Source organism: Saccopteryx bilineata, chromosome 1 (assembly GCF_036850765.1).
Source record: "Saccopteryx bilineata isolate mSacBil1 chromosome 1, mSacBil1_pri_phased_curated, whole genome shotgun sequence".
In the NCBI taxonomy this organism is placed as follows: Eukaryota; Metazoa; Chordata; class Mammalia; order Chiroptera; family Emballonuridae; genus Saccopteryx; species Saccopteryx bilineata.
The window spans coordinates 266,078,625-266,150,713 of NC_089490.1; positions in this window are offsets into that span (position 1 = coordinate 266,078,625).

A 72,089-nucleotide genomic window follows, 5' to 3' on the forward strand; every position below is an offset into this window, starting at 1 on the left:
TATAGTTGGCAATACTATATTATAATCTTGAAAGTTGCTAAGAAAGTAGTTCTTAAATATTCTTACCACAAAAAAGAAATGGGAATTATGTGAAGTAATGAAAATGTTAGCTATCCCTGCTGGGGTAATCATATCAAATGTGTAAGTGTACCAAATAATCACAATGTACAGCTTAAATTTACATGTTATATGACAATTATAATCTCAATAATAAAGGAATGAATAACAACACATTTTCAGGCCTCAAAAAGAACAGGCATAATGAGAAATTTAATTAAAAAGACAAATTAAGTTGGAAAGCATATTGCCAAATATTTATTATTATAGAGTTATCTAAAGTAAGGTGACTCTGGAAACTCTGGAAGTAAAAGCATTGGAAGGTGGATTGTTCTGAAAATAATCAATTCCAATTATAGCCTTTTCTGTATACAAATAGAAACCACCTTAGAAAGATTATGGAAAGAGAAAGAGATCAAAATTAAAATTTATGCATTGGAAAATATACAGTGAAAATGAGCCAAAAGCAAATTGAAAACAGGTAGTTATTTCCAGCATATATGACAAATGGGCACATTTTCTTAAAATTCTTAAGAGAAAACTAAAACTCAATAAGAAAAAAAATATTTAAGCAGATTATAGAAATGAAAATATAAATGGATGTGACTGTTTTTAAGATGCTCAATCTTATTCATAACTCTGAATATGTAAATTAGCTTTGCAATGAGGTGCTGTCATTCACCCATTAGATTGACAAAGACAAAATGTTCAGGGAAAGAAGTATTGGGAAGTATTAAAGTTTCGCTTTTAGTTCTTAAGTGTAAAACATAAAATTAGATGTTATATTTTTTATTCTACAACAAATTGAACTCTCTAAAAATGGAACAGACTGTAATGAAGTATAATGAGTTCCCTCTTATTGGGAACTTATATATAGGTGGATGCTAGATAATACAGTGAGTATGCTCAGAATAAACAAACAATAAAAGAAGTTTGTTTAATCCTTGTGTAACTGCACATTTCATCTTACACAGCATTAAAAAATAAGCTTTATTTCACTAATGCTCAAAGTTATTAACTAAAACTTAGGCAACTGAGAATCTATGATCTCAGTTCTTTCATTGTCCACAGGGAGAATGAGCACCCTGTTTGGACTCCTAGGGTCCTCATGTCGCAGGATCACCCTTCCACAGAGGAGGGATACAACCAGACCCCACTTCAGTTCATATCAGTTCATGAGGGTTCATGGCTAACTTGCTTTATCTCTAATCAACTGCTGAGAGTCTGTTGGGGGAAAAAAATTTACGTGTGTGTATATAGTAACTGGAGAACTACACCAAGGACAACATAAGCACATGTGAAATAATAGGGTAAATTACATGGGCAAGAATACAGAGGGAATTGAAATGAAGAAAAGAAAATTAAGAAGCAAAACACTGTGAGGAGGTGAGTCTTTCTATGGCCTGGATTATCTCAGGACAAAAAAAAAAGACATTTATAATCAAGGAATTGACATTTTAGTTTTTTCACCCTTTCCTCCATTGAGTATTCCTCGGTCCTCAATCCAAAATTCTTACTGGATCTCAATTCTCCTTCAAACCTTGAACTCTTGAAAAATTCTGATCAGGATATTTTTTATTTGCATTAGATTCTATTGAGGATCAAATAGCATTTAGCATAGTGTTGGACACCTTAGTAACCTCTAAATAAATGGTGGCAATTATTATCAATAAAGTATTGTATTTCTAAGGTTATTATGGAGACAAAAAAGTTGCAATACAATAGAAAAGAGCTTAAATAATGTACTGTTTTATGATTATAAAAGAAAGCTATCCCTGGCCTGTGGTGGTGCAGTGGATGAAGCATCTACTTGGAACACGAAGGTCCCCAGTTCAAAACCCTGGGCTTGCCTGGTATAGGCACATATGGGAGTTGATGCTTCCTACTCCTCCACCTCTTCTCTCTCTTCTCTCTAAAAAAATTAAAGTCTTAAAAAGTAAATTTAGGAGGAAGAAAAATGGTGATGGAGTAGGCAAATGTTACAACTCCCACCTCCCAAAACCAAAGTAGATTACAACTTAGAAAGAATCATCTTGAAAAACCAACTTTGGACTAAACTAAGAGGAATCTATAACCAAGCATCACCGAAGGAACCACACTGAGCTGGTAGGAAAGGCAGAGATGTGTAAAGAACTGCCCCACTTCCAGGAGCAAGAGGCGGCCTGTAGGGTCTCTCACAGTGGGTTGGGTTGCCCAGAGAGTTGTGGGTCCTCAGCCACAGGACCAGAACCCCAGCCTGGAGCCCCAGAGACTAGAGGAGGCATATGGACAGTATTTAGCTGAAAGAAGAGCCGGATTACTGTTTACGAGAAGGAGACAGAACTCTCAAACCCAGGCTTCATCTTAAAGGGACCATGAATAAAATCTCGTTCACAGCCACTTACCCGAGGCTCCGGGAGTGGGGAGCACAGAAAGGACTGGAGTTGTGAGAGAAGAATGCAGTCTTGGGGGCACAGGGAGAGACTGTGGGGGACAGCCACCCTGACCCCTGTACTGAGTCACTCCCCAAACCTAAAGTGGACATTCTTCCTGGGAGAAACAAGCCAGCAAAGGGAAGCAATTACCCCACCCAACAGAGGCTTTTTTGCTTCAGCCAGTGCAGAGAGATATTTAGAAGCAGGAGGTACACTAGAAACACAGGTTTTGAGTGGTGAGGTCTGGGCTACACAGCCCCCCAACCTGCTGAGTACCCTCTGAAGGGTGGGGGGAGGGACCGGCAGCAGAGGTGGCCGCTGCACTTGGTCCATGCAGTGGACAGAGGTGGAGCCCAGCAAGGTATCCAATTAGCAGCAGTGAGTGCAGAGCCTGGAGAGGCAGCCTGCGTGCCCACAGGGGGCAGAGCCCAGGGGCTCTCACAGCAAAGATGAGGGGCAGAGCGCAAAAAGGCGACCCCTCACATGCATGGGGGTGGAGCCCGGAGAGGGAGCCCACATGACCATGGGGGGGCAAAGCCCAGTGAGGCAAGGAGTCCCCTGTCCTGAGGAGATGCCCAAGCTGCAGCCCATGAACTCATGCTAGTGCCCAAGTGCCCAAGGAGGTGGAGGCTGCAGGGGCTGGGGGAAAGACCACACTTCACGAACAGAGAGGTCACACACACTGGCCAACAGTAGATAAAAGCCAGCCTAGGAGTGCAACTGATATTTACAACAGCATCAGAGCCGAGCAGAGGCAGCCACAAATTCTGGATCGCCTATAGCAGTGGTCCCCAACCCCTGGGCCGTGGACTGGTACCCGTCCATGGGCCATTTGGTACCAGTCCGCAGAGAAAGAATAAAATACTTCCATTATTTCCGTTTTATTTATATTTAAGTCTGAATGATGTTTTATTTTTAAAAATTGACCAGATTCTTTCTGTTACATCTGTCTAAGACTCACTCTTGATGCTTGTCTTAGTCACATGATACATTTATCTGCCCCACCCTAAAGGCCGGTCTGTGAAAATATTTTCTGACATTAAACCAGTCCATAGCCCCAAAAAGGTTGGGGACCACTGGCCTATAGCAATGGTCAGCAAACTGCAACTCACGAGCCACATGCAGTTCTTTGGCCCCTTGAGTGTTGCTTTTCCACAAAATAACATGTGCGGGCACTACCTTGATAAAGAATGTACCTACCTATATAGATTAAGTTTTAAAAATTTGGCTCTCAAAAGAAATTTCAATTTTTGTACTTTTGATATTTGGCTCTGTTGATTAATGAGTTGGCTGACCACTACCCTATAGCTCCAAGAAGGTTGCTAAAGGCCAATCAAAAGCAGTGGCCCCCACTGATCTGCACCAGGTTCTGGCCAGGGAAGTCCAGGGCTGGTACATCCAGTGGCCAGATACAAAGAGCATCAGCTCAAGACCTAACAACCCTAGTTAGACTGGTATTTAAGGAAAGGCTCCCCTCACCTGACACAGCCAAGGCATAGAAAACACTGTCACAAATAGCAAAAAGAGCAGTAGCAGCAGACAAGTAGCCCAAAGCAGAATACAAACAGCTAAAACCAACCCAAGAAGATCTAGATACAACACAACTGAAAGCTGGAGGCAGACAACACCAACCCTATATTTAGCTAACTACATAAACAACACATGCAAAGGAGCACTCTATACAGAGACAAAATGAGAAGACAGAGAAATGCAATTCAAATGAATCAACAAAAGAAATTCCCAGAAATAGAACTGAATGAGGTGGAACTAACCAAGATACTGGGTGCAAAATTTAAAATACTGATTTTAGTATGCTCAAGGATCTTAGAGCAACAATAGATGGACAAAATAAGTACCTAAACAAAGAGATAACAGGCATCAAAAAGGACATTGAAATCATAAAAAGGAATAACACAGAAATGACAAACACAATATTAAAAATGAAAACTACACTAGAAGGAAATAAAAGCAAACTGGATAAAGCAGAGGATTGAATCAGCAATTTAGAGGACAAGATAAGCAAAAGTACGGAAGCAGAAAGGCAAAAAAAAAAAAAAGAATTAAAGAGTCTGAGGAAACTCTAAGAGAGCTCTGTGACAACATGAAGAGAAACAACATCCTTATAATAGATTCCTGAAGGAGAAGAGAAAAAACAAGAGATAGAGAACCTCATTGAAGAAATCATAGCTGAAAACTTCCCTAAATTGATGCAGAAAAAGTCACACAAGTTCAAGAAGCAAAAAGAATCCCATTAAAGAGGAACCCAAAGAAACCTACACCAAGACACATCATAATTAAAATATTAAAGCTAAGAGATAAAGAAAGAATGCTAAAAGCTGCAAGAGAAAAGCAGTCAATCACCTATAAAGGAGCCCCAATAAGGATGACTTCGACTTCTCAACAGAAACACTTGAGGCCAGAGGGAATGGCAAAAAATATTCAAAGTAATGCAGAACAAGAGCCTACAACCAAGATTTCTTTATTCAGCAAGGCTATCATTTAAAATTGAAGGCGAAATAAAAAACTTCCCAGAAAAAAAAAACCTCAAGGAATTTATTACAACCAAACCAATACTGCAAGAAATGTTAAGGGGCCTGTTGTGACCAGAACAAAGGGAAAAAAATCTAGTAAAAGAGCAATGTAGATTTATAAAATAAATGGCAATAAAAAACTACATATCAATAATAATCTTAAATGTAAATGGATTAAATGCTCCAATCAAAAGACATAAGGTAGCTGCATGGATAAGAAAACAGGATCCATACATATGCTGTCTACAAGAGACCCACCTCAAAACAAAAGAAACACACTGACTGAGAGTAAAGGAATGGAAAAAAATATTTCATGCAAATGGAATAAAAAAATAAAGCTGGGATAGCAATACTTATATCTGACAAAATAAACTATAAAACAAAATCTATAGTAAGGGATAAAGAAGGTCACTACATAATGATAAAGGGAGCAATTCCACAAGAAAGTATAACCATTATAAATATCTATGCACCTAAAATAGGAGCATCTAAATATATAAAGCAGATTTTGATGGACACTAAGGGTGAGATCAACAGCAATACTATAATAGTAGGGGATTTCAATATCCCACTAACATCACTGGATAGATCCTCAGGAAAGAAAATTAACAAAGAAAGAGCAAACTTAAAGGACACACTAGTTCAACTGGACTTAATAGATATATTCAGAAATTTTAATCCTAACACAACACAATACATATTCTTTTCAAGTGCTCATGGTACATTCTCTAGGATAGACCACATGTTAGGACAGAAAACAAGTCTCAATAAATGTAGGAAGTTTGAAATTATATCAAGCATCTTCTCTGATCACAATGGCATTAAACTAGAAATGAACTACAAGAGAAAAACTGAAAACATTCAAACATTTGGAGGCTAAATAGCATGTTATTAAATAATGAATGGGTTAACAATGAGATAAAGGAAGAAATCATAAATTTCTTTGAAACAAATGAAAATGAACATACAACAACTCAAAATTCATGGGACACAGCAAAAGCAATCCTGAGAGGAAATTTTATACCATTATAGGTATACTTAAGAAGCAAGAAAAAGCTCAAACAAACATTTTAATCCTGCATCTAAAAGAACTAGGAAAAGAACAGCAAGTAAAGCACACATAAAGTAGAAGGAAGGAAATAATAAAGATCAGAGTGGAAATAAATGACATAGAGGCTAAAAAAACAATACAGAGGATCAATGAAACCAAGAGTTGGTTCTTTGAAAAAGTAAACAGGATTGATGAACCTTTAATCAGACTCACCAAGAAAAAAAGAGAGGACTGAAATAAATAAAATTAGAAATGAGAGTGGGGAAGTAACAATTGACAAAGCAGAAATACAAAGGATTGTAAGAAAATGAAGAACTGTACACCAAAAAATTAGACAATCTAGGTGAAATGGATAAATTCCTTGAAACACATAATTTTTCAAAAATCAATCTGGAAGAATCAAAAAACCTAAACAGACCGATTACAACAAATGAGATTGAAACAGTTATCAAAAAACTCCCAACAAACAAAAGCCCTGGGCCAGATGGATTCACAAGTGAATTCTACAAAATATTCAAAGAAAAACTAACTTCTATCTTCTCAAACTATTTCAAAAAATTCAAGAGAAGAGAAGACTTCCAAGCTCCCTTTATGAGGCAAGCATAATTCTGATTCTAAAACCAGGCAAAGACAATACAAAGAAAGAAAACTATAGGCCAATATCCCTGATGAACTGAGATGCTAAAATTCTCAACAAAATATTAGCAAATCAGATCCAGCAATACATGAAAAAAAATGATACATTATGATCAAGTGGAATTTATTCTTGGGAGGCAAGGCTGGTACAATATTCACAAATCAATCAATATGATTCATTACATAAACAAAAGAAAGGAGAAAAATCAAATAATAATTTCAATAGATGCAGAAAAAGCATTTGATAAAATCCAGCACCCATTTATGATCAAAACTCTCAGCAAAGTGGGAATACAGGGAACATACCTCAACATGACAAAGGCCATCTATGACAAACCCACAGCTAACATCATACTCAATGGGCAAAACTTAAAAGCAATCCTTTTAAGATCAGGAACAAGGCAGGGGTGCCCACTTTCACCACTCTTATTCAAAATAGTTCTGGAAGTTCAAGCCACAGCAATTAGACAAGAAGAAAAGATAAAAGGTATCTAAATTGGAAAAGAAGATGTAAAACTATCACTATTTGCAGATGATATGATATTGTATATAGAAAACCCTAAAGTCTCATTAAAAAAAACTACTGGACCTGATAAATGAATTCAGCAAGGTGGCAGGATATAAAATTAATATTCAGAAATCAGAGGCATTTTTATAAACCAACATTGAACTGTCAGAAAAAGAAATTAAGAAAACAATCCCCTTCACTATTGCAACAACAAAAAATAAAGTACGTAGGAGTAAATTTTACCAGGGAAGTTAAAGACTTATACTCGAAGAATTATAAAACATTGATAAAGAAATCAAGGAAGATATAATCAAGTGGAAACCTATACCGTGCTCATGGTTAGGAAAAATAAACATCATTAAAATATTTATATTACCCAAAGCAATCTATAAATTCAATGCAATTCCTCTTAAAATACCAATGACATACTTCAAAGATATAGAACAAATGTTCCAAAACTTATATGGAACCAAAAAAGAACACAAGTAGCCTCAGCAATCTTAAAAAAGAAAAGTAAAGTTGGTGGTATTACACTTCCTGATATCAAGTTATACTACAAGGCCATTGTACTCAAAACAGCTTGTTATTGGCATAAGAATAGACATATAGATCAATGGAACAGAACAGAGAACCCAGAAATAAACTCACACCTTTATGGACAATTGATATTTGACAAAAGAGGTAAGAGCATACAATGGAGTAAAGACAGTCTCTTTAACAAATGGTGTTGGAAAAATTGGACAGTTACCTGCAAAAAAATGAGACTAGACCACCAACTTATACCATTCACAAAAATAAACCCAAAATAGATAAATGACTTAAATGTAGAGTCGTGAAAACAGAAGCATCTTAGAAGAAAACATAGGCAGTAAGCTCTATGACATCTCTCACAGCAATATATTTGATGATTTATCTCCACGGGCAAGTGAAATAAAGTACAGGATGAACAAACAAGACTATATCAAACTAAAAAGCTTTTGCACAGCTAAAGACAATATGTACAAAATAAAAAGACAAACAACACAATGGGAGAACATATTCAACAATACATCTGATAAGGGGTTAATAACCAAAATTTATAAAGAACTTGTAAAACTCAACACCAGGAAGGCAAACAATTTAATCAAAAACTGGGCAAAAGAAATGAATAGACACTTCTCCAAAGAGGACATACAGATGGCCAATAGGCATATGAAAAAATGCTCAACATCACTAATCATTAGAGAAATGCAAATTAAAACCACAATGAGATATCACCTCACACCAGTCAGAATGGCGCTCATTAACAAAACACATAGTGCTGGTGAGGATGCTGAGAAAAGTGAACCCTCCTGCAGTGCAGGTGGGAATGCAGACTGGAGCAGCCACTGTGGAAAACAGTATGGAGCTTCCTCAAAAAATTAAAAATTTAACTGTCTTTTGACCCAGCCATCCCACTTTTAAAAATATATCCTAAGAACACCACATCACTGATTCAAAAGAAGAAATGCACCCCCTTGTTTATTGCAACATTGTTTACAATAGCCAAGATTTGGAAACAACCCGAGTGTCTGTCAGTGGACGAGTGGATTAAAAAAGCATATACATATATACAATGGAATACCATGGGGCCATGAAAAGAAGGAAATCTTACCTTTGCAACAACATGGATAGACCTGGAAACTATTATGCTAAGTGAAATAAGCCTGGCAGAGAAAGGAAAACATCATATGACTTCACTCATTTGTGGAATCCAATGAACAACATGAACTGAGGAATAGAATGGAGGCAAAGGTGAGATCAAAGGGACCAGAGGGAAACTGAACAGAGGGAATGGGGATGATAGGATGGGATCAGAAAAGGGAAAGAGATTGGTGAAATTATATACACACAACATAGAGAGCAGAAAAGCAAATCCTGGAGGGAAGAGGGGAGGGCGTAGGGGGAGTGTGCCAAGGGGGATGTTGAGGGGAACTCGGGGGTTGGGGGGATTTATTCAGTGATACGCTTGAATCTATATAAACACAATAAATTAAAATCAATAAATAAGTAAATAAATAAATTTAAAAGAAAGTAACCTAAGGATATATAATACATGATATTAACTGAAACACATGTAAAATTACTATATGCTTAGACACACGTGGTAATAATATATAAATATAATTGGAAAAAATACTCTACCAATTAACAACTGTGATTTTCTTTTTTTTTTTTTTATTTATTTATTAAATTTATTGGAGTGACATTGATTAATAAAATTATATAGGTTTCAACTGTACAATTCTATATTGTATTGTGTGTTTACCCCGAGTCAAGTCTCCTTCCATCACCATTTATCCCCCCCCATTACCTCCCCACCCCCTTCCCTCTGATAATCCCCATACTCTTATCTGTGTCAGAGTTTTTTTCTTTGCTTAATTCCTTTACCTTTTTCACCCAGCCCCCCAATTACCCTCTCTAGCTGTCAGTCTGCTCTCTGTATCTATGAATCTGTTTCTATTTTGTTTACAACTGTGATTTTCTTGGCAGAAGAAGGGAGTGAAGCTGTGCCTATAACATTTTTTAAAAAAACAAGACAAGCAGAACAATTTAAATACATAAAATGTATAATGAAGTAAAATAAATAAATTCATAAATTCCTTCTCATTAACCATTGCCAATATTTTAGTTATATCTCTTTTAACAACTCATATTTTATCCTACATAGTTGGAATCATTCTATGAGAAGTTTTGCAACCTACTTTAAGCATTTTCACAATATCTTTTTAAAATTATTCTTCTATTGCATTTTTAAATTACAAAACTAAAATGCTCTTATAGGAAAAAATAAAATAATATAAATTTTCATAAAGAAATATATTATTGTTCCTATATTTCATTCCTTTTAATACTACCCCCATGCTTATTCAGTGTTAACATCCTGACACATGTGCGTATATACAAGACACACACATACATACACACACACACACACCTTTCATCTTTCTTTATGCTCATTAAAATGTGGATACCGAAATATGACATTTTTTACAGAAACATATAATTTGTTTTATTTTAGTCATTCAATAAATGTATTCAGCAACTCTTAATTAAGAATATGTTCCAGACAATGAAGATACAGCTTGTACAAGACAGACCACATAAAATTCACTAAATGTTAAACATGTCCCTGACTTGTTAGAATATCACTTTTACATTTGTACACCCAAAACAGTGACAATAGAACCACATTTGAGTCATTTTGTTCTTTAATGAGAAGGAGAATGTTAACAGGATTCTGTGTCACTTCTTGATGTTGGGCAATGTGTGGTCTCTAATCACAAGTCTTAGTCTGACTCCAGTTGGCAAAACGGCAAAGAAGGAGAAAGAGCCCATTTTAGTAAAGAAACACAATCTTTAAGAAAGTGCAGTCTATAGAGAATGATAATAGAATTAGATCTCCCACCCTAACCTTCTTGTTTAATCTAGTACTTTCTTTCATTCATACTATTCTGAAATTGTAACAACACAAACTGATTTAATAATCAGTTTTAATTATTTTAAAGATTATCACATATTCAGATTAGTGAGATAATTTTAAGCTCCTAAAATTTTCCTAAATATAAATTAGAAAAAAATTGACCTAAATTAAACTGGATTCTGCTCTCATCATATGACTAGAGTCTAATCTCTAGAAAATTAGTTGTTAAGCCACATATATTATATAAGAGCAAATAGAGCAGGTCAAGAAAAAGAAGAAAGTGTGAAAGAAGCAGTTTTTTTCTAAGTATGTCAGAATCTTTAGTTGTAATATGGAGTGACTAGATTTACCTTCTATGAAATTTTATAGAGAATGTGCTATATGATAGAGAGAAAATTAGTCATTTTTCCTTTGCTATATGCTCTTCCGCAAAGACTAAGGACAAGAAATAGGAAAGAGATGCATATTTAAGGGTTTTTTTCCCCATCCACATCATCAGTTGAATGGATTCTATCACATTGCTGAATTTCCTAACAGAAAGTGCAGCTAGAAATAGCCAGCTTTTAACAATCTAGATTAAATACAATCGTACTTGCATTTGCCCAATTTACTTTTTGTTTAAATCTGTAGCAGTGCTTAAAGGGCAATCTTAGAAAGGACTGTATGAAAGCAAAGTCTAGAACTTAGGTCTTCCTCTGTGGAAGGACAACTTTTATTCTTCCAAATTAGGAGAGGGGATCTTTATCAGACACATTAATAAAATACAATGATAATTCAGCAAACAATAAATGTGCCTCTTAGGAGGAAAATACAGTAATTGAAGAGGATTAAGTTTCCATCTGGGTGTAGGAATGAGCAGGCAGTCCTCCTACTGGCACTGACATCTGACTGTCAGCCTTCCCCCATATAGTATTGCTGGCTACAGCAGCTCTACCTGCTGCACTGGTAATGATGATTTCAGAAGTAAACATTGAAGCAGGCAAATAACCAATTAATAAATATGTGTAAAATGCCTGAAATAATTAGCATTATGCTAGGTACCAAGAGAGACAGAGAAAAAGATTTACACCTTAAGAAGTTTGCAGTCATCCAGTGGAGATATGAATGCTTTTGATGAAGTAATATACATTAATTATGGAGCATTAAGGAACAATAAAAACAAACAAACAAAAAAACTGCAACTATGGTTTGACTTTGTGACCATGGACAAATCATTAACTCTGGGTCTCTCTCTCCCCAGGCAGAAAGTAAGGGGAGTGAGCTAAGTCATTTCCCCTAAAGATTTAATTATTCAGTGAATTAAGTATAAATTATATGCTCCTTTGGGTAATATGGCCATTTTAATTATGCTGATCCTTCCTACCCATGAACATGGAATATATTTTTTTCATTGTTTCTTTTTCAATTTCCTTTAATAATGCTTTGTAGTTTTCAGTATATATAGATCCTTTACTATCATTGTTAAGTTTATTTCTAGATATTTTTGTTGTCATTGTTGCAACTATAAAAGAGATTATTTTCTGAGTTCATTTTCTGAAGTTTCACTGTTGGCATATAAGAAAGCAACAGACTTCTGTATATTGATTTTGTGTCCTGTGATCTTACTGTATTGATTTATCATTTCTTATAGTCTTTCTGTGGAGTCTTTGGAGTTTTCTATGTACAGGATCATGTCATCTGCAAAATATTAAACCTTTATTTCTTCTTTTCTGATCTGAATGCTTTTATTTTTTTCTCTTCTTTGATTGCTCTGGCTAAAACTTCCAGCACTATTTTTAATAACAAAATACAAATTTAATGCAATTCTCATCACAATTCCAATGTCACTTTTTTTAGAAATGGAACAAAAAATGACCAGGTTTGTATGGAACCATAAAAAACCCGAATAGCCCAAACACTCATGAGAAAAAAGAATGAAGCTGGAGGTATTATAATATCTAACTTCAAATTATACTACAGAGCCATGATAATCAAAACAGCATGGTATTGGCAGAAAAATAGACACACAGACCAATGGAACAAAATTGAGAGCCCAGAAATAAAACCACATATATATGGGCAAATAATCTGACAAAAGAGCCAAAAACATATAATGGATAAAAGAAAGCCTCTTCAATAAATGATGCTGGGAAAATTGGAAAGCCACATGCAAGAAAATAAAACTTGACTACAGTTTGTTTGCCTGCACAAAAATAAATTCAAAATGGATCAAAGACCTAAGTATATGATCTGAAACAATAAGTTTACATAGAAGAAAACATAGGTATTAAACTCATGGACCTTAGCTGTAGAGAACAATTTTTTTTGTTTGTTTGTTTTTGTGATAGGAACAGAGAGAGACAAAGAGAAAAACAGATAGGGACAGACAGACAGGAAGGGAGAGAGATGAGTAGCATCAACTTTTTGTTGCAACACTTTAGTTGTTCATTGATTACTTTCTCATATGTGCCTTCACCAGGGGGCTACAGCAGACTGAGTGACCCCTTGCTCAAGTCAGTGACCTTGGGTTCAAGCTGGTAAACCTTGCTTAAACAAGATGAGCCCACGTTCAAGCTGGCAACCTCAGTGTTTCAACCCTGGTTCCTCCACGTCCCAGTCTAATGCTCAATCCACTGCACTACTGTCTGATAAGGCAAGAACAATTTATTAATTTGACCCCAAAGGCAAGGGAAGTAAAGGCAAAAATAAATGAGTGGGACTATATCAAACTAAAAAGCTTCTGCACAGTAAGAGAAACTGATAACAAAACAAATAGGCAGACAACTATATGAGAGATGATATTTGCAAACAATAGCTCTGATAAAGAGTTAATATAAAAATATATAAAGAACTCACAAAGCTTAGCAACAAACAAGCAAGTGATTCAATTAAAAAATGAAGAGAGGACCTGAACAGACACTTCTCCCAAGAAGACACACAAATGGTCAACAGATATATGAAAAGATGCCCAACTTGACTAACTATTAGAGAAATGCAAATCAAAACTACAGTGAGATTACCATCTCATACCCATTAGATTGGCTATTATCAATAAGACAGGAAATAACAAGTGTTGGAGAGGTTGTGGAGAAAAAGGAACCCTCATCCACTATTGGTGGGAATGTAAAATAGTTCAACCATTTTAGAAGAAAGTATGGTGGTTCCTAAAAAAATTAAGAATAGAATTACCATATGACCCAGCAATTCCTCTACTGGGTATATACCCCCAAAACTCAAAAACATTGGTACGTAAAGACACATGCACCCCCAGGTTTATCTCAGCGTTGTTCACAGTGGCCAAGACATGGAAACAACCAAAGTGCCTGTTGATAGAGGACTGGATAAAGAAAATTTGGTATATATATATATACAATGGAATACTATTCATTCTTAAGAAATAATGACATAGTGTCATTTACAACAACATGGATGGATCTTGAGAATATTATACTGGGTGAAATAAGTAAATCAGAAAATGCTAAAAACTGTATGATTTCACACATAGGTGAGACAAAAACTGAGACTCATGGACATACATAAGAGGGCAGTGGTTACCAGGCAGAGGGAGATGTTGGGGTGGGGAAGGGGTAGGCAGAAGTGTGTAAAGCGGGACAAATATAAGGTGACAGAAAATGATTTGACTTCGGGTGATGGATATATAACATAATCAACTATTCAAATGATGTAGTGATGTTTACCTGAAATCTATGTACACTCGTTTATCAATGCCACCCTGTTAAATTTAATTTTCTAAATTAAAAAAAACAACAAACACTATATGCTCCTGAAAGGGATTAGTATAAATAATATTTAAGCATGCAAACTCTGTTGTTAAGACTATCTTGTCTCACTATATTAAACTAAAAAGCTTCTGCACAGCAACAACAACAACAACAAAAAGATAGCCCTGGCTGGTTGGCTCAGTGGTAGAGCATTGACCCAGCATGTGGAAACCCCAGGTTTGATTCTTGGTCACACAGGTGAAGTGACCATCTGCTTCTCCACTCCTCCACTACTCTTTATCTTTCTCTCTCTCTCTCTCTCTCTCTCTCTCTCTCTCTCTCTCTCTCTTTCTCTCTTCTCATACAGCCATGGCTCAATTGATTCAAGCACATCAGCCCCAAGCAATGAGGATGGCTCCATTGAGCCTCAGGTGCTAAAAATAGTTCAGTTGTAAGTATGGCCCCAGATGAGCAGAGCATTGGCCCCAGATGGAGGTTCCTGGGTGAATCCCATCCAGGGCGCATGTGGGAGTCTATCTCTCTATTTCCCTTGCTCTCACTTGGAAAAAAAGAAAAAAAAAACAGCCAACCAAATGGGAGTTGATATTTACAAACAACAGTTCTGACAAGGAACTAATATTCAAAATATATAAAGAACTCACAAAGGCCAACAAATAAGCAAACAATCCAATTTAAAAATGAGGAGAGGACCTAAACAGACACTTCTCTCATGAATACATACAAACAACAAATAGATACATGAAAAGAGACTCTCTTTGCTAGCTATTAGAGAAATGCAAATCAAAACTACAATGAGATACCACCTCACACCTGTTAGATTAGCTATTATCAACAAGACAGGTAATAACAAGTGTTGGAGAGGCTGTGGAGAAAAAGAAACCCTTTACATTCACTGTTGGTGGGAATGTAAACTGGTACAGCCTTTACGGAAGATGGTCTGGTGGTTCCTCAAAAAATTAAGAGTAGGGCTACCATATAACCCAGCAATCCCTCTACTGGTTATTTACCAAAAAAACTCGAAAACATTGGTACACAAAGACACATGCAGCCCTGGCCGGTTGGCTCAGCGGTAGAGCATCGGCCTGGCGTGCGGGGGACCCAGGTTCGATTCCCAGCCAGGGCACATAGAAGAAGCGCCCATTTGCTTCTCCACCCCCCCCCTCCTTTCTCTCTGTCTCTCTCTTCCCCTCCCGCAGCCAAGGCTCCATTGGAGCAAAGATGGCCCGGGCGCTGGGGATGGCTCCTTGGCCTCTGCCCCAGGCGCTAGAGTGGCTCTGGTCGCGGCAGAGTGACGCCCCGGAGGGGCAGAGCATCGCCCCCTGGTGGGAAGAGCGTCGCCCCTGGTGGGTGTGCAGGGTGGATCCCGGTCGGGCGCATGCGGGAGTCTGTCTGACTGTCTCTCCCTGTTTCCAGCTTCAGAAAAATACAAAAAAAAAAAAAAAAGACACATGCAGCCCCATGTTCATCACAGCATTATTCACAGTGGCCAAGACATGAAAACAACCAAAATGTCCCTAAATATAGGATTGCATAAAGAAGATGTAGTATGTATATACAATGGAATACTACTCAGCCATAAGAAATGATGATATATTGCCATTTATGACAACATGGAGGGACTTTGAGAATATTATGCTAAGTGAAATAAGTAAATCAGAAAAAGCTAAGAACTATATGATTTAACACATAGGTAGGATATAAAACCGAGACTCATGGACATAGATAAAAGTGAAGTGGTTAGCATAGAGAGGGAGATAGCGGGGAGAGTAAAGAGAGACAAATATAGAGTGACAGAAAATGATTTGACTTTCGGTGATGGGCACACAATGCAATCAACAGTTCAAATTCTATAGAGGTATTTACCTATGTGTTCTTACAGACCAATGTCACTCCTTTGAATATAATTTCTAAAAAAAAACCCAAACATATTGTCTCATAACCTAACCCTGTCACTTACTGTGATAATCGAATAAGTAACTTCATCTTGCCAACTCTAAATTTTCTTAGCCATTAAGTGTAGATATTAATAATATTATCATATATGACCCTGACTAGTGGCTCAGTGGATAAAGCTTTGTCCTGCCATATGGATGTCGCGGATTCAATTCCCAATCAGGGCACACAGGAGAAGTAACTATCTGCTTCTCTCTCCATTTCTCTCTCCCTTCTCTCCCTCTCCCCCTCGTGCAGCCAATGGCTCAGTTGGTTTGAGGTTGGCCCCAGGTACTTAAGATAGCTCAATTGGTCCAAGAGCAACAGCCTCAGGCACAAAAAAATAGCTCAGAACTTGAGTATTTGCCCCAGATGGGGATTGCTGGGTGGATTCTGGTCAGGGTGCATGCAGGAGTCTGTCTCACTATCTCCACTCCTCTCACCTAAAAATAAATAAATAATAATAATATGCAAGAGGGCTTACATGGCATAATGCATTTTATGAGTTAACTAACACTGTCAAACAAACCACCCAAAATCCAATGGCTTAAAACAATAAGCATGTATTATTGTTTGAGCATATGGAATACCTGGGTGTTTCTGTTAGCATCAGCTGGGCTCATTTTTGCATCTGCAATCATTATAGATTGGATAGGCAGATCTCTTGCATATCCAAGGCAGGTCTCTTGTATATAGTGGCTGTTTGGAGATCAGCCACTATAGATTGGCCTAGGACAGTCTTAGGAAGAACAATTGCCTCTCCTCTACATCTTCCAGCAGGTAGTCCAGGCTTGTTCACATGGTGGCGGGGAACTCTAAAGAGAGAGAGTGAAATTGAACAGAGCCTCTCAAGACCTACACGCAGAACTGGCATATTGTCAACTCCAATGCTTTCTATAATTCAAAGCAAAACACAAAAATAGTCTAGATACACGGGTTGGACAAAGAAAAAGCTTTACCAATTGATAGATAAATAGGTGTGGACACCTAAAGGGAAAGGATTGAAAAATCAAGGCTGTTTTTGTAATTAATTTAATATATTTATTCAAGTACTTAAAAAATGCCCAGTGCCTAAGTAAGCATCAATCATTGTCACTACAAGTTGTAATAGGAATTCAAAGGGCAGAATCATAGAAAGTGTCATGTATATGGAATTAAAGCTGGGTACCCTTAACATAGCAAGAAATATTTTTTACTTAGATGGCATGGGAGATGTGCAACATAGAGCATATAGTGGGTAACACAGGGCATAGAGTTCTAACTTGCCAACCTGTCCTATCTCCTTTTAATTAACTGGAGAAGAAGGCAACACATTTAGAAAACAACAGGCTATAAACAGTCTGTTCACAAACCAATCTAGGCCAATTCAGAGCAAATAATTAAAGATAAGAGTCTAGACTTGTTGTAGATGAGACAAGTGATATTTATACTGAAAAGCAAATGTGGGCAATACAAAAACATCTGCTCCAGGACCTCCTGGAAGGGGTGATCATGTTTGTGGTTAATGACTCTAACAGGAGGATTTTCAGCCAATGGGGGAAGAAAATCTGGAAGAAAAACAAAAAAAGCCTGTCCATGCCTCTCCTCCAATAATAGAATGACTAATCATAAGAACCAGCCATGCTGGGTGCAATTATTTTTTTATAAACACTTGGCAATTTATTGTAAGGGTTGGAAATGAGTAGAGAAAATGGCCAATGATGGCAAAATTCCTTTGACTATATTCCATTATACTATCAATAATTCTTAAACATTATTTATATGTAAGTCCATACAGGTACAATGATTGCTCCAAATGTAAACATGACAGAATTCTTGCTCCTGGATGTTTGTTTTCTTACTCTCATATACAGAAAATAGTGGGAATGACAGATAACCTTTTGGACATCAACAATCCCTCAATATGAACAAGATCTAGCATGTTGTACTCACCAGAAATGCTTGTTTTATCAAAGTTAGACATTGTTATCAGGCCACATTTCCAGCTACACTTCTGCTGAGTACAGTCTAGTACAATGAACTAAATAAAGGTTCACAGATAGGGACCCTAGCTTTATGTATCAGCTCTCATGCTAGACAAGCCATGGACACCTTTTACTTCTTTAGGCCTCATTGTGTTCATCTGTAAGTTAGAGATCAGTAATAATAAATTACAGTGTTATTAGGAATATCAAATATGATAAAAATGAATTCTAAAAATGTCCTTTATTATATATAAACTGCTTTACAAATTCATTTAGCACCCAGTAAGTACCTAGCAATAGTGTACTAATAACTCAGAGATGAATAAAATATGGACTTGTCCTTAAGAAACTTATAGGCTATATTGAGAAATACTGATAATTGAATACAAAATAAGACATGATAAATAACAACAAATTGTTATGAAGACCCAAAAGAGGGAGAAATTTATTAAGAAAATAGGCATATAAATGAGTCACAAAGATAACAAATAAGATGTAAAGTAAAATTGACTAAATATGTGCTTAGCAAATCAGCTAAGATAAAGGTAAGCTTATCCTGATTTTCCTTGCCTTTAGGAGACAAGGGAAATCACTTGGGGGAAGAGAGAGATGGCCTTTGGGTACATAGTTACAAGAAATAGGTAACAGCCTGAGCAGGTGGTGGTGCTGTGGATAGAGCATTGGCCTGGGACACTGAGGACCCAGGTTTGAAACCCCGAGGTCGCTGGCTTGATAATGGGATTATAGACATGACCCCATGGTTGCTGGCTTGAGCTCAAAGGTTGCTGGCTTGAATCCCAAGGTCACTAGCTTGAATTCAAGGTAGTTGGCTTGAACAAGGGGTCACTGGCTCAGCTGAAGCCCCCCCTCCCGATCAAGACACACATAAGAAAGCAATCAATGAAGAGCTAAGGTGCCACAATGAAGAATTGATGCTTCTCATCTCTCTCCCTTCCTATCTGTCTGTCCCTGTCTGTCTCTCTCTCTTAAAAAATATAGCTAATAAGTTCTCAGAGTAAAGTTTGTCCAGCTATAAAAGTCTTGTTGAGGTGAAAAGAGTCAGGACCGTGTTTGTTGGCCATGTTGGGCCATCAAGCTCTTTAATCAGGAGAGAGAGAAAAATAACACCTTGGTTTTAGGAAAGTCAATGTTTAGGAGACAGCATAGAGGACACATTGGAAAATCTTAATTGGGTATACAAGTAAGGATTTGAGATGGGGGGAGCACTAATCCAGATGAAGATGATTAGACAATAGAGCAAGAGATTGAGGCAGGGTTGTTTAGAAAGAAGGGATGAATCTGAGAGCTAATGCAGAGGGAAAGGAAACAAACTCATAAATTTTGAATCTGGAAAAGGAGTAAAATCAAAGATGACTCAGAGGATTGTGTGGATAGAAGTGCCATTAACCAAGATACTATGCCCAGAAAGAGGGATGTATTTTAAGAAAAGGAAGAGAATGAACTTGTAAAGCCAGTAGCCGTGGCCACCATCACAGCCACCAAGCTTGTGCAGATTTGCATCTGATTTGGATAGATTGTAGAAAAACAATGGAGCCAAGAACTGGTGGGCCATTTTCTTTATTTCTAGCCTCGCACTTGGCCAGTGAGTAAAAGTAAACACACGAGCGCCAAAACCCAGTCACACATTCTCCGGTACCACCACCAGGAGAATCTTTTCCGAGTTTTCCTAGAATCAAAGGCCTCGCCAGCCTTATTCCCCTCTGTTCCCCATCTCTTTCTCTCTGCACGCCTCCATCTTGGCTACCTCTCTCCCTGCAACCACGTGTCCTCTCTCCCCTGCAACAACGTGGGCTCCTACAAAATGGCCTCCTAGCTCCACCTTTTAAGACTTTTTGGTGTGAAAGCCCTCCTCCAGCACACTTTAGCATAACGAAGCCCCTTTCCAAGCATGAAGGTAATTAATCATATCACCTGGGCAACAGTCTCTTACTTGGGCAGCACCATTTTTAATAATAAAAGTGAGCAAAACCAGAAAATACAGATTTTACAAACTTATTTGTCCAACCGAACTCAATTTGAGATAAGTTGAGTTTGACAAACCAGCAGGATATCCAGATGGAAATGTCCCAAAGGCTGGGCACAGATGTAAAGTGAGCAATTCACTTTGCCTTTCTTTCCTCCATGGCAAAATGGATGGGATATTGCTTGCCACTTCCCTCCAAGGACCACAGAGAGAATTAATGAGGCAGTGTTCGCATTTATTCCGCACCAAGGATCAGTGAGAGCCTGGCAAAGTGTTAGGCTGGAGTCCCATTATGTTAACTTGAAAACAAAGCAGCTTTGATATGAAAGTCACTGAGGGAAAAGAATGCAGGCCTGCAAGGCCACATTGTAGAACAAAATTGTACTTTAGGCAGCCAGTAAGGGCACAGCCCTGACGTGGGTGGGCACTAACCTGTTTCCTGCTGAAAGCAATAAAAAGTGAAGCTGCTATCCTATTGTCTGTGCTTTCTTTTTGAGTTCCTTCCGAAAGTCAGCAGGGCTCAGCCCAAATGTGAAATTAGGAGCTACTCAACAAGAACCATTGCAATACTTTCCAATGAAGCCCATTTCATTATGTCTCACCTTGTCAATAACATTGATTCCCGAAGCAAACTACTGTTAGCTGTTTGTGTTCTATGTTAAGAGTAAATTTGTGCTGGGTCATTGTTGGGCAAATGAGTCTGTAAAATTTGTGTTTTTTGAGTTTCTTCACTTTTATTGTTAAAAATGGCACTGGGCAGCCAAGTGTGTGCTTGCCCTCAGAACAGGGCAGTTGATTGCAAATTGCGGATTACCTTCCTTCTTAGGAGGGGCCATTGTTATGCTAATGTTTGCTGGAGGAGAGGTTTTTGGTGCCAAAGAAGTTTTAAAAGGAGAGAAGAAGGAGAAAGAAAGCCAAATTTTGCAGAGTGAGGAAAGAGGAGAGAAGACAAGATGACAGGGTATTGAAGGAGAAGCCAGTTTGTGCAGAGAGGAGAAGGGAGAAGGTGTGCAGATGGGGAACTAGAGGTGACTAAGACTGGTGGGGCCTTTGATTCTAGGGGAAACCAGAGAAGATTCTCCTGGTTGTGGAATATGAGGGTAGAATAAAGGAATGGCCTACCATTTTTTGGCTCCACTGTTTCTTTACCATCTGCCCGAATCTAATGGGAACCTGCATGTGAATGGCAGTGATGGCGGTGACTACTGGCCATATAGTCATATGTCAGTGATTAATTGGTAATGCTGAACTCACCAGGTAATACATGTTTGAGATCTCTGCCAACCCAGAAACTCATATCTGAGGTATTCTTTTTAAAAATGTGGACTCGGGTGTAGAATTATGCCTATTTATAAAGTGGGGATATAAAGCCAGTAGCCACGGCCACCATCACAGGTGCCTGGCCCATGCAGGTTCGCATTTGATTCAGACAGACGGTAATGAAACAATGGAGCCAAGAACTGGTGGGCCATTAGCTTTAATCCCAGCTTGCACCCGGCGGGCAAGAAATACACACAGTGGGAAAACACTTCCCTTTCCATTCAGGGCTCCCAAAGCCACTGACTTATCCGAGTTTCCTAGAATCAAAGGTTTCTAGCTCATCAGCCTTATTCACCTCTGTTCCCCATCTCCTTATCTCTGCACAAACTACACAAACTGGCTTCTCCTTCAGCACTCTACCATCTTGGCTGCTTCTCCTCTTCCATGTGGCCTTTCTCTGCTCTCTTTTCCCTGCTCTCCTAGAATGTAATCACTTTTCCCCAGAACAACGTGATCTCTCTTCCTTTTAAAACCTTTTGGGGTGAAAATCCTCCCCCAGCACACATTAATATAATCATGTCCACCCCAAGCATGAAGGGCAACTAATATTATCACCTGGGCAACGGGCTTCCATGTTGGCAGCACCATCTTTAACAAAGGAGTATAATATATTTTATCTGCCCAACAGGGGACCTTCCAGAATAATTCAAAACCCCTTAATTCATAATTTTTATTTTCTCTTCCCACACTTCAGAGAGGGCAGAGGAACAATACATAGAATGAGAGCTATCATATGATACAATAAAAAGAACATGTTGTTTGAGGGTTCTGTCAGGTCTGATTTCAAATTTGAAACTTACTATGTATCCTTGGCTCTGTGCTTTCTGGGCTTCCATGTCCTTATTTGCAAAATGTAGTGTCATGAGGATTGAACTTTTGCCACTTGCTAACTGTGACCCAGCTTAAAGAACTGAGACTCTTTCTGCTTCAGTTTTCTCACTTATCAGATGAGGATATTACCTGTCACAGTTTATGTAAGATTAGAGAAGATAAAATTAGTCTTTAGCTCTGAGTCGGTTACATAGTTATTGCCAAATAAATGGCAGTTGTTATACTGCTGGGGATGGTAGTCATGCTGATGTGATAATATGAAGCAGATGGCTCACTGAAATCCTCAATAACTGTGCGTTTCTATACAAAATGTGAATAGGGGTGTCACTACAAGTAGCTCCAGTGTAATAAAGGTTACAATATACATCAGTGGTAATTTTAAATATGAAAATGTCAGTAATCATCTGGCCCTGCTGGTTCCCTCAGTGGTAGAGCATTGGCTTGGCATGTGAATGTCTTGGGCTTGATTCCCGGTTAGGGCACACAGGAGAAGCACCTGCCTGCTTCTCAACCCCTCTCCCTCTTCCTTCTTTCTCTCTCTTTCCTCTCTCTCTCTCTTCTTCTCCCACAGCCATGGCTCAATGGGTTTGAACACATCATCCCCAGGAGATGAGAATAGTTCCATGGAGCCTCTGCGTCAAGTGCTAAAAATAGCTTGGTTACAAGCATGGCCCCAGATGGGCAGGTCACTGGCTCCAGATGGGGGGTTACTGGGTAGATCCCAGTTGGGGCTCATGCAGGGAGTCTGTCACTCTATCTCCCCTCCTCTCATTCAGAAAAAAAAATCATTAAAGGACAGCCTTGCATAGATAAAGGAGCCATATTACCCACTTTGCCTTGGTTTCAAATGAGGAAGCCTAATAAGTGTTTAATACTTTTAAATACTAAAAAAATTAAAACTTGGAATTTAAAAAGACATGTTTATGATAAATCCAATTTCTTCATCTTCAGTGATGGCCTTTCAGCTGCTCACAGCAAGGGTCTTCAAAGCAGGTCCAGAAACATCAGCCTTTCTTGGCCTCATCCTAGGAAAACCCCTGAATATTAATTGTAAACAATTTGGGGGATATTCTCAGTAACTGAACAAAGAAAGCAAGAAAAACATAGATGCTTCCCAACTTCCATTCCAGAGGTTTCAGGAATAGGTGGAGATTTCTATGAAAGTTAGAGAGTCACTTTTGTAATAATTTTCCTCTTTTTTCTTGAAAAAAAAAGGATGGATTCTTTTCCAGTATTTTATGTGTTGCCATGTTAGTACTTTGGAGTAGCTAAACCTCAGATTCCATTCAAGAAAAAAGTAGGCAAAGAATGGGATTGACTCTCCTTCCTTTCCTAGATTATACGTTGTCGGAACTAGAACTAGCCTTTTCTGTTCACCAACCCTAAGTCCTCTACTAATCAGGATCAAATCCAGGGCTAAAATATGGTCCCAAATCACAGGCTTTTATTCTTCCCCTTACCTTCTGCTTTTTCTTTAGAATTGCGTCTCTGCATCACATGCCTAATTTTGTAGTTCCTCTAACATCCCCCTTCACAGCCCTTCCCACCCCCAGGCACCTAGGGTTATTCATCCTCTCTCTTGGAATAGGTTCAGTAATCTACATATCCTCAGGAAATAGAAATTAATGTGTTAAGACCCCCATGAATATCTCCTAAACTCCCTCGGAGGAAAAAAAAGAGAATAATTTCTGATGTAGTTTACTGATATAAGTTTTGCCTAATCTTTATTACATTTTATTAGAATTTGAAAGGGTTACATTTCTCTCCTCCTTACAACCATCCTAAGGACAGAATTTCAAGCAGGATGGTAGCTAGGAAAAACAGGAAGAAATATTTATTGGAATAAGCCCTTCTTATCACCTCTTTAACCCATACTATGGGCACCACGACTTAATCCTATGAGCAAAAATTATCCATAATAATAATGACTATAATTCCATCCACACAAATTAATTTCAAGCTCCCTAATGCTAGTTGTTGGATGTATGAATAGCAAGGAACTTGCCGTGGAACAGAGGAAAATTTATTTCAGACTCAAAATCAGTCTTGTATTTGGGATGTGTCCTTTATTACATATGTTGTAGAAATTATTCTGCCATATAGGATGTTGACTGCATTAATTATCTGATCTGTTGCTTTACTGAATGGAGGAGTGAGGTAAACATTGAGAAATGTTTATTTTAATTCTCATTGTCAGCACCAATGTTTCAGGATTGGGATGCTGGCCTTTATTTTAGCACAATACTGCTGTTAAAGTTATACCACTCAAAGATGATTGTGTAGTTGGTCAATTAACTATGAGAACTTGATCTATTACCAGGTATACTAAAAATTGATATAATTCTGCCCTAAAGAAATTTAGTTGACTGACTTCATAAATTCTCACTGCCAAATTCTAGCTATTATAAAAACAAAATAAAGAAGGATTATTATGAAGATGTGAGTTCCTGGAAAAGCAAGAGGTTTGCAAACATTAGAGAATTATCATAATGTTCTTCAAAAAGAGATGTAATATAAATTTACTCCATACCTAGTTCCAAAAAATGGATTTTTAAGGTAGGTTAAGAAAAGGTCATATTCAACAAAACCATTATAAGGATTATAATAAATGAAAGGCATATGTCATTTTTGGTTAAGAATGTAATCTTAAAGTGAAGGATAATATAGGGCTGAGATTCATGGCAGTCAAAGATAAAAGAAAGTTATTTACTTAGGAGGGATCATTTTACCTAATATTAAACTCTAAGAGGAATTTTCAGAAGCTTCTTTATATAAAGAACATTTAATTAGCTATTGAGCAATGAATTAAGTACCTGTTTTACAAAAGATATAGAAACTATATTTATGTAGATGAGTTTTATACAAATTTGCAATAAAATTTGCCAAGGAGATAATAAAAACATAGTTCTGTTTAGAGTTTCTGCCTGGCTAAAACAATTCAATCCACACAGGCTGTTTTTGGTAGCCTAACTGATAACAGGAAAAGAGAAAAAAGGTCTAAAAAGAGAGGCCACTACTCAATGTTTCAAACAAAACCTTAAAAGATTATTTGGGAAGCAAAGCAGATCCATATGAGCAGAGCTCAATATCACTGCCCAAAGCAAGTTGCTGATCTTATATAGGGTTAAATTAACACTAAAAACTTAAAATTAAAAACTTTTCTGTAAAAGACACTGATAATTAAAAGACAAGTAACAGACTGGTAGGAAATATTTGCAAAACATATGCTGTTAAATAGTTTGTATCCAAAATATAAAAAGAACTCCTAAAATTCAGCATTAAGAAAACAACCCAATTTAAAAAAATGGACAAGAGCTATGAACAGACACTTCACCAAGGAATATATACTGATGACAAATAAGTATATAAAAAGATGTTCAACATCATAAGTCATTAGGGGGATGTAAACTAACTCTTTGAGTAGTACAAACATTCATGTACATCCTTGTGCCTCCTGACCATCCAGAGTAAGACTGATTTGTTTTAAAAATGTGTAAGGCAACATTACAAAAAGGCAATTGTATGTTCTTCTGGTTTCCATAAATTGGTTATCAAATAAACATGATTTTAAGTTAATAAAACTGTAACTGAAACTAATTTCATTTTTTGAAAAAAAAAAACAACCCTGATTTCCAGGGGTCAGCGAGCATGAAAAAAAACTCACTACTCAAAGGGTTAAAACCATAATAAGAAGCCACTATACAACTATTAATAGGGCTAAACATCAAATGACAACATCTAATGCTGGTAAGAATGTGAAGGGACAGGAACTCTCATTTATTACTGGTAAATATGAAATGGTGCAGCCACTTTGGAAGACAGTCTGGTGTTTCTTAGAAAACTAAACATACTGCTACCCTAATAGTAATCACACTCCTTAGTATTCAGCCCTGAGCTGAAAATGTATATCTACACAAAAAAAGCTACACATAGATGTTTAATCACAGCTTTATTTAGAATAGCAAAACTTGGAACCAACCAAGATGTTCTTCAGCAGATAAATGAATAAATAAACTGAGTACATGAATGCTGTGAAATACATGGCTCACAAAGATTAGGGGATATTTTATAGCTTCTTATTCATTTTGAAATATTCCCTAATTTTTGTGAGCAGTAGATAACTTAGTAATAAAAAGATGTAAGCTATCAAACCACAAAAAGATATTAAGGAGAAAACAAATTCATACTGTAAGTAAAAGATAACAATCTGTAAAGACCACATCCTATAAGATTCCAACTATGCCACATTCTGGAATACAAACCTAAGCAGACAGTAGAAAGGTCAGTGGTGGCCAGGGCTTGGGAAGAGGGCTGGGGGGATGAAAGGAGGTAGCACAGGAGATGTTTAGGGCAGTGAAACTATTCTGTATGACACTGTGATGTTGTACACATTACATGATGCATTTGTTAAAATCCATCTACCTTTACAACATAAGAGGGAACCCTAATATGAACTATGGACTTTAGTTAATCCTTTCAGTAGTACGAACATTCATGTATGTCCTCTGCCTCCTGACCATCAGCAAGCATGAAAAAAACTCACTGCTCAAAGGGTTAATAATAATGTATCAACAATAGTTCATCAATTGTGACAAATGTACCACACTCATGCAAAGGTGCTAACAATCGGAGAAACAGGTGACAAATGGGGTATGTGCTAAATCTGCTCTTTCTGCTTAATGTTTCTGTAAATCTAAAACTGCTCTAAAATATAAAGTCTGTTCATTAAAAAAGAAGGAAAGAGTTTAACTTGACTTCTTGCCCAAAGGAAAGTCACTCTGTCTCTGCAAGGAAATCAGTTACACAAGTCAAAGAATCAGCAGTTAAAACAAAGCTCTTCTTAGGGAGAAGATTTAGATTTGGTCAACACTGTGTAATTAAAATTCCAAAATTATATTTTAAAAAGCTGAATGGTAATAACGGAAATTATGGCCAAAGTATCAAAAGTATAGTCATCTATTAGTCGTAGGGCAGAAAAAGAGAAGGGCGACCCTGGCTTCTCCTACGTCTTCAGCATATCAACAAACTGTCTCATACTAAAGACCGTTGCCTTACATCGACCCTCCTACAGCTGGGTAGTGGTGTGCGTTGAATGAAAGACAGACCTGGTAAAACAATCATAGATGAAGCAGTCTTGGGCACACAGCATGCTGGAACATCCTCCCAGGAAAATGAGGAAGAGCAGAGTTACATGTAAGATTGAGGTTTAGGGTCCAATCACTGGGGCAAATTATAATATACACTAGTATGAATTATTAAGTCCCAGACAAGACAAGAAAACAGACTGAGATGGATATTGGTATACAAGTTGTAGAATCATGTGTTGGGCATTATAATGGGACATCACAGTAACAGGGGTGGACAAGTCAGGTGGGGGCCAGAAATCAAGTCTAACTTAGGGAGACGCTTGCTGAGAGAGGCAAAGCAGCTGGGGCCCTAATCCTACATACGGGAGTTCTGAGGACAAGCTCAAGTCCTATGAGGACCTAGAGAGGAAACTAGTTGCCATGACTTTGGCAGTGTTTCCATCACCTGTAGTGGAAATGCAGACTATAGATCCAAGCCCATCAGTTGCTAGGCTCTCCTCCCCGCCAGTTTTACTAGACATTTTGTGGACATTCCAGACCACACTCTGGTGCAATAAAAGCCCATGGTACTCTGTCATGTTTTGTTTTCCTGACTTTTCCCGCTGTAACCTGTGAAGATTACCTCTCTGTGTCCACTGTTATTCTGAGGCCCAATTATTCCAACTTCACTTTTTTCTTTTTTAAGTGAGAGGAGAGGAGACAGAGAAACAGACTCCCACATTCACCTAACTGGGCTCCACCCAGCAACCTCCATCTGGGGCTGATGCTTGAATCAACCAAGCCACCCTTAGTGCCTGGGGCCAACACTTGCACCAACTGAGCCACTGGCTGCAGGAAGGAAGAGGAAGAGAAGGGGGAGAGGAAGGGAGACAGAAGCAGATGGTCACTTCTCATGTGTACCCTGACCTGAGATCAAACTCAGGACATTCTCACACTGGGATGATGCTCTATCCATTGAGCCAACCGGCCAGGGCTCCAATTTTACTTCTGACCTGACCTTCAAAACTAGGTCAGAAGGGGGAGTTCAAGATAACACTGTAAATGGGGCTAAAAGGAGTGTGTGCATGTGTATGTCTGACAAAATGTGGATCTCTAACTAAATATGACCATGTTCCTAAATTTTAAATGAAAAGAAAAGGAAACAAAATACAGTCATTATGTTTTGACATGGAATGTTTCCATGCCATGAGAAGCATCAACACCAGCATTTTCAGATGCCAATCTAGGAGCTTTATTCCAGAGATGATACATGTCAATTAGACAGACGAATTTTCACTGTCATCATTTTTTACAGGGCTGTAAGCTCACTAAATTATATACATACTTATTAATTCAACTCTATATGAATATTCCCCAAACCATTTCAGTCTTTCCATAGAGAACAATCAATACATGTTTACTGAATTGAGTCAAATTGAATTGTATAATTGAATGGGTTTGTACAAAGTAAATGCTCCATTAATTTTTTTGTTATAATTTAAGAAAATCTTCATTCTAAAATACAATAAGGCAACTTTGTAGCAGCTTAGGTTTCAGGTTATCTAAAATAACCTGTAAAAAATATATATTTAAAAGTTGGTAAGAATAGTAATTGATTGAAGCCAAGCCTATAGTAAATGACTGAAATATGAAATTTTATTCTACTTTTTTTTCTGATATCTGACATATAAGTCTTGGAGTTTTCTAATTCAGACACCCACATTTTATTAGAGTCTCATTTAGTCTGCCAGATGTAGCATAAACTTGTATACTATATAACATTATTTTATATATTTTGTATATAATTGTTTAAGAAAAACTAATAAAAAAATAAACTATATAATTCAAAATAAAGTATTTGTTTTTAAACTCTGTACCTTTGACTATAAATAATTAAGCCAGTTTAGTCAAAGCCTAAAATGAGTCCACTGTTCAGCCAGGTTGATGGTTGTGCCCTTATTATTCAGGTGTTTGAATGAATGATTAATTTTTCAGTTCATAATTGATAAATTAGGTCAAAGAAGTGATAATAGAATTTTTGTATTATTTCACCTGCTATGTTAAAAAAATTTGCTTTCTTCACTGTTTGCACTGCTTTTATTAAATTTTTGAAATTTTACAAGTTGTTGCTAAATGAAGTTACACACACACACTGGTGATCGACTTAAGTCAAAATCAGTATACTGATTCTCTTATAATGTTAGGGAAGCATTTAAACAAAAAAATAACCCTTCAGAGCATTATAGACTAATTCATTAACAGTTATGTTAATGCTATTACCTACAGCTGTTCCAGTGGAGTAATTTTTGGTAATTGTGCTTGCATGCAACAAAGTAAAAAATTACTAAAATATACAAATCCATTAAAGTTTCAGAAAAACACTGAATGGCTTTTATATTTTGTAGACTGTGTAATGCAAAACTTGATTATTTCAGTACTAAATGTTTCATGTTTTATATAATGCTTCACTGAAATATCAAAAATATCACCTTGGATAAATTATAATAAGCATATTCTAATTTTTTTTTTTTTTTTTTTTTTTACAGAGACAGAGAGTCAGACAGACAGGAACACAGAGAGATGAGAAGCATCAATCATCAGTTTTTCATTGCAATACCTTAGTTCATTGATTGCTTTCTCATATGTGCCTTGACCATGGGCCTTCAGCAGACCTAGTAACCCCTTGCTCAAGCCAGCAACCTTGGGTCCAAGCTGGTGAGCTTTGCTCAAACCAGATGAGCCCGCGCTCAAGCTGGCAACTTCGGGGTCTCGAACCTGGGTCCTCTGCATCCCAGTCCGACACTCTATCCACTGCGCCACCACCTGGTCAGGCCATGTTCTAATTTTTAAAATTAAAAAGATTACCAAAGTGGTCAAGTATAAGTTGTGCTAATAAGAGGCCATCATATAGAAGTATATATCAGTTAATGAAATTCTGGGACAAAAGTGTTTCATAGTAAATAAAATTGACTTTAAATCAAACACAAATCTTTATAAAGCATAGAAAGGCACTATTCATGTGACTCAGGTCCAGAGACACCCATAAGTTGCATCTATGTATAATTGTATCTAACATAATTACACACCCATAGTAACACACACTGTGTTACAGGTTCACTGAGCAAAGCAGAACTGGGAATTTTTCAGGGTTCTCATCCTTCCATTCCCTGAGCAGGTATGTGGCATGTAGAGAGCAAATTACATCCTACCCCATACCTTTCATGAATTCTCTAGCTCCGTAAATTCCTAGCAATTAGGTGTGACCGTAGTATGGAATTCTAGACATTGGAACAAATATCAAAAGAAATGTGTGCCGCTTTACGATCTGGCCTTTAAAAACACCACACATATGTTCCTCTCTGCACTTATACCCTTATGGCTGCCTGAAGTAGAGATGACCGACCCTCACATCCCCGTGGAGACCTTAGAAGCTACATATTAAAATGGCAGAGCCTCCATCAACTATGTCCTTGGCATAGCACCATGGAGAAAGGTTGCCATGCCAACCTAGGCAAACACCCAGTACTCTTAGCAAGACATAAACCAGTTTTTGTTTGAGCCACTGTACATATTGGAGTCTACTTATTATAGCAGTTTGATTGGCCAAGGCTAACTAACACATTGTCCAACTTGTGGAGGATCTAAATTTAGTCATGTTCCCTGAAGACTTCCTCCCCAACATCTTGCCCATTTTCCCTAAGGACATGCCAGTTCTCTCTGCTCCCATTGCTAATTTAAATACTTCTCTTTTTATTCCCCACAACTTACAGATACACTTTATACTTGACACTTTGTCCATAATTTTTTATTATTACCAGCTTATATTTTACTGAGACAGCCTTGCTTACCTGGCACACTAAAATTCATCTCATTTGCTTCAAATAACCTGAAAAACTGGTAATGTTATATAATATCTATAATTTTCATCATTTTGAGCATGTCTGAAAGAAAAGAAGATATTTTTTCTTCTACTCCAGAGTAGAAGTTACACAGTAAGGTAAGTAAAGAAACAAAGCACAGGGTGCAACTACACTGACAGGAGTGGTAGATGTTGGACAGGGAATCCAGTTGATTCCTGACATGACCAACTATCAGCATCCCTTCCTTAAAGACACTTCCACAGCTCTTCTGTCACACATTCTGAAAGATGATAGACCAACTCAATAAGGCCAAATCATGTAAGTATTTTTAGGGTATTTATTATAGGCTGAAAACTATGCTAAGAGTCAAAGAGGATACCAAGAAACAGAAGGCAGAGTCCTTTCCCACTGAAGGTTTATGCCTTACTTAGAGACACAAGATACAGACAAAGACATTTACCTTACAGGACAGTGTATGATTGAGTGCCAAAACATCTTATGCAGAAAGTACAGGCCTTGCATGGGGCAAAGATGGAGGAGATCAGTGTCAAATACATGTGTCAAGAGGCATTTCAGGAAGTCACAGGAAAGGTACAAAAACTGAACCAGATCTAATTTATCTTTTGCTGTACCCTAAGAGGTTTATATTTGTCACCACTCTATACAACAGCCACATAATTATATCAGGTGCCAGAAACTAGAAAGCTTTCCTTCTGTTGACAGATAGAGTCTACCTACAGCAGAGAATGTCAGATTCAGAGGCTGTGAGTTCTAGTTGGCTCTTGTCTTCATTTTGAGTTCTCCCTCAGGCAAAAGCTATAAAGGAGCACATCACTTATTGTATTTACCTGAAACATAATGAAATGGCATGTTTTTAAAAGGTCAAGATGCAAGAATGCAACATAACTATTGTGTTAAATTCATATAAAAAATTAGTAACCTTAAAGTCTTTGTAGAAAATCACAATTAAAAACTTATAGAATGACATTACTAAGCCCTTGAAAATGTTATAAAAAATGGCATTCTAAAAAAATCTTACTCCTACCCAGATGTCAAAGGTACAATTTCTTGTTTCCAGGGCCTTTCATTCTCAAAGAATTTCCTTTTGGGTTATATAGTGTGACTTACCACAATGATTTAGATCAATAACAGTCAAAGTTTCAAATGTAAGAATCTAGGTGAAATCACAGGATTTACGATCTTTAGCTTACAGCTACCCATCCATTTTGGCTCTGCCAAAGTGTCTGGCTTTGACTCTGAACATATTTCACTTGGCTGGCAGCTTAACTCTGAGCTCTTTCCAATGGAGCCTGAGTTCCCCTGCAGAACTTCTCAAGAGGCAAAAAGTGGCATTTGGAATGCCAACAACACATTCAGTTTGTCAGATGTTAGTGGTTAAATCCAAAGCTTGGAGGTTGACCTTTTCAATGGTTTAGGAAAAAAATAGGTTATCAGAAAAATCAAACACAATGATTATTTTTGAAAATTTTAGATTTTTAAGTCAATCCATCATATTTTGGTTATTATATGTGACATTTTTAATATATATACTTACAATGATTTACTTCTTCATTTAAAATTCAATTATACAAAATTATACCCCCTCTCTATGAACATCCTGAAACACTTTACTCTTTTGATCCCTCTTACTAGCATGCACATCCTGACAATCTTCTAACTCGAATTCAAGAGTCAGCTTAAAGTACTATACCACTACCTTGGAAAAGCCCTTCTCAGTTCCTGGACAAAATGAGGCATTCAAACCTTTGTAGTCACCTAATATTTTGCATATTCTTTCATTTTATCAATTAAAATATTACATGATATTTGTGTATTTTTCCTTGAAGGGAAAGGTTGTTTCTTATGCACTTTTGCTTTCCTGTACCCAGTAAATGCTTCGTATAGAGTAGGAATTTAATAAATATTTTTTTAAAAGAGCATATAAATGGCCTGACCTGTGGTGGCACAGTAGATAAAGTGTAGACCTGGAATGCTGAGGTTGCCAGTGCAAAACCGGGGCTTTCCTGGGCAAGGCACATATGGGAGCTGATGCTTCTTGCTCTTCCCCTCTTTCTTCTCTCTCTCTCTCTCTCTCTCTCTCTCACACACACACACACACACACACACACACACGTGCTCTCTTTTTCTTCTCTCTAAAATGAGTAAATAAAATCTTCAAAAAAAAAGAATATATTAATGAACACACCTAAATTTTTAAATTTCCCCTTCTTCTTAGATATAATCAACATATTAACATGCTTTTTAGTTCATAGCATTTTGGAGGAAGAATTAATTCTATATTCACTAATTTAATCATTTATTCAGGGAAATGTATTTTATTACCCAATATATGCTAAGTACTATTATAGGAGCCAAAAGTGAATGAAAATTCCTTGGTTTTGTTCTTTAAGTTCACTTTTAGACTGTTTTATATGTTTAAGCATTTGCAAAGTGTGTCACTGTCAGTGATCCCGCAGTACCTAAGCAGTGTGGTGATGCCAGCTGCCAGACTGGCTGGCCGTGTTTCCACAGATTCAGTCAGTAAGGAAATAAGAAGTCCAAATATATAAATTAGATTGATTATTTTCAGCAATAACATCTTGCGACTGGTCTCAAGCCCCGATTTCCACATGCTGATGTGACAAGGGCCAGGCATTGCGTGCACACACAGTGAGGAAGCGTTACAGGAGAGGAGCCCTGGGATTGGAAGACTCTGGTCTACCAGAGCCATCGGTAAACCTGCCCAGAATCTCCTCTGGAGAACAGCACTGTCCTTATTGTCCTGGAATATAAGCAAATCTCCCTGGGGAAGACAGAAGGGCTCTCTATCTTTAATGCTGGGAATGTAAATAAGTTTGGTCCACAAAGAGTCGATGGCTCTATCAGTCCAAGGCCACCTGCCTATACAACCATTTGTGAAAAGATAGGTTTTGAGCACTTAGCAATTAATGCCTAGACATGTAGAAATGTGAGATTGATGGAGAATTGTCTGCCAACAATCATTTATGACATATTATAATTATTTATATTGTACAATAAAATTTTATATACTTCTTTTAAGTGTCTCTAATGTAATCTGATACCCATTATCATCCATTTAAAAATTATATGAACAAACTCTTAAAATAGATTTTAATTGTTCATTCCCCCTCTTGAATTTATGTTTTCATTATACTTCCAACACAAATTTAACCATTATAATTTTGTACCTGAAAATATTTTATTCATGATTCTATCAAGCTCATTTGTAATTGAAATTTAATGTTCTATGATCATAAAATTCTAAGGGTTAAAAAAGTACTGTGAAATTTTAACTGCAATTACACTACTACTATAAGATTCTAGTAAAAATTTTAATAAATATGAACAAATATAAAAATTCAATTGTCTTGGAGATGGACTTTTGATGAGATGAATTAGGCTTTAAAACTCAGTTTATATATCCATTGATGAGTAGCATCTACAGTGAAATGAAGAAGGCTCCAGATTACTTTTATTCTGATTTCTCATATTTATAGATAAGTGCTGAAAAACTTTATGTACATAAAAATTAAAATTTTTAGGAAGTTTTATGCTGGAAATCACATATTGATCTTCCATCTAAAATAGTTTTAATGATTTATCAGTTTAAAATTATTTAAAAGAAAAAAGTGGAAACCACCTAATTTTACAGGGATTTGTTAACATGGTGACTAAAATATTCAATTTTCAACTTATGAGAAGTATAAATGGGCCCTATCAAGGTGGAAAAGCAATTTATAAGTATAACTGAGCCCTGGCTCAGTGGTAGAGCATTGGCCCAGAGTGTGGAAGTCCTGGGTTTGATTTCTGGCCAGGGCACACAGAAGAAGCACCCATCTGCTTCTCCACCCTTCCCTCTCTTGTTCCTCTCTATCTTTCCCTTCCCTTCCTGCAGCCGAGGCTCCATTGGAGCAAAGTTGGCCCAGGCGCTGAGCATGGCTCCGTGGCCTCCACCTCAGGTGCTAGAATGGCTTCGATTGCAACGGGGCAATGCCCCAGATGGGCAGAGCATCGCCCCCTAGTGGAAATGCTGGGTGGATCCCGGTTAGGGGCATGCAGGAGTCTGTCTCTCTGCCTCCCTGCTTCTCACTTCAGAAAAATACACACACACACACACACACACAACAGATATAACTGGGCCCTAGAAAGGTGGATCAGTTAATAATTAAACCTGTGACACCGAGGTTACAGGTTTGATCAATGGTCAGGGCATGAATGAGAAGCAACTAATGAGTACATAACTAAGTGGAACAACAAGTTGATGCTTCTGTCTCTCTCTCTCTTTCCCCCTTACTCTCTCTGTCCCTCTGTCTCTGTCTCTCTCTCTCTCTCTATCAATAAGAAAAAAAGTTTTAGTTATAACTGTGTAACAAAGGTTTAACTCAGCAAGTTTGGGTTGTCTAAATCTTTAATAATACCAAGAAAGGTTTGTCCCTTGTCCTGATTCTGGGAGGTAATCTCTATACCCTTAGAATATCCTGCCTGGTAAGAGTGTCTTTGTTTACCTGAGAGTCTTGGGATACTCCAAAGAGGATGGACTTACAATATGACTCATGTTGGGTCTTGAGCTATGCAGTACCAGCTTGACCTCTGAATAAGGCTGAATAATAGTTCAGCCATGCAGGCAGTCAGCTTTGCCTATGTCACAGATTCTTAATAGGAACCCTGGAAACCAAGGCTTGGTGAGATCCCTGGGTGACAATGCTCTATGAATTTTATCATCATCATTGCTGAAAAAATTAAGTGCTATCCCTGTAACCTTACCAGGAGAGAACAAATAGAAGTTTGTGTCTAGTGTCTCCTGGACTTTGTCCTGTCTCTTTTTCTATTGATGATTTCAATGAGCATGCTATCACTTAATAAATCATAACCATGAGTATACAGCTTTTCTAAGTTCTGTAAATTCTTCTAGCAAATCATTGAATGGTCTTGAAGATCACCAAGTATAATACTATAAAGGTTTTATAAGACTAAACAACTGACTGTGAATCAAACATACTACTCCTTTTCTTTGAGACATTCCATTAGTGAAGACTAAAATTAGACAAAATTGTGTTTTAAAACAACCCTGTAAAACAAAACTTGGAATTAGATTTTTAGGTTTAAATGAAGACCAATATAGTTGTGTCAAACTTTAGTTTTCCAGATTTTTTTAGGGCATTAAAAATGTGACAGATGCACAAAGAAATAGATTTTAAAGCATTATATATATATATATATATAGTTAGTAATTTTTATGGTAAAAAACAACAACATTTATGATTGTGCATCTCACAGATCTAGAATAGCATGTTGATATCAAAGAGAAAGAAATAAATTAAACTTAATTAAATGCATTTTTCTAAAGTCAGGACATTCTAGATAGCATTTTAGGAACATTTTTACTTATATATTTATGTAAATATATGTGTTTTTAAATCATGTGCTATGTTATGAAAAGGACAAGAAATCAGTCAAGTACTAAGAAGTACAGAAGTTATACAAGTCACTGTAAAAATAATTAGTGTTAAGTACATTATTTATAACAAAATTCATAATATAAACCCAAAGTCAACTTAGTTAATTTAAATCATGTAAATGATGGAAAGATAAATGAGTATTTAAGAGATAAACAAGAGAAGTGGTTGATGAGAGATATGAGCAGATACGTGCACAAGTACTAGAAAAATGACTGCATTTACATTATGAAATAATTTTCTAAAAAAATTTAGTTAAAGTATTATCCTATGAATCTAAATAACTGAAACTAAAACATTTTCACTGAGCTCTGATACACCTTCCATTTTAACACTAATCTGCCACTAATCAGGAATTAAACCTATTCCTGATTGAATTCCTGCCACTGTGCAATGCAGGTGGAGATTAGGACCTGAGAGTATAGAGGAGCTCACCAAGCTCTTCCTCTCACCTGAGAATGATGACAGTGACAAAAGCACACTGCATTGCAGAATGTGCTTCCTAACATTTTCCAAATCTAAAAATCCTTCTTCTGAGTTAGACAGGTAGGTACATCCATAAGATGTATAGTCTTGTCATGAGTCTCTCACCTGGATCAAATAAAATGCTGCTATGGTCACCATTGCTCTCTGGGGCCCTCTTTGTTCTGTTGTCCTAATGCATTTCCTCACGTGCAATGCATTCTTTGACAATAGATCATGAGGTACAAGTATCCATGTATTTAAAAACTATTATTTCTGTTGTTTAATACTCCATACTGTATTTGAATTGAAATGACCTCATCAGGGATCAAAATAACCATTGCTATCTCTACATTTTTTCATATCAAAAATATATGTAAGATTGGAAAAGACATAACACACTACCATAAGTGCAAGATGATTTGGCAATAAAGAGCTTCACAAGACTTCTTGTTCTGTCGAGATGTAGTAGCTCTGTTCTTCCCAATTCTGCACATTTACACAAGAACATGCAGAGAAAGATGCTGAGAGCTGGAAAGAGGAGGGCACACTGCTTAGGGATCTAAGGAACAGCATGGCAGTGGGTGCCCTGGTTCTCCTTAGTGTCTCACCACGTATCCCAGAGAGAGCACTGAGCCTCCAACGCAGGACCACCAACAGGCACTGATTTTTAAAAAGCTCCAAGAAGAAACTATTGTTTATTTTAGAGGAGATGTATGTAGGTGTTCATTTTTAAAGAACTGCTGACACTCAGAAGACATCAGCAAGAACACAAGTCAGCTCTTCACCTCTTATTTAAAAAATAATTATGAAGTATGTTTCTGCTTAGATCAATGGTTCCCAAACTCTAGCTTTAATCACAATCACCCAGAAAACTGGTTGAAATAGAGGGCTGCTTTTGGCCCTCAAACTTTCTAACTTAGTAAATGATCTGAGATGAGGTCCAAAAATTACATTTCTAAAAAGTTAATATCAATGTAAATACCAAAGGTATTTACCAGTGATATTGGCCTGAGGATCACTCTTTGAGAATCACTTGTCTAAACCAAGCAATGCTAAACCTTACTATAAAGTTGATACTCTCCCATAGATAATATAATCTAAAATGAAGATCCCAGATATAAATGTACTGATAATGAAGGGTGATATTGTATGTGTATCTTGCAGGGAACAAAAAGTTGAGCCTCTGAGTATATAATGTGGTTTACCTGGAAGATAGGAATATTACCACTGTCTATAATTTTGAGAAGAGGTAGGTTTGAGAGTAGAAAATGGGAATATGGCCTGACCTGTGGTGGCGCAGTGGATAACGCGTCAACCTGGAAATGCTGAGGTCGCCAGTTCGAAACCCTGGGTTTGCCTGGTCAAGGCACATATGGGAGTTGATGCTTCCAGCTCATCCCCTCTTCTCTCTCTCTGTCTCTCTCTCTCCTCTCTAAAAATGAATAAAGAAAAAAAAAGAAGTTAAAACAAAAAAGAAAATAGGAATATGGAAGGCAAACCTTAGAATATAAAGTATGATGAGGCTGCAGAACATTTCTCTGCCTTGGCTGCCATGACTATTTGAGCTGAAATACAAGAAAAGAAATTTGGAGATAAAGCCCTAAAGTCATGGAAATTGGTCTCCTTTGGAAGGCTGAGTGAGTAGCACCACAGTCTAAAGAAAAGAGATAAGAGCAGATCATTCTGGACTAAAAAAGTTGATCCCTATAGAAAAGAAGACAGTGCTTTCAGGTCAATGAAGTGACAGAAATACACAACTGATCCTGTCTCAGCAGTTCTGGGACTACCAGGAACCATGGAAGTAGCTCATAAGGGAGCTAAATTATACAAACCCTAAAATCAGACAACTTGGGGAGCCTTGGATACCCTTAGTCAGTTTAGCACTAAGAGACTATTCACTCTCAGAGAACCACAGTAACTTCTTCAGGAATCTGGGTCAGCTAGACCTAATGACATCAGTGATTACATAGTAATTCTATGACAGCAGAACAAAACTCAAAAGTAACACTGATCTTGTGGCAATAGCTGTCATGGCAGTGGACTGGTAAGACCCCCTGGATTCTTCCTTGGTGCAAAAATATGAACTGCTTTGGGGCTGTGTGGGATTCTAAAGTTCTTGGGAAAATTGAGAATGTGGGGAAGCCCCAAAAGGGAAATTCTAGGGTTCCTGATAAATAAGGAAGTTGAGTACTGGTATAATTAATTGAAAAAATTAAGGAGATGTGACCAAATTGATCTTCTGAATTAGTGGAGCATTATTTTTTCTTTTTTACCAATTACTTGGTTGTTGTTGAATTCTCTGTGGCTGATTGGCTCATTGGTTTAATCATGATGGTAAGAAAAAATGGAGAGAAGATTTAATTCTGCACTTGAAGAGGCTGGTTTGCCTGAAAATCCCAGATGCTGGGTTTTCCCCTAGCACTAGCCCAGTACTTTACAAAAGGATGGTGATAATCCAAAATAGAAAGTTGGATTCAAAATAAATCAGGGATGATGAGCACAAATTCATTACCATAGCTCGAATAAGCAGCTCAAAACTGTGCCTGATCCAGTGGGCAGCTGTATTATCCTGGTATTCCAATTACAGCACTATTTAAGGGGGAAAAAAACAGAGCTCCCAACTGACTGAAAAATGCCATTTTTACTCCTTGGAATTCATTCAACAAATTTATTATATACCAGAAACTACTATGCTAAGTCCTTAACTGTATTCTCCTTTTAATCTTTGTAATAAAGAGTATGAGAAAGAGCCTGACCTGTGGTGGCGCAGTGGATAAAGCATAGACCTGAAACGCTGAGGTCGCCGGTTTGAAACCCTGGGCTTGCCTGGTCAAGGCACATATGGGAATTGATGCTTTCTGATCCCCCTTCTCTCTCTTTTTCTCTCTCCCCCCCCTCTAAAATGAATAACTAAAAATATATTTTAAAAAATAGAGTATGAGAATGAGATAGGTATCATTCTCAAATTACAGATGTAAGAAACATGCTTTGAAGAGATTATATAATTAAATTTGATTGCAATTTGAAACTTTTCTAAAAGAAGCTTCTGAGTTATTAAAATGATGCTATCAAAACAAGTTAAGTTTTATCTATTTAATATGAATCCCATGAGATCAATCAGTAGAAAGGCATGAAATAACCAAGGTCAAAATTGTGTCAAACTACCTTGCACCCATGCAATTATGAATTAACATTATGCCTGATGAATCTCTCTGGGACTCTGTGGAGTAGTTTAACCTTAGGCCCCCAAATGTGTCTGTATATGAACTGTCCTTCGAAAAGGTTTTTAAATATACAGACTCCCCAGTTCTGACTAAGTGAAACTGTATTCTAAAAACACCACTAGTTCATTCTGTTCTTTGTCCCAAAGAGCTAAAATAAGCAAACAAGGGAAGAAGGAGAGTGTTAGCTTTTAGTAATATAGCAGTAAAAGTAAGTTGAAAAGCACACTTGCTTCAAATCACAAAGATATTGGGGAAATTACAACAAAGGTTTTATTTTTATTTTTTGGAAATTGTCATGGAAGAATAAATATAGTAAAGTACACAAATCATAAGTGTAAACTCATTGAATTTTTACAAACTGAACAAACTCATGTACATAGCAAACAACGTTACCCCCTTCCATAAACCTTCATGCTCCCTTTATATCTCTACACTAACCCAACTCATCTCAGGATAACCTGACTTCAAATAGCACAGAGTACCTTTGCCTGGTATTGTATTTATGTAACTAAATTATACTGTACATCTTTGCTGTCTGTTGTCTAGCTTGTAGTTGTAAATGTTCAATCTCATTGCTATATAGCATCAAGAAACATGCTATTTAGTCAGAGGCACTAAACTCTCTTCCCTTAGATTGACAGATTTAAATAAATGACAACAGCCAACATGACAATAGCTATCCAGTGTGAATGAATCAAAATCATGTCAGTTTATTGGTCAGACTAGCAAAATATATATATATATATATATATATATATATATATATATATATATATATATATATATATATATTGTGTGTGCCGCAGAATTTTATGTATTAGTTTAAGTGCCATGAGATGAAAAGGTTAAAAATATTGCTGCTCTATAGAGTTTCACAAGTTATCCATTCCATACAAAATTTAGTTATCCATTCTATGTTTGAAAGGACATTTGGAGATTTCCCAGGTTTTTGGCTTTTACTAAAAGTACTGCAACAAAAATGAAAATTCTTATACATGTCCTTTTTTCCCTTTCTTCTTTTCCAAGTGAGAGGAGGGGAGATACAGAGACAGGCTCCTACACGCACCCTGACTAGGATCCACCAGGAAACCCCTGTCTGGGGCCATGCTCACAACCAAGCTATTTTTGGCTCCTAAGGTGGAGGCTCCATGGAGCCATCCTCAGTGCCCAGGGCTGATGCACTAAAACCAATTGAGCCATGGCTGTGGGAGAGGGATAGAGAGAAAGAGCGAGAGAGAAGGGGAGGAGGAACAGTGGAGAAGCAGATGGGCACTTCTCCTGTGTGCTCTGACCAGGAATAGAATCTGGGACATCCACACGTTGGCCAATGCTTCACCACTGAGCCAACCAGCCAGGGCCTTCCTATACATGACTTTAGGTGTAAATGTGTACTTACTTCTGTTGGATATATGCCTAGGAGTGTAATTGCAGGACCCTAAGAATGTGTATTTCAGTTTTAGTAAACACTGCCAGTCTTTCAAAGAGATTGCTCTGATTTTACTCCCATCTACAGGATAGGAGAATTCCAGCTGCTCCATATATGAGTCAACAGTGTACTTTTCTACCCGTTTAAGGAACTGTGGTTGTGTAATGAGCATCAATTCTGGGTTTGATTTTTATTTCCATAGCGGCTGATGAAGTTTGATGATCTTTCCCATATGTCCAGTGGCATTTGAATATCCTCTGTTATGAGGATACCCTTTTTGTGTGTGTGTGTCCATTGGGTTGTCTCTTTTGTTCTTATTGACTTCTAGAATTACCCTACAAATTCTGGCTATGAGAATTCCTTGTTAGATTGATGTACTAAAAGTATCTTTTCCCACTGTGTAGGTTGCCTTTTCATTCTTCTAATGGTATTATTTGATATACAAAATTTCTTAATTTTAATACAAATATATAAATCTCTACTTTTGTTTTGTTTTTCTGTGTCCTGTTAAGAAATATTTGTCTATCTCAAGATGAATATATATTTTTTATATATTTTACTCTAAAAGCTATATGGTTTTATCAGTCACAATTTGATCTCTGACAATATAATTTTGAATAAAATTCTGTGTGTGACAAGGAGAGTTGAGGTTCATTTTTTTCTATGTGTTTATTCAATTGATCTAGTAAATTTTATTGAAAATATCGTTATATCCCCCTTTAAATTGTAGTAATGCATTCATGGTAAATCAATAAATCATTTTGATGTGACTGTTTCTAGACTATTTTTTCAGTGGTGTATTTGTCTATTTTAACACTACTATCACTGCCAAGTACTATAGCTTTTTAATATCTTGCAATCTCATAGTGTAAGTTCTCCCTCTTAGTTCATCTTCAAGATGTTCTTGACTATTAGAAGTGCTTTGCATCTTTATATAACTAATAGTATCAGTTTGTCAATTTCCACCAAAAAGAAAACTCAAAATTAGATTGAGATTTATTGAATCTGTTGGTTAATTTGTGCCAAATTAAAATGTCAGCAATATTTAATAATCCAATCCTTGAATATAGAATACTAGTCTATGTTTTTAGGTTAACTTCTTTCAGCAATATTTTATAATTTTCAGTATAAAAGCCTTGCACAATCTTTGTTAAAATTATTCTTTGTTATATAATATTTCATAATATAAATTTTATTTGATGTTAACATATACAAATAAAATTTATTTTTATATATTGACCTTTATCCAAATGCCTTGTAATATTTAGTTATCAAATCTAATTGTTTACAAATTCTTTTGAATTTTTTAATGTACAGCATTATATGATATGTGAATAATGACAGTTTTGCTTTGTTCTTTTCAATGTTTGTATCTTTTATTTGTTTTTATTCTTCTTGCCATATTTCACTGACTAAGGCATCCAAAAATAATTTAGATTAAAACTGGTGTCACAAAAAGGTGGGCTTCCTTGTTATGTCCCTGAACTCAGAAAGAATGTGTTCAGTATCTCATCACTAAGTATAATATTTACTATAGTTTTTTGTACATATCCTTCATCATGTTAAGAAAGTTACCTTTCATAGTATCTGATAGTGTTCTTTGCAAAGAAACTGAGAAGAAACTATCATTCTTTAAAAAAGTATTTTAGGAATAAATAAAATGAGTGCAAAAAAAGTCTAAAATGCAAGAACAAAAAGTACAGAAACTAATAAATTGGTAAATATGTGGATAAATTTTTAAAAATTATTAATTTAATTCAAATTTAAAATAATGCCTGGTTTTTGGTTTTAATAAACAACATAGACATATGGCAGGAGCTTAATTTGGAATCTTCCCATTTTACTCCAAGAAACCAATAAATCTCTCTCTCTCTACTTCTCCCTCCCTCCCTCTCTCTCTCTCTCTTTCTCCGTCTCATTTTCAAAGAGAATAGACCCAGAAGAATCAACAATCTCTAACATACATGTACATGATACCACAATCCAATCCAGGCCACAAGAGGTGCAACAGGGAATGACAGGGTACCTGAGGGGTTTCTAGAACATTCAGCTTTGTTATTATTATTATTATTATTTCACTTTCTGAAAAACAAGAACTTGGTGACAAAACTGATGTGAGAAGGGCTGAGATGTAAGAGAACTCTAACTCCTTACTTTTTGGAAAGTGGTGGAGGACGTTGCAGAAAGTGCCCGGGGGAGCTACAACGGTGGCTATCAGAAAATACTTCTTTAGGAGTGAGTCATCACTCTGACAGATGATGGCTGTCTCTGAGCCAGCTTCTGAAACTTGGCTGCCCCAAGAGTATCATTAGAAGTCTTCCTGAGCTGGTTATATTCTGATGATCAGAGGTAGCCCCTCTTCACAGAAGCACCATGGTCTATGGAAATAGGTTGCAGCTACAGCAATATAAGAGCCTCTGAACAGAGAAGTTGAGAAAACTATCCCTGCTTCTCCCTCAACCAAATCCCACAGAGCTTCCTGCTAATAATCTAAAAAATATTCAACTCAAGCACCTTGAAGTAACAACCAAAACAGATTCAATATGATATTATCAGAAAAAAAGGGGGGGATAAACAACATCACCATTTTACAGATGATTTAAATTCACCAGGAAAAATGTAGCTGTAAAACCGATAAAATGTATAAACCAAGCTTCTGTTTTCAGCATCAACATGTAAAAAAAAATCAAAACACTACTTTTGTCCCTAGAACAAGAAAAAAATGAACAAACTAAAAGCCAAGGACATTTCTGAAACTATCAGTGAACTGAAATTGCAGTGCATTTCACCAGGCTGAAATCTGGGAAGTCACATACACCCAGAGAGATACAGGTCCTGAGAAACACTTACCTAAAGCAGAACCTGGTTGTAAACTGCTATAAATATTGAAATAATAATTTGGACAAAACGTTAGAGACTGGGTGTTGACAAGTTTTTGAAAGTGAGAAGTATCTGAGGCCACAGGCATAAGGAAACTTCCATGTACATTTTCACAGGATTTTATTCTAAAAACTCCAGTTCAGGGGGCCCTCTCTATATCAGATAATCCAGACCAAGGATTTTATAAAAAAAACACAGATTTCAGTGATGACAGGAAACTTAGTGATTAAAAGTAATAATTATGTAAATATCACTAAAATAAAAAATCTTAGAATAAAATGTTTATTTGGGAACTAAACATTATTTTTAGAACTTTTAACATAAGGACACTTGGTAACAAGTAGTTTTTTAATTTAAAATAGTTCATATGAAATTGGAAAATAATTTAAAGTGTCATGTTTTTAACTTAATAGTTTCTAACTTACCTAAACAGAAGTTATGTTTTCTAATAACCATTAATTCTAAAAACAGATAGTTTTAGTAAGAATAAGAAAAGTTAATACTATTGCAGAAGTACTCCTGAATGGTCATCCCAAGAAAAAAGGTAGATACTGAAAAGAATTAAGACATTCATTATAGAGGTTCATTTTAGAATATAGAGTTTTTATTATTTATATCTTATTGGTTTACATGACTACTTTTGATATAAGTTTAATCATTAAAATAAAAACTTAAGGCCCTGACTGGTTGACTCAGTGGTAGAGCATTGACCTCTTGTGTGGTTGTCCCAGGTCCCATTTCCATGTAGGGCACACAGGAGAAGTGCCCATCAGTTTCTCCACCCCTCCCCCTCTCACTTCTCTCTCTCTCTCTTTCTATCTTCACCTCCCCTTCTGCAGCCATGACTCAATTAGAGAAAGGTAGCCTCGGGTGCTGAGGTTGGCCCCATGGCCTCTGCCTCAGGTACTAAAAAATGGCTTCAGTTGTAATAGAGCAAGGGCCTCGGATGGGCAGAGAATTGACCCCTAGTGGGCTTTCCAGGTGGATCCTAGTTAGGGCCCATGTGGGAGTCTGTCTCTGCCTTCCCTCCTCTCATTAAATTAAAAAAATAAATAAAACAAAAACTATTTAAAAGTTTAATAATTTGTTGTTATTAAACATTATAACAATCTTAAGAGAATTTTGTTTTTTAAAAACGGAAGTAAGCCTGAACTGTGGTGGTGCAGTGGATAAAGCATCAACCTGGAATGCTGAGGTCACCGGTTCGAAACCCTGCACTTGTCTGGTCAAGGCACATATGACAGTTTATGCTTCTTGCTCCTCCCCACTTTCTGTGTGTCTCTCTCTCTCTCTCTCTCTCTCTCTCTCTCTCATTCTGTCTTCTCTAAAATAAATAAGTAAAATTTTAAAAAATTAAAAAAATAAAAACTAAAGTAATTTGATATGAATCTAACAATGTAAGGACCTGTATATTAAAAACTATAAATCAGGCCCTGGCCGGTTGGCTCAGTGGTAGAGCGTCGGCCTGGCATGCAGAAGTCCCGGGTTCAATTCCCGGCCAGGGCACACAGGAGATGCGCCCATCTGCTTCTCCACCCCTCCCCCTCTCCTTCCTCTCTGTCTCTCTCTTCCCCTCCTGCAGCCGAGGCTCCACTGGAGCAAAGATGGCCCGGGTGCTGGGGATGGTTTCTCGGCCTCTGCCCCAGGCGCTAGAGTGGCTCTGGTCGCGGCAGAGTGACACCCTGGAGGGGCAGAGCATCGCCCCCTGGTGGGCATGCTGGTGGATCCCAGTCAGGCGCATGTGGGAGTCTGTCTGACTGTCTCTCCCCATTTCCGGCTTCGGGAAAATACAAGGAAAAAAAACAACAACTATAAATCAGCAATAAAAAAAAATCAAAGATCTAAATAAATGAAGGGACAGATAGTACATATTCATGGATTGGAAGACTTTATATTATAAAAATATAAATACTTCCCAATTTGATCTATAGATTTAATGTAATCACAAATAAAATCCCAAGAAACTCTTTTTTTTATATATTAACAAATGAATTATAAAATCTAAACAAAAAGGTAAAAGTACTAGGATAGTCAACTCAATTCTGAAAAAAAATAAAATGAAAAGCTAGAGAATTAACATTTTACCCATTTTTAAGATTTAATAGAAAGTTACATTAATCAAGACAGCCTGGTATCCATGCAAGCATAAATAAGCACATCAATAAAAGAGAATAAAGAGCCCAGAAATAGTGACACACTAATACAGTCAACTGACATTTGACAAAGTTGCAAAGGCAATTTAAGTGAAGAATATTTTTTCAATAAATGAAAAAAATGAAATATTTTTTCAATATTTTTTTCAATATGCTTCCAATTGAATATCCATATACACAAAGGACTATGATGAAAAGAAAAAGAAGAAGAAGCAGCAGCAGTTAAACACAGGAATTACACCTTGCACAAAATTAACTCAGAATGAATTTAGGCATATATAAAAAATGCAAAACTATAAAACATCTAGAAGAAAACTAGATAAATATGAATGTTGATTGATTTGGTAATGAGTTTTCAGATAAAACATGCCAAAAACATAATCCATGAAAAATATTAATCAGTGAGGTCTTATTAAAATTAAAAACTTTAACTCTATAAAAGACAGTATAGGACCTAGAAATGACACAACTGAAAACTGGAGGCAGACAACACCAAGCCTAGACTCAACCAGCTCTACAAACAACACACCCAAACACACAGACATAAGGAGAAGACAGAGAAGTGCAATCCAAATGAAACCACAAGAGAAACATCCAGGAAATAAACTGAGTGATATGGAAATAACCAAACTTCTAAATGCAAGTTTAAAATAATGATTGTAAGGATGCTTAGGGATCTTAGAACAAAAATGAATAGTCATTACAAACACCTAAATAAAGAAATAGCAAGTATAAAAAAGGACATTGAAATATTAAAAAAGAATCAGTCGGAGATGACAAATAGAATATCAGAAATGAAGACCATAATGGAAGGAATTAAAAACAGGATAAATGAAGCTGAAGATCAAATCAGCGAGTTGGAAGACAAGTTGAATGAAGGCACAGAAGCAGAGCAGAAAAAAAAAAAGAGACTAAAAATGTCTGAGGAAACACTTAGAGAGCTCTGTGACAACATGAAGAGAAATAACATCCACAACATAGGGGTTCCAGAAAAAAAAGAGAAAGAACAAGGGATAGAGACTTTGTTCAATTATATCATAGCTGAAAACTTCCCTAAATTAAGGCAGAAAAAACTCTCACAAGTTCAAGAAGCACAGAGAACTCCATTAAAGAGAAACACATAGAAATCTACACCAAGACACATCATAATTAAAATACCAAAGCTAAGTGATAAAGAGAAAATATTAAAAGCTGCTAGAGAAAAAAAGGCTATCACCTACAAATGAGCCCCCATAAGGATGACATTGACTTCTCAAAAGAAACACTTGAGGCCAGAAGGGAATGGCAAGAAATATTCAAAGTAATGCAGAACAAGAACCTACAACCAAGACTACTTTATCCAGCAAGGCTATCATTTAAAATTGAAGAAGAAATAAAAAGCTTCCCAGACAAAAAAAAAAAAAAAAAAAAACTAACTAACTAACTCAAGGAATTCATTACAACCAAACCAATGCTGCAGAAAATACTAAGAGGCCTGTTGTAAACAAATCAAAGTGGGAAAAGAATATAGCAAAAGAGGAATACAACTTTAAAGAATAAAATGGCAATAAACAACTACATATCAATAATAACCTTAAACGTAAATGGATTAACTGATCCACTCAAAAGACACAGGGAAGCTGCATGGATAAGAAAACAGAACCCGTACATATGCTGTCTACAAGAGACACACCTTAAAACAAAAGATGCACATAGGCTGATGGTAAAAGGATGGAAAAAATATTTCATGCAAATGGAACTGAATAAAAAGCTGGGGCAGCAATACTTATATCAGACAAAATGAACTTTAAAACAAAGGCTATAGTAAGAGATAAGAAAGGCCAATCCATTATGATAAAGGGAGCAATCCAAAGGAAGATATAACTATTATAAATATCTACACATCTAATATAGGAGCACCTAAATATATAAAGCAGACTTTGATGGATATAAAGGGTAAGATCAACAGCAATACTATAATAGTAGGGGATTTCAATACCCAACTAACATCACTAGATAGATCCTCAAGAAAGAAAATTAACAAAGAAACAGCAGACTTAAAGGACACACTAGATCAACTCGATTTAATAGATATCTTCAAAACCTATCACCCTAAAGCAGCAGAATGTACATTCTTTTCAAGTTCTCATGGTACATTCTCTAAAATAGACCACATGTTAGGGCACAAAAGTGGTCTCAACAAATTTAAGAGTATTGAAGTCATATCAAGCACTTTCTCTGATCACAATGACATGAAACTAAAAATCAACCACAACAGAAAACCTCAAAAATTCTCAAACACTTGGAAACTAAATAGCAGGTTGTTAAATAACAAATGGATTAACAATGAGATAAAAAAAGAAATAAAAATATTCTTAGAAATGAATGATAATGAACATACAACTCAAAATTTATGGGACACAGCAAAAGCAGTATAAAGAGGGACAATCATAGCACTACAAGCACACTTACAGAAGCTAGAAACAGCTCAAATAAACAACTTAAACCTGCATCTTTTTAGAACTATAAAAAGAACAGCAAGTAAATCCCAAATGTAGTAGACGAAAGGAAATAATAAAGATCAGAGTGGAAATAAATGACATTGAGGATAAAGAAACAATACAGAGGATCAATGAAACCAGGAGCTGATTCTTTGAAAAGCTAAACAAGATCGATGAACCTTTTACTAGACTCACCAAAAAAAAAAAAAGAGAGAGGACTCAAATAAATAAAATTAGAAATGAGAGTGGAGAAATAACAACTGACACAACAGAAATACAAAATATTGTAAGAAGTATTATGAAGAACTGTAGGCCAAAAAACTAGACAACGTAGATGAAATGGACAAATTTCTTGAAACATACAATCTTCCAAAAATCAATCTGGAAGAATCAGAAAACCCAAACAGACCAATTAAAACAAATGAGATTAAAACAGTTATCAAAAGACTCCCAACAAAGAAAAGTCCTCGGCCTGATGGCTTCACAAGTGAATTCTACCAAATATTCAAAGAACTAACTCCTATCCTTCTTAAGCTATTTCAAAAAATTCAAGAGGAAGGAATACTTCCAAGGTTCTTTTATGAGGTGAGTATAATTCTGATTCCTAAACCAGGCAAAGACAACACAAAGAAAGAAAATTATAGGCCAATATCCCTGATGAATATAGATGCTAAAATCCTCAACAAAATATTAGCAAACCGGATCCAACAATATATGAAAAAAATCATACACCATGATCAAGTGAAATTTATTCTTGGGAGGCAAGGCTGGTACAATATTTGCAAATCAATCAATGTGATTCATCACATTAACAAAAGGAAGAAGAAAAACCACATGATAATTTCAATAGATACAGAAAAAGCACTTGATAAAATACAGCACCCATTCATGATCAAAACTCTCAGCAAAGTGGGAATACAGGGAACAAACCTCAACATGATAAAGGCCATCTATGACAAACCCACAGCCAACATCATACTCAATGGGCAAAAATTAAAAGCAATCTCCTTAAGATCAGGAACAAGGCAGGGGTGCCCCCTTTCACCATTCTTATTCAACATAGTCCTGGAAGTCCTAGTCACAGCAATTAGACAAGAAGAAGAAATACAAGGCATTCAAATTGGAAAAGAAGAAGTAAAACTATCATTATTTGCAGATGATATTTATATAGAAAACCCTAGAGTCGCAGTAAAAAAACTACTGGACCTGAAAAATGAATTCAGCATGGTGGCAGGATATAAAATTAATACTAAGAAATCAGAGGCATTTTTATACACCAACAATGAACAGTCAGAAAGAGAAATTAAGGAAACAATCCCCTTCACTATTTCAACCAAAAAAATAAAGTGCCTAGGAGTAAATTTAACCAAGGAGATTAAAGACTTGTACTAAAAAAATTATAAAACATTGACAAAAGAAATCAAGGAAGATACAAACAAGTGGAAGCATATACCGTGCTCATGGTTAGGAAAAATAAACATCATTAAAATGTCTATATTACCCAAAGCAATTTATAAATTCTATGCAATACTAATCAAAAACCAATGACATACTTCAAAGATATAGAACACATATTCCAAAAATTTATATGGAACCAAGAAAGAACACAAATAGCCTCAGCAATCTTGAAAAGGAAGAATAAAGCGGGAGGTATCACACTTCCAGATATCAAGTTATACTACAAGGCCATTATACTCAAAACAGCCTTGTACTGGCATTAGAACAAGCATATAGATCAATGGAACAGAACAGAGAACCCAGAAATAAATGCACAGCTCTATGGACAACTGATATTTGACAAAAGAGGTAAGAGCATACAATGGAGTAAAGACAGTCTCTTTAATAAATGGTGTTGGGAAAATTGAACATCTGCCTGCAAAAAAATGAAACTAGACCACCAACTTACACCATTCACAAAAATTAACTGAAAATGGATAAAAGACTTAAATGTAAGCTGTGAAACCATAAGCATCTTAGAAGAAAACATACGCAGTAAGCTCTCTGACATCTCTCGTAGCAATATATTTATGGATTTATCTCCATGGGCAAGTGAAATAAAAGACAGGATAAACAAATGGGACTATATCAAAATAAAAAGCTTTTGCACAGCTAAAAATAAGAACAGAATAAAAAGACAAACTACACAATGGGAGAACATATTCAACAATACGTCTGATAAAGGGTTAATAACCAAAACTTATAAAGAACTTGTAAAACTCAACACCAGGAAGACAAACAAGCCAATTAAAAAATGTGCAAAGAGCTGAATAGACACTTCTCCAAAGAGCACATATAGATGGCCAATAAGGCATATGAAAAAATGTTCAACATCATTAATCATTAGAGAAATGCAAATTAAACCACAATGAGATACAACCTCACACCAGTCAGAATGGCGCTCATCAACAAAACAACACAGAATAAGTGCTGGCGAGGATGTGGAGAAAAGGGAACCCTCCTGCACTGCTGGTGGGAATGCAGACTGGTGCAGCCACTGTGGAAAATAGTATGGAGATTTCTCAAAAAATTAAAAATCGAACTGCCTTTTGACCCAGCTATCCCACTTTTAGGATTATACCCTAAGAACACCATTGAACTGTTCCAAAAGGAGATGTGCACCCCCATGTTTATGGCAGCATTGTTGACAATAGTGAAGATCTGGAAACAGTCCAAGTGTCCATCAGTGGACGAATGGATTAAAAAGCTTTGGTACATATATACTATGAAATACTACTCAGTCATAAGAAATGATGACATTGGATCATTTACAACAACATGGATGATCTTGATAACATTATACTGAGCGAAATAAGTAAGTCAGAAAAAACTAAGAACTATATGTATATCCATACATAGATGGGACATAAAAATGAGAGTCAGAGACATGGACAAGAATGTGATGGTAACAGGGGGCGGGTGGGGGAAGGAGACAGAGGGGGTGGGAGGAGGGGAGGAGCACAAAGAAAACCAGATAGAAGGTGACAGAAGACAATTTGACTTTGAGTGAGGTGTATGCAACATAATCAAATGTCAACATAATCTGGAGATATTTTCTTTGAATATATGCACCCTGATTTATCTATGTTACCGCATTAAAATTAATAAATTTTTTAAAAAGACAGTATAGAGAATTGAAAGATAAGATTCAGACTGGAGGCCCTGGCCAGTTTACTCAGTGACAGAGCATCGGCCTGGCCTGTGGTACTCCCAGGTTCAATTCCCTGCCAAGGCACACATGAGAAGCACCCTTCTGCTTCTCCACCCTCCCTCCTTCCCTTTCTCTCTATCTCTCTTTTCCCCTCCCACAGCCAAAGCTGCATTGAAACAAAGTTATCCCAGGTGCTGAGGATGACTCCACAGCCCTGCCTCAGGAGCTATAATGGCTCCAGTAGCAACAGAGCAACAACCTAGATGGGCAGAGCATCACCCCCTGGTGGACTTGCCAGGTGGATCCCGATCTGGCTCTTGCGGGATTCTGTCTGTCTGCCTCCCTGCTTCTCACTTCAGAAAAATACAAAAAAAAAAAAAAATTCAAATTGCAGAAAATATTTGCTAATCACAAACCTGATGAAGGGTTTGAATCTAATACACAAAGTATCCTCAAAACCCAACAATAAGAAAAGGACCCTCCACACACACCAAAGGACAAAAGATCTGAGCAGAAACATTACTAAAGAAGTTATGCAAATAGAAAATAAGCATAAGGAAGGATGCTCCTCATCATTTGTCATTAGAGAAAGGCAAATCAAAACAACAATGAAACTATGCTCTACATTAGAATGACTAAAATCCACAACAATGTCATCACCAAATGCTGAAAAAGATGTAGAGCAACAGGAACTCTCAATTATCACTGGCTGGTATGCAAAATGGCACAGCCACTTTAAAAGACAGTTCAGGGGTTCTAATAAAACTTATAATAGACTCAAATATGAGTAGTCATTTAGCAGATGCAAGTGTTTGTAGCAGTTTTATTAATAATTATCAAAAAACATTAGCAACCACCTCCATGATTAGTGAATAGCTGTCAACATCAAGGCAACATCATCCACTAGCAAAAAGATTACAGCTTGCTGAAAGCTCGGGTGATAGTTAACAATTTCTTAGCAATAAAGTATTTCTTAATTAAGGTATAAATTGTTTTTTAAGACGTAATGCTATTACACACTTAATATACTATAGTATAGTGTAAACATAACTTTTATATGCACTGGGAAACCAAAAAATTTGTGTGACTCACTTTATTGCAATATTTACTTTGTTGCAATGGTCTGGGATTGAATCTGCAATATTTCTGAGGTTTGCCTGTATAGATAGATGGCAGTCTACAATCTAGTGATTAGACTGTAATATGTAAGTGAAATACAATAAAATTGGTAAGTTTGGAAAGAAAGGGATATACAAGAGATAAGAGAGTAAAACAAAGACGTGCATTGCCTGTGAAGAGAGGAGGAGCAGAAATAGCAAACATATTTAGCTTTATGTGGTTAACAGTGATAGGACAGGATAGGTCTCACTAGGTGGAGGTGAAACATGCAAATAGAAACAGCCTGTAGGCAGCTACATGAACAAGTATAAAACTCAAGAGAACTGTGAGTGCAGGGTTAGTACAAACTCTGAAGCCATTGATTTAGAAGAGGTCATCCAAAGAGAAAGCACAGAGGTATGTTTAAAAGGAGGAAAAAATACTATAATTCAACATCTGTGTGCTCTGTTGTTGTGTGCTCCTGTTGAATTACATCTTGTACATCTGAAAATTACATAATGTTATTAACCAAAGACAGACAGAGAGAGAGAGAGAGAGAGAGAGAGAGAAGCACAGAAGAACTACATGTGAACAGCCAAAGAAACCGCAGAACTAAAGGAGAATTTTGTCATTAAAGGTTTAAGGAGCCTGAACAGGCGGTGGTGCAGTGGATAGAGCGTTGGACTGGGACACAGAGGACCCAGGTTCGAGACCCTGAGGTCGCCAGCTTGAGTGCTTGAGTGCGAGCTCATCTGGTTTGAGCAAAGCTCACCAGCTTGGACCCAAGGTCGCTGGCTCGAGCAAGGGGTTACTCGGTCTGCTATAGCCCCACAGTCAAGGCACATATGAGAAAGCAATCAATGAATAACTAAGGTGTCGCAACAAAAAACTGATGATTGATGCTTCTCGCCTCTCTCTGTTCCTGTCTGTCTGTCCCTGTCTGTCCCTCTCTCTAACTCTCTCTCTGTAAAAAAAAAAAAAAAAAAAGGTTTAAGGAGAAGAAGAAACTGCAACAATGTAAAATACTACAAAGCTTTCCTTTTCACCAACTATAAATCACCAAATCATAGAAAATTTTTTGCAAAGATCATTTATATATATAGGTGGTCCTGCACTGTCAGACATGAATCAAGAAAAAGTAGATGTTTATTCCTGTCTCTGACCTTCCTGACAGAAAGCTAGTTAGCTTCGTCTGCCCCTCAGCAGAATAAAACAGCTGTTGTCATTAAGATACGGCTTAGGACTAAGTTTCTACCAACTGAATTATACCTAAGATAAGAATAGAACAGCACATTAGAAAAATGTTTCTGAGAAAAAACTGAGACAAATAATACAAATACACCAATTGAATGGACTTCCAATTGGTGAACTTGATAAAGGAAGAACAGAACCCAACCAAAGCAAAATGTCAGGAGAAAGTGTCTTAAGTAGACAATACCCAAGAGCCCAAGGGAGATTAATGCTCATTCATTGAAGTCCACGTAGAGCTAATTCCCAAGAATTTAAGGAAGTGTAAAGATTTTCTCTTTCTCAGGAAAAAAACTGTAACATTGATAAAAGAAGGAAAATAGGTTTTGTTATCATTATTCAGCAACCCTCACTTAATTTCATTCCAAACCCAATTCTATTCCCAAGAAATGATGTGTTAACAATTTATTGAAGTATAATTGACACACAATAAACTGCACATATTTAAAGTACACACTGTGCTGTTTTTATACATTTATACACCCATTAAACCATCACTACAATCAAGATAATGAACATATCCATCACCCTCAAAAGTTTTCTCATGTGCCTTTATAATCCTTTACTCCTTCCTCTCATCCCCAAAACCCTAACTTTTCTAGCCAGCCACTAATCTAATTTCTGTCACTAGAGATTAGTTTGTATTTTCCAGAACTATATAAATAGAATCCTCCATTGTATTAGATTCCCAGGACAGCCATAACAAATTACCACAAGCCAAGTGACTTAAAACAATAGAAATTGATTCTCTAACAGTTCTAAGAATAGACGTCTGAAATCAAAATACGAACACAGCCATGCTCCCTCTGAAGGCATTAAAAAAGATTCCCTCCTAGCTGCCTCTAGCTTCTGACAGTTGTGGTTAATCCTTGGCATTTCTTGGTTTATGGCAGCATAACTCCAATATTTGCCTCTGCCTTCACATGGCCTCCTTGCCTGTGTCTCCTCTATGTCTCTGTGTGTGCCCAAATCTTTCTTCCTTATAAGGACATAGGTCATTGGATAACCCAGCAAAGATTCCATTTCCAAATAAGGTCAAATTCACAAATACCAGAGGTAAAGACTTCAACATATCTTTTGGGGGTGACAATTAAGCTCATAAGAGTCCTTCCACTGGTCCCCCTTCCAATTCATGTCCCAACTACAAAACATATTCACCCTTCCCAACCTTCTCAAACACCTTAACTCATTCTAGCATCAATTCTAAGATCCAAATCTCATGTAAATATCATCAGCTCAAAAGGTTCCAAATCATCTAAACTGGATATGCTGAAACTCTGGGTATAGCTCATGCTGGAGTAGCTCATTCTTCTCTGTCTGTGGACCAGTGAAACTAGAAAACAAGCTATCGGCTTCCAAGATATATATAATCATGGGACAGGTAGAGGACAGATATTGCCATTTCAAAAGGGATAAATTAAAAGGAACAAGTCTTTGAGTTATCTTTCATGCTTTTAAACATATTTCAAAGAGCTGAATATTTTAATTTTGATGAAGTCAATTTACCAAGTGTTCCTTCTATGAATCAGATTATGGGTGTTACATTAACAATATCTCATTTGGTGTTAAAGTCAAAGTTTTCAAAAAAGACCTACAAAATTCTAAATGAATTCCCCTTCCCATTATCTTTCTGACCCCATCTTTTACTGTGCATTTTTCTTTTTCTCACTCTTCTCCAGCCAAACTATCCTCCGGTTCCTTCTCAAACATTCCAGATAAAGTTCTGTCTCAGGCATTTGCATTTTCTTTACCTTTTAGCTGAGATTCCTTAATAGCCACTTTTTTATCCACTAATCTACTGATGGACACTTGGGCTGCTTCCAAATCTTGGCTGCAATGAACATAAGGGTGAGTATATTCTTTCAAATTAATGTTTCAGGTTTCTTCAGATATACTCCCAGAAGTGGAATCAATCGGTCATAAGGCAGTTCCATTTTTAATTTTTTGAGATAACTCCATACTGCTTTCCACAGTGGCTGCCCCAATCTGTATTTTCACCAGCTGTATATGAGGGTTTCTTGTCTGAATGCTGTGGCTAGAACTTCCGTACTATGTTGAATAAAAGTGGTGAAGGTGACATCCCTGTCTTGTTGTTGATATTAAGGGAAACACTTTTAGTTTTTTGCCACTGACTATATTGGCTGTGGGTTTGCTATACATGGCCTTTATTATATTTACGTATGTTCCCTCTATTCCCACTCAGCTGAGTTTTTTTGTTTTTTGTTGGTTTTTTTTTTATCATAAATGGGAGCTGGATTTTATCAAAAGCTTTTTCAATTGATATGAGTATGTGACTTTTTTCTTTTCCTTTTTTTAATGTGGTGTATCATGTATATTGATTTGCAGATATTGTACCAACCTTGCATTCCCAGAGTAAATCCCACTTGATCATGGTGTACAACCTTTTTAATGTATTGCTGGATATGATTTGCTAATATTTTGTTAAGGATTTTAGCATCTATATTCATCAGGGATATGAGCCTATAGTGTTCTTTCATTTGTGGCATATTTCTCTGTCTCTGCTTTTGGGCAACCTCTTTGTATTTGTTTCTATGTGTTAGGTAGATCTGCTCCAACTCCTACTCTCGGTAGGGTGCCCTTATATAGTAGGTACCTATGGGAGCCAGTGGTACAGTCTCCTTAATTACTGGAGCCGATGCTCCAGGTTTGTCCTTTGTGTGGGTTATATGGGCCCTCCTTTTGTAATTGAGTCTTGATTGCTGTTGGCTCATCCATCTGTGAGGTAATCCTCAGGCTGACTGACTGCAAAGATCAACCCAACCACAGTTTATGAGCTACTTGTGCGAGTGCTGACAACATGAGGTGGGATTCACCTCAGCAGCATTTGGTGCTTGCTGAGACCTCCCTTGGAATATGCCACTTGTGAAGTTAATTGGATCCTGCTCTGATGTTGTCTGAAGTTGGCCACTGGGTTTTGGTTCTGGGGCCTCTTGGGAAGGACTCTGGTGCTAGACATGGGAGATGCTGCATGCGACTGGTCCTGGACAACCTGTTTAGAGCTACAAAGCAATCCACTGTTTGTGGCTGACTGTGCTGGGTCTGAGTGTGAATGGGAAGGGCTAAGATGCACTCCAAGGCTTGCTTTTACCAGCACTGGGCCTGGGGGACATGTCAGCAAATGTCCCAAGACAACCTAAGATCCATCTCCTCTTGCCTCCACCTGCTGGTTGCCTGTTGGGGTCATTACTGAAAGAGCCTCTGGCAGTACCTGAGTTACATGAGGTGGTTCTCAGTGAGTCACCAGGAAGGAGTGAGTGGTGTTCAACATATTGATTCAGATTCAGACTTGGTGCCAGTGGTGGGTCTGAGGCCATTCAGCAAATGTTGCGGGGTATACCAAATCTAGGTGCCATGAACTGTGTGCTGGTACACCTTTGTGGTGGGCAGGGTCTCAGGAAATCATCAGGGTGAAGCCAGCAGAGTTTATCAGGCCCAAAAAGATCAAGATTTGGCTGTATGAATAACGGGCTCTGTACCAGTCTGGCATGTGGAGAAAAATTTTCCTGTCCTACAGTCACTCAACTCAATCTGTCCTAGGTTCTGTTTGGAGCCCAGTCTGAGCAAAACAGGGCCACAAGGAGTTGGAAGAATGGGGTTAGTGGGTCTCCCATGAGGAAAAGGTACTGATAAGGCTTGCAGAAGGTGGGGGAAGTGGCCCCTGATCCAGAGCCACACAACTCAGGCATTCCCGGATTCTGCCCAAATCTCAGCACAGAGGAGTCACCAGGAATTGGGAAGGAGGGGCTTCCGCGAGCCTATAGAGTGGGGCTCAAGGATCTCCTGTGAGGAGGAGGCACCAGTCAGGTTCATAAGAAAGTGAATGGAGTGGCCCCCATCTCAAAGCCACACAACTCAGTCACTGACATCCCCTGTGTCTGCCTAGACCTCTACATCCTGGCCCAGGCAGCTGACAGAAAAGTTGCAAGAATAATACAAAAAGCTCCTATATCCTCATCACTCATTTCCCCTCACTGTTGATATAATAATCTTATATTAACATGATACTTTGTCAAAACAAAGAAAATGACATTTGACACATTATTATTAACTCAATTGCTGACTTTTCTAATGATTATGAAGATAATTCTCCAATTATTTCTAATTTATAAAGTGCTAATGATAAATATGTCCAATTTTTATTTTTCTATAAATGGGCTTGTTTTAGACTCTACATATAATTGTGGGAGAGCTTAGCCAAGATAGGTATTACTCCATTGAAAAGTTTCCCTTTGGCTAGTAAAAAATATTCTATCTGGCAGAAAAATAGCAATGTTAGCTCCTAACAGAGATTTCCACTGAAAGACCCAGCAATTCCAGATGCAAATTGATGGTGGCCTTTCTATGTGCCTAATGAAAAGAATTTCTGCTAATTAAGACCATGGGTATTGTTAGATTTCAAACAAAATGAGAAACCATATAAGTAGGACATCAACTTACGATGACATCCAAACGGAAAAAAGGCTGTTTAGTAAGTCCCACCACACTGAATTGGCTATGTGGGCTGGATGGAGACCAGGACTTATGCGATGGGAATGGCAGGAATCTGTAACTCAGGCTGTTGTTCCCTTGTCTGGTCCCTAGGGGGTACTGTGTCACCTTGCCTCCTTCAGAGGGAGAAGGACTGCAAAGATGTCTGAAACTGACCTTGACTGAACTTTTTACTCCTCTGCAACAACCTCAACTCCTCTGTTTTCTCAAGTTGCAAGCTGGGAGCATTTGTTTAAGTGTTAGCTATCTGGGACTGCCTGAGGGCTGACGAGGCCCGGGTCCACCAACCTAGTACTCATTGGAGCCTGGGTTTCCATTTGATCATTTTTTTAATGTTTTGGGATTGACATTGTTTCAGGCATTATAGGCTACTTAAAACCTAAGACTAAAATCACCTAAAATTTAAATAATATTCATTTGCTGAGGGATATGTGCACTATGCAGATGGCCCCGTTTCCAATGAGAAACTTTCCACTCTTTCCCTCTTCATATTTCATTCTTCCTCCACCTCCCTTGGTATTTTAGACCTTCACGGTTTCTCAGCCCCATCCACCACCAGCAAGGGCAAAAGGACAGATAGGAGCTTTGTCTCATGGGATAGACCTCATCCCAAGGATTCACCACCAGGCACTTTCATTTAGAGCCACAGCTCCATTAATGCCCTTGCACATCCTCTGAAGACTAGAGAGCAGACGTGTGGTGCATATTGCATATTCCCTCATACTCCAGCCTTCTCTTCTCTGGTCCCTTCAAGCCCTCGGGCTCGGGCTATTCCACAGGCCTTACATCTTCAGAAATCTAGCATTGGTTTCCAAGTTCACATTTACATGCAAAATTTAGGGAACATATATTAAGCAACTTCCTTTTCTTAAAAAAAAAAAGAACACAATGTGACATGTTCTTAGGGTCCCAAAAGTCTCTCCCAAGAACCCTTTCAACACACTCTCCCCTGACAATGTCATAAAAGTGGGCCTATAGATTCTGCAACCCAGCAAGCATATAGCCAAGGGGAGTATTCATTCCCTTCTTGCAGATACAATCATTCTTTCAGGTGGTTCTTTTAGAGCCTTCCTTTCTGCTTCTGGGATGAGAAAGTACTTTATACACAAATCCACAAGTAAAGAAAGAAATCTTTATTGACCACAAAACTAATATACTCTTTCTCTAAATCTTTTTCAAGATTTCTAGAGGGAAAGAAGCATGAACTGGTTGATGAGCATATATAGATACTTATAAAGGGAAGGTGGCCTCCTCTGACTACTAAAGGCTAGAATGTGAGGCATTCTCATTACTGCACTACATGGGAAATACTGCAGATTCCAATCTGTTACTAAAGACATCACTCTTGGGGATTGTTGTACTTACACCTTGCCCTTGCAGGGGGATTACTATAATTATATACATCAACCAGCACCTGAGGTCATCCTGAGCTGAAGCCTCCTGGCCTGGTAGCTCCCTAGGTACATAATTTAAATAAATTTAGTCCTAGTTTTTCAGGTTGTATTTTCCAAAGATGTTCACAACAATATTTCCCTTCTCCCACACTTCCCTACAATATAACCTTCCTACCATATAAGAAGTCTGACTACTACCCTGTGGCCACCATGTTGCAAGGAAGCCATGATATATGGTGAGACCATGTGGCAGTATTCTAGTTGGAGGCCACAAGGAGGCATCCTAGTTAGCAATCCTACCTAGTCTTTGAATCTTCCATCCCAGATGCCAAACAGGTGAATAAATGAGTTGTCAGACATTTCAGCCCATAGCTGTTAAGTCACACACCCCATCCGTGGAGTATTCCCAAATGAAGACCCAGATACCATAGAGCAGACAAGCAATCCCTCATGTGCCCTCTCTGAATTCCTGACCTATAGAACCCATAGCATAATAAAGTGTTTTTCTATGCCTCTAGGTCTAAGCAATAAAAACTGATACATTTGGGGTCCTGAAAATGAGTCTATCTTCTCAGTCATCTATGTTATTTATATGTTTAAGGCAAAAGATAACTTTCTCTTAACCTGATTAATATCTTGGGGTGCTTCCAGGACCACACCATAGGTAGAGCAGATAATAGAATTAAAGAGCTTAAATATCCTGTTATTTATACCTCTAGGTCAGTGATTTTCAACCTTTGTTTCTCATGTACTCATAAACTAATTAGTAAAGAAAAAGGGGCCCTGACCTCTTCTTCCTTAGTAACTAATTTATTTGTGCCATGAGATGAAAATGGTTGTATTTACTCAGGGGCACTGACCTTAGTAATTAGTATGTGTTTGTGCCATGAAAAAAAAAAGGTTGAAAATCACTGCTCTAGGTTGACAGAGTCAGACTGGTGGGCAGAAAAGGTAGGCCACATTTATCTGTGTAATTCAGGTGTTAAGATTTCTATCTCTCCACTTATTTTTGGTATAACATTTTAGTTACATAGGAGCTCCTGCTTAACTGTAAGTAGACTCTGCCCTATTAGGATGATGTGTATCCTAAATAAAGAATGTATGCCTTAATTTTAACTAACAAGAAACCCCAGTTACATCCCAAGAACATTCTTTAACTTGTTCCATTATATTATTCTTGGAAATGTAGGTTGAAGCCATGGTTACCATGGCTATTTGTTTCTCTAGATTTTTCTAAATTTTTCCCCTGGCTTCCATACCCTATATGAGATCTGCTTAACTTCTTATTCCTTATTCCCAGGGCAGCATCAGTGTCTTTTCTCTGAATGATTTTGTAGAGATAAAAGGTAAGTAAAGTTAGCACTATGTAGCCTCACACTGACCTTCCAGGGTTCAAACTGTTGAAGGTAGGCTCTCACGGTAAAAGCCAATGCTTATTCTCCCCTCTCAGTACAATGAAATATGATACTGCAGTCTTTCTACGTTTAATAATTATCGCATTCTACTTTTATAAAAGAGGAGGAAATTATTATGTAAATTATATCCTTTGACCATCCTGAGGAACCAATGCAGGGCTTGGCTAGAGTCTCTAGTGAGAATCTGTTGGAGTCTACCAATCCCCCAGTTTTTATAGATACAGATGTTGTCACTGTTTGTGGTAACATTCTACTCCAATAACAAGTCTGAGACAATACTTTATTTTCAAGGCTAACATCCAAAACACATGCATCAGATTGTCTTTAATCTGAATAATATATGTTATGTCTAAAAGAGGGAACCAAAAAATGTCACTTGATTATCCATAGTGCGTAAAGGTCATATACCAATTAGATTTGCATAAGCATTCAAAGTACCTGTGTGATTTAAGACATTGGACATGGTAAGTTTGAACTGTTCTAGTAGCATGATGATTGTAGATTTATGAGAATTAAGTACTGGGTAACTAGATTTTGGGTGGAAATTTCTCCTTCGGTCCCAGAATTATATCTAAAGCTGAGAAAGTGTTACTTAACCTACAATCTAAAGAGAGCCAAAAGCCTATCTCTAATAACAAGAGTGTTATAAAGCAGAAGCTGAGACAGTTTCAGGAAAGAGAGGGGATTAATTGCATCAAATCCATATTTTTAAAAAAACAATGATGGGAAAATAATTACTATCTATTCCAGATATTAGGAATGGCTTTTGGTAAAATGGTAGATATCAATGCCAAGATGCAATGAGTTGAAAAATTACAAATAAATTAAACTAGTTAATATAGAATATTCTTCAAGTAGTTCTTGAGAAAGGGAGATGAAAAACTGCATAGAAAATGAAATTAGATGCTTTGATGAAGAAGCCAGGAAAGAAAAATTGAAAATATTCAAAACAAGAAGCTGAACATGGTTGGAGAGGATGAATAACAATGAACCAAGATCAAAGTCGTGGAACAGGGCCTCAAAGAACATGAAAATAAGTTAGTTGATATTATCAAAGAACTGATTTATTCACTTTTGTAAAGAAAGTTCTAAAAGTAGTCAGTTTAAGGGTCGAGGCAAGGCCCTGGTTAGTTGGCTCAGCAGTAGAGCATTGGCCTGGCATGCAGAAGTCCCAGGTTCAATTCCCAGTCAGGGCACACAGGAGAAGTGCCTATCTGCTTCTCCACCCCACCCCCACCACCACTCCCTCTCACACAGTGATGATTTGGTTTGAGCAAGTTGGTCCCAGGCTCTGAGGATGGCTCCATGGCCTCACCTCAGGCCCTAAAATAGCTCAGTTGCTAAGCAATGGAGCAGAAGCCCCAAATAGGCAGAGCATCCCCCAGTAGGGGACTTGCCAGGTGGATCCCAATTGGGATGCATATGGGAGTCTGTCTGCCTCCCTGTGTCTCACTTTTAAAAAAAAAAAAAAAGCCTGACCAGGTGGTAGCAGAGTGGATACAGCATTGGACAGAGACACAGAGGATCCAGGTTCAAAATCCTGAGGTCACTGGCTTGAGCGGGGCCTCACCTGTCTTGAGTGTGAGCTCACCAGCTTGAGTGCAAGGTTACTGGCTTGAGCTTGAGATCAGAACATGACACCATGGTCGCTGGCTTGAGCAAGGGGTCACTTGCTCTGGTGTAGCTCACCATCCTCCCTCCCCACACTCCATCAAGGGACATATGAGAAAGCAATTAATGAACAACTACGGTGCCACAACAAAGAATTGATGCTTCTTACCTCTCTCCCTTCCTATCTGTCCCTCTAGCTGTTTCTCTCTCTGTGTCACAAAATAAAAGGGGGGAGCAGGCAAAATTTGAATTCTTACTTTTGAGTTTCTCTGTTCAGCTTACTGGTCACACTGCCCTTTCTTTAAAGTCATTGCAGGCCCTGGCCTGTTGGCTCAGTGGTGGAGCCTCGGCCTGGCGTGCGGGGGACCGGGGTTTGATTCCTGACCGGGGCACGTGGGAGAAGCGCCCAATTTGCTTCTCCACCCCCCCCTTCCTCTCTGTCTCTCTCTTCCCCTCCCGCAGCCAAGGCTCCATTGGAGCAGGGATGGCCCGGGCGCTGGGGATGGCTCCTTGGCCTCTGCCCCAGGCGCTAGAGTGGCTCTGGTCGCGGCCGGGCGACGACCCGTAGGGGCAGAGCGTCGCCCCTGGTGGGCGTGCCGGGTGGATCCCGGTCGGGCGCATGCGGGAGTCTGTCTGACTGTCTCTCCCCGTTTCCAGCTTCAGAGAGATACAAAAAAAAAAAAAAAACCCTTTAAAAAAAAATAAAATAGTCATTGCAGACTGAATATAATGCTTTTTAACTAATATATTTTATAACTTGTGTTGTAATAAGCTATTAGAGAATGTATTGTAAGTGATGCTAGTAATCATTTTATAACACTGAATTAAACATTTTTTTAAAGCGTGTTGATTTCTATCTTACCAACCAGGCCTTAACATTTTTACATATAATACAGATACCAAAAATATTGAACTCTTTTAAAAATTGCCAGAAAGTGTTAGATTAGATCTCATACTATTTTATTTTTCACATACCAAACATTTTCAAACTTAGCTTTATTTGGTCATAATCTGTAGCAAAATAATAGAGCAGACTTTCAGAAAGAGTTTAATACTTTGCATTTCTAGAAAATTATAATCATCCCTATGTCCTCAGAAGCTTGTAATTTGATAGTGTGCCACTTGATAAATAGCCCAGTTCTGCAATTCTAATATAACCCTATCACATCTTATTATTAGATGATCATTACCACTTAAACCCAATGATTTATTCTTGCCCTCTGTTAATATATACTGTCATCCCTTGTAAAGTAGATCAAAGAAAACAGAGAATTCATTCTCTAAAAAAGAGATGCATTTTTGTGATAAACTGACAAATAAGCCTCATGATTAACTCCTACATAGTGTCCCAATTTTGATCCAAACCTTTAACCTCTGCCAAAATAAATAAACAAATAAATAATAATACTTCTGGGACATAATGAGCCCAAGAAGACCATGCCGAAAGAGAACCCACTGGGATGATGTCCTTGTTCAGATGACTAACGTAGCACATCCAGGTTTCTACAACTAATTCCTTAGATTTGAGGAGCTTGCAGAAAAGTCTGTGAACAGAATGCTAAATATCTCACAAGATATTGAGTGATTGCTATATGAGCGCCTCAGTGTCAGAATTTGATGCTCTAGAGATGGGGCTTTCCCAGCTGCTCTGGTTCTAATCTCCTAGCCCTGGCATCCACTCCATCCTGTTACCTCAGAGCCAAGGATCTTCACATGAAAAGGAATCAAGAAAAATTGAAGTGAAAGACCAAGCCCATTTGCATCAGTTGGAGTGACTAATAAGAGGAAGAAAAGTGTCAAGTAGTCTACAAAGCCAACAGAAGAGGAATACTAGAGAAATCCACTTAAATTTTTTATCTTTTCTTTAGTCTCCCTCCAAGATGGGGTAACTATTATTAAAAGTCAGGTCTCTAACAACAGAGAAAATTGATTGACCTCATAAATTATGTTTAGCCACTTCAATATTTGGTTAAGTAGTAATTTCTGCTATTGGCTGAAACCAGAAAGAATGATATGCTATTCATGGTTCCTGGCTATGAGGGCTATATTACATTTTGAATAAAATAGACAGGCTCCTTATTTTCAAAGCAAGTTGAATGAAAAAAAAATTAGCCATAAGAATACTCAAAACAAAATATGATATAAGAACCCATCATAAGAAAAAGGAAATAAATAAGAAATTAACTTTTCAAAGGCTCCTTTTGGCAATTCAAAGTCTCTGCATTTAAAAGGGCCTCAAGGCAAATACAGAATCCTCATGATAATTTAAAAAAGCTTCACTGTGAGGAAGTAGCCATCTTAATACCAAAAGGATGGGATAGAACAGGGTAGAATACAGTACTTGCAAGAAAATTAAGATAATAAACCTAAAACCCTGAAGGACATCAAGACAGAGACAATGCTCTTTGCCAGAAGTAAATTTTTCACTTAGAAAAAGAGAAGTAAAGTGCTGATCTCAAAACCCAAGTCTATAATATTTTAGTTGTTACATCTACAATGTAACTAAATTCTCTAAAGTTCTAAGTCTATAACTTATGTTAAGATATTTGCAATGAATTTTCTGTTGTTCTCATGAAACCCCAGCCCCCCACCCCAGGAGGAGAATTTTAATTATAGTATATTCTATTGGACTGTGGCCAGTGCCCAGGATGGGCAGATCATGTGGCTAACCCCACCTTAAAGAATAGTGCCTTAACATTCATTCCTGAGCAAAAGAACTATATAACAATTGATTTTACTCATTCTTTGAAAAGCATTCAAGGGAACCCCAGAAACAGAGCCGCTAGCCCGTCAAGCCTTCAGATGAGTGCGGCCCCAGCCAAAATCTTGACTTATAACCTCATGATAAGAACAATCCAGAATTTGAAACCTATTGGAGGGAGGAGGAGGGCACGGCTGCCGGGGCTGCCGGAGTTGGGGCTGGCGCTGAAGCGTGACTGGTCCCCGCGGTGAGCAAGCTCCTGAGTTGCAGTGTTTGGGTTTCCTTTAAGGCAGCAAGGTGGCGACAGAATAGGCGGACATACCAACTTCCACCTCCCAGAACCAAAGTGGATTACAACTTAATTTTAAGAACCATCATTTGGAAAAAACAAATTTGGACTAAACTAAGAGGACTCTTCAACCAAGAACACTGAAGAAGCCACACCGAGACTGGTAGGAAAAGCAGAAATGCGGAGAGGGCTGCCCAGCTCCCCGAAGTGAACAGCAGCCTGGAGAGACAGGCGTGGTGGGAAGTGAGTTTAGCAGAGAGGGGAGGGTCCTGATCCCCTGGAACAAAGCCCCAGACTGCAGTCTCAGAGCCAAGAAGAGGTGTACAGACAGTATTTAGCTGTGAAACAAGTCAGGATACTGTTTGTGAGAAAGAGATAGATTTCTCAGACCCAGGATTCTTCTTAAAGGGACCGCGCAGAAAAACTCTCTCACAACCACCCACCCAGGGATCTGGGGAACAAGGGGAGAGAGGAGAGGATCGGAGCAGCGGGAAGCGAGTGTAATCTAGGAGGCACAGGGAGAAACAATTTGAGGGACAGCCACCCTAACCCCTGGGCTGAGTCACTCCCCAAATCTGAAGTGAATATTTCCCCTGGAAACAGCAATACCAGCAAAGGGAAGCAGGACACCAGCCAAACAAGCTCTCCCGTGGCACTCAGAGCAAAGTTGCTTTGAAGGAGGGAGCTTTCAAGACTACAGTAGTGAGTGTTAGGGTCTGAGCTGCAGCATCCCCACCCACACGGCTGAGGGTTTGCTGGAGGACCAGCAGTGGTGGAACACAGAAGTGCAATTCCACTGGCAAGGGCAGAAGCTGGCTGGCCATGACTGAGGCCTGGGCATGAGGTCAGTCTTGCCTGGTGGAGGCAGAGGGCATGCATGAAAGTGGCCAGGCCCAGCTGTAGGCCTGCTTGCAATCCCGCCCTGGGGGGGGGGTGGAAGAATGGGAACCCTGAAAAGGGCGGAGACCCGCTGCTGAGCAAAGGTGCTCACCCCTTTCTGTACGAGTCTTGCTGCCTGACACACGAGTTGGCTCCTCCCACAGGGTTGGGGTGAAAGCCCAGAACAGATGACTCCTGCAACTGAGTGCGGGTACGAGCCCCGCCCGGCTCGCAGAGCTGAGGCTTGCAGTCCAACCTAGGGGCTCCTCCCATGGAGGTAGGGCAAAAGCCTGGAAACAGGCGGAGCCCCACAGCTGAGCAAAGGTGCTCACCCCTTTCTGCAGAGCCGAGACTTTCAGCCAGGGCATGGCACATAACCCCACACGTGGAGGTAGGGCGAAGGCCGAGGCTGAGACTTGTAGATCAAGGCGTGTGATCACTGCCCCTCCGGTGGAGGAGAGGTGGGAACTGCAGCGACAGCCCCAGCGGGCTGGCACCGGCAAAGCCTCTACCTGAATGCCCTAGGAAGCAGAGGCAGAGGGGGTGGCAGGCCTGCAGACAGATCACACCTAGGAAACACAGAGACCACACCCATTGGACTCCAGTGGCCAAAACCTTCTTATACACAGATAAAAAGGGAAGGCAGAGAAATGCAACACAAACGAATCAAGAGAAATTCCCAGAAAAAAAAAACTAAATGAGTCAGATATAACCAAATTATCGGATGCAGAGTTTAAAATAACAATTGTTAGGATGCTCAAAGATCATAGAAAAACAAAAATTTTCATTACAAACACTGAAATAAAGACAGCAAATTTAAAAAAAGACACTGAAATAATAAAAAAGAATTGGTCAGTAATGAAAAACACGATATCAGAAATAAAGACCACAATGGAAAGAATTAAAAGCAGGACGGATAAAGCTGAGGATTGAATCAGCAAGTTAGAGGACATGATAAATGAATGCATGGAAGCAGAGCAGAAAAAAGAAAAGAGACTCAAAAAGTCTGAGGAAACTCTAAGAGAGCTCTGTGACAACATAAAGAGAAATAACACCTGTATCATAGGGGTTCCCGAAAAAGAAGAGAAAGAACAAGGGATAGAGACTTTGTTGAATCATAACATAGCTGAAAATTTCCATATTTAAAGCAGGAAAACCTCTCACAAGTGTAAGAAGCACAGAGAACTCCATTAAAAAAAAAACAACAACAAAGAAATCTACACCAAGACATATTGTAATTAAAATATTGAAACCAAGTGATAAAGAGAAAATATTAAAAGCTGCTAGAGAAAAAAAGTTATCACCTACGAGGAGCCCCCATAAGGATGACATCTGACTTCTCAACAGAAACACTTGAGACCAGAAAGGAATGGCAAGAAATATTTAAAGTAACGCAGAACAAGAACCTACAACCAAGACTACTTAATCCAGCAAGGCTATCATTTAAAATTGAAGGAGAAATAAAAAGTATCCCAAACAAACAAACAAAAAAAAAACTCAAAGAATTTACTCAACCAAATCAATGCTGCAAGAAATACTAAGGGATATATTGTAAACAGATCAAAGGGCAAAAAAGAATATAGCAAAAGAGGAGTACAACTTTAAAGAATAAAATGACAGGAAACAACTATATATCAATAATAACCTTAAATGTAAATGGATTTAATGATCCAATCAAAAGACATAGGGTTGCTGCATGGATAAGAAAACAGGACCCATACATATGCTGTCCACAAGAGACACACCTTAAAACAAAAGATGCACATAGACTGAAGGTAAAAGGATGGAAAAAAATATTTTATGCAAATGAAAATTAAAAAAGGCTGCAGTAGCAATACTTATATCAGACAAAATGAACTTTAAAACAAAGGCTATAGTAAGAGATAAGGAGAGTCTCTACATAATGATAAAGGGAGCAATCCAACATGAAGTTATAACCATTGTAAATATCTATACACCTAATATAGGAGCACCTAAATATATAAAGCAGACTTTGATGGATATAAAGGGTGAGATCAACAGAAATACTATAATAGTAGGGGATTTCAATACCCCACTAACATCACTAGATAGATCCTCAAGAAAGAAAATTAACAAAGAAACAGCAGACTTATAGGACACACTAGATCAACTGGATTTAATAGATATCTTCAGAACCTTTACCCTAAAGCAGCAGAATATACATTCTTTTCAAGTGCTTATGCTACATTCTCTAGGAGAGACCACATGTTATGGCACAAAATCAGTCTCAAAAAAATTTAAGTAGATTGAAATCATATCAAGCACTTTCTCTGATCACAATGGCATGAAACTAGAAATCAATCACAAAAGAAAAGCTGAAAAATATTCAAACACTTGGAAACTAAATAGGATGTTATTAAATAATGAATGAGTTAACAATGAGGTCAAAGAAGAAATAAAATATTCCTAGAAACAAATGATAATAAGCATATATCAACTCAAAATTTATGGATGCAGCAAAAGCAGTTTTGAGATGGATGTTCATAGCATTACAGGCAGACCTTAAGAAGCTAGAAAAAGCTCAAATAAACAACTTGACCCTGCATCTAAAAGAACTAGAAAAAGAACAGCAAGGAAAGTCCAAATGTAGTAGAAGGAAGGAAATAATAAAGATCAGAGCAGAAATAAATGACATAGGGGCTAAAGAAACAATACAGAGGATCAATAAAACCAGAAGCTGGTTCTGTGAAAAGATAAACAAGATCAATGAACCTTTAACTAGACTCAGCAAGAAAAAAACAGAGAGGACTCAAATAAATAAAATTCAAAATGAGAGTGGAGAAATAACAACTGACACAACAGAAATACAAAATATTGTACGAAAATACTATGAAGAACTGTACGCCAAAAAATTAGACAATCTAGATGAAATGGACAAATTCCTTGAAACATATAATCTTCCAAAAATGAATCTGGAAGAATCAGAAAACCTAAACAGACCAAGTACAACAAATGAGATAGAAACAGTTATCAAAAAACTCTTAACAAAGAAAAGTCCTGGGCCTGATGGCTGCACAAGTGAATTTCACCAAATATTCAAAGAAGAACTAACTCCTATCCTTATCAAGCTATTTCAAAAAACTCAAGAGGAAGGAAGATTTCCAAGCTCCTTTTATGAGGCGAGCATAATTCTGATTCCAAAACCAGGCAAAGACAACACAAAGAAAGAAAATTATAGGCCAATATCCCTGATGAATATAGATGCTAAAATCCTCAACAAAATATTAGCAAAACAGATCCAGCAATATATGAAAATATTGATCAATGTGATTTATTCTTGGGAGGCAAGGCTGGTACAATATTCGTAAAACAATCAATGTGATTTATCACATAAACAAAAGGAAGGAGAAAAACCACATGATAATTTCAAAAGATGCAGAAAAAGCATTTGATAAAATACAACACCCATTCATGATCAAAACTCTCAGAAAAGTGGGAATACAGGAAACATACCTCAACATGATAAAGGCCATCTATGACAAACCCACAGCCAACATCATACTTAATGGGCAAAAATTAAAAGCAATCCCCTTAAAATCAGGAACAAGGAAGTGCCTCCTTTCACCACTCTTATTCAAAATAGTTCTGGAAGTCCTAGCCACAACAATAAGACAAGAATAAAAAATAAAAGGCATCTAAATTGGAAAAGAAGTAAAACTATCATTATTTGCAGATGATATGATATTGTAAATAAAAAACCCTAAAGTCTCAGTCAAAAAACTCTTGGACCTGATAAATGAATTCAGCAAGGTGGCAGGATATAAAATTAATATTCAGAAATCAGAGGCATTTCTATACACCAACAATGAACTGTCAGAAAGAGAAACTAAGGAAACAATCCCCTTCACTATTGCTACCAAAAATATATAGTACCTAGAAGTAAATTTAAACAAGGAGATTAAAGACTTGTACTCAGAAAATTATAAAACATTGATAAAAGAAATCAAGGAAGATACAAACAAGTGGAAGCATATACCATGCTCATGGTTAGAAAGAATAAACATCATTAAAATGTCTATATTACCCAAAGCAATTTATAAATTCAATGCAATACCAATTAAAATACCAATGACATACTTCAAAGATACTGAACACATATTCCAAAAATTTATATGGAACCAAAAAAGAACATGAATAGCCTCAGCAATCTTGAAAAGGAAGAATAAAGCAGGAGGTATCACACTTCCAGATATCAAGTTATACTACAAGGACATTGTTTCAAAACAGCCTGGTACTGGCAGAAGAACAGGCACATAGATCAATGGAACAGAACAGAGAACCCAACAATAAACCCACACCTTTATGGTCAGCTGATATTTGACAAAGGAGGTTAGACCATACAATGGAGTAAAG